Source organism: Medicago sativa, chromosome 8, assembly GCF_051527215.1.
Source record: "Medicago sativa cultivar Bolivia chromosome 8, Bolivia_mono, whole genome shotgun sequence".
Lineage (NCBI taxonomy): Eukaryota > Viridiplantae > Streptophyta > Magnoliopsida > Fabales > Fabaceae > Medicago > Medicago sativa.
The window spans coordinates 17,648,515-17,720,603 of record NC_140756.1 but is presented as its reverse complement, the minus strand read 5'-3'; the positions used below and the strand labels follow the sequence as shown (position 1 = coordinate 17,720,603).

The window sequence follows — 72,089 nt, the reverse complement described above, 5'->3', positions numbered from 1 at the left end:
AAAGAAAAATATGCTGATTTGGTACAACAGCAAAAATCAACTCTATTGGATCTGAAAGCTTCTGAACAAGGACTTAGGGGCTTTGACTTCATGTGTAAAACATATGAAGATCAGCTCAGGTTCTTATGTCAGAAGCTACAAGAAAAGTGTAATGAAAAACCTTTAAGTAACCATGAAATTGCTCTTGAAGATTTTATTATATCTGGCATTGACAGAAGCAGAGTAGCTTCTATGATTTATAGCATTTACAAGAACAATGGCAGAGGAATTGGTTTTCCAGAAGTGAAACTTGAGAAAACCAATCTAAAATCTTGTTGTGAATGCATCAAGGAAGGTCTGAAAACATTCTTTGTACCAGAAGGGGCTGAGTTGGAAACTGTTGTTCAATCAGAACCTGAAGCTTCTAGTCCTAAGGCTAAGATTACTTCAACGCCAAAGAACTCTAAGTCAAAGGCTATGATCAAATCTGATTCCAAGACTTCAAAGGTCAGGATCCTGAAAAGATCAGAACCTATTCCTCAGAGTCTGGTGAAACCAAAATCTGGGGTTCTGAAGTCTAAGTTTCAGAAGAAGATAGTTACTGCTTCTGAAGTACCAAAACCTAAGGTGATGGTTAATCAGAAGCAACCCAACTCACAGCACAAGGTACAAGAAGTGAAGAGTAAAGCCTTAAGTACTAACCTTCCAGGACCCATAGAACAATGGGTACCTAAATCTAAAAATGTCAATGATGCAGGTATGTCTAAGAGCAGTGCCAAAGCAAAGATCATGGTACCTAGACAGCGGTTGCTCAAGACACATGACAGGAGACAAGTCCATGTTCCTCAGCCTAACAATGAAAGAGGGAGGAAATGTGAAATTTGGGGGCAACCAGTCAGGCAAGATCATAGGTACAGGAACTATTGGTAATTCCTCTACCTCAATTAATAATGTATGGTTGGTAGATGGTCTTGAAAAACCCAACTGTACAGTAATCAACAAGAAAGACAAATCCATTGTGTTCAAGGGAAAGAGAGTTGACAATGTCTATAAAATCAATTTTTCTGAACTGGCTGATCAGAAGGTGGTTTGCCTACTATCAGTGAATGATAAGAAATGGATGTGGCACAGAAGGTTGGGACATGCTAACTGGAGGTTAATCTCTAAGCTTAGTAAGTTACAACTTGTGAAAGGGCTACCAGACATTGACTATCATTCAGATGCACTCTGTGGTGCATGTCAGAGAGGGAAAATTGTGAAATCATCTTTTAAAACCAAAGACATTGTTTCAACCTCAAGACCTTTAGAATTACTCCATATTGATTTATTTGGACCAGTGAGTACTGCATCCCTATATGGAAGTAGATATGGATTAGTCATTGTTGATGATTACAGCAGATGGACTTGGGTGAAATTCATAAAGAGTAAAGATGTTGCGTGTGATGTATTCAGTAGCTTCTGCACTCAAATTCAATCTGAAAAAGAATCAAAAATTTTGAAAGTCAGAAGTGATCATGGTGGAGAATTTGAAAATGAGCCATTTGAAGCTTTTTGTGAAAAACATGGAATTTTCCATGAGTTCTCTTCTCCTAGAACACCACAACAAAATGGGGTTGTAGAGAGAAAGAATAGAACTTTACAAGAAATGGCCAGAACCATGATTCATGAAAACAATTTACCAAAACATTTTTGGGCAGAAGCAGTGAATACAGCATGCTATGTTCAGAACAGGATCTATATTAGACCTATTTTGGAGAAAACAGCATATGAACTCTTTAAAGGAAGAAAACCCAATATCTCTTACTTTCATCAATTTGGATGTACATGTTACATTCTGAACAACAAGCTCTACCTAAAGAAATTTGATGCCAAGGCCCAAAGGGGAATCTTTCTAGGTTACTCTGAAAGGTCAAAGGCATACAAAGTGTATAATTCAGAAACACTTTGTGTTGAAGAATCTATGCACGTTAAATTTGATGACAAGGAGCTTGAAGATAAAACTTCAAAGCAAGGTGAAAGTTCTGCAGAGATACAGGTTCCTGAAGCTACTCCAGAACCTGATCAGATAGCTGAGTCTGAAGATAGTCCAGAAGCTGAACCCACATCAGAAGCACAAGATGAAGCTGCTTCTGATGAAGCACAAGATGGCTCACATCAAGCAGATCCTCCCAGAAACACATTCAAACACAAGTCTTCACATCCTGAGGAGCTAATCATTGGAAACAAGGATAGTCCAAGAAGAACAAGATCACATTTCAGACAAGAGGAGTCAATGATTGGACTAATCTCAATGATTGAACCTACAACAGTTGATGAAGCACTTTCAGATGATGGATGGATCCTAGCTATGCAAGAAAAGTTGAATCAATTTCAAAGAAATGATGTGTGGGATCTGGTACCCAAACCTCAGCACAAGAACATTATTGGAACAAAATGGGTATTCAGAAACAAGCTGAATGAGCAAGGTGAAGTAACAAGAAACAAAGCCAGGCTTGTTGCACAAGGGTATAGTCAACAAGAAGGCATTGATTACACTGAAACGTTTGCTCCAGTTGCAAGATTGGAAGCAATCAGGTTACTTCTTTCCTATGCAGTTAATCATGGCATAATATTATATCAAATGGATGTCAAGAGTGCTTTTTTAAATGGTGTCATAGAAGAAGAAGTGTATGTCAAGCAACCTCCTGGATTTGAGGATATTAAATATCCTGACCATGTTTTTAAACTGAAGAAATCACTATATGGCTTGAAACAAGCTCCCAGAGCTTGGTATGATAGACTAAGTAATTTCTTAATCAAAAATGATTTTAAAAGAGGACAGGTTGATACTACACTCTTCAGAAGGACCCTTGGGAAAGATATTCTTGTTGTGCAAATATATGTTGATGATATAATATTTGGTTCTACTAATGCATCTCTTTGCAAGGAATTTTCTGAGTTGATGCAGGATGAATTTGAAATGAGCATGATGGGAGAGCTGAAGTTCTTCCTTGGCATTCAAATCAATCAATGCAAAGATGGAGTCTATGTTCATCAATCAAAGTACACAAAGGAGCTTCTGAAGAAGTTCAAACTTGAAGATTGTAAAGTGATGAACACTCCAATGCACCCCACGTGCAACTTAAGCAAAGAAGATGAAGGAGCCAAAGTAGATCAGAAGCTGTATAGAGGTATGATTGGTTCTTTGTTATACCTCACTGCATCTAGGCCAGATATTTTATTCAGTGTATGCTTGTGTGCAAGATTCCAATCAGATCCTAGAGAATCTCATATGACTTCTGTCAAGAGAATCTTCAGGTATTTGAAAGGAACAACTAATCTTGGACTCCTTTATAGGAAATCCTTAGATTATAAGCTAATTGGATTCTGTGATGCTGATTATGCTGGTGATAGGATTGAAAGAAAGTCAACCAGTGGCAACTGTCAATTTCTGGGTGATAATCTTATATCCTGGGCTAGCAAAAGACAAACAACTATTGCTATGTCTACAGCAGAAGCAGAATACATTTCAGCTGCAAGTTGTTGTACACAACTACTCTGGATGAAACATCAGTTGGAAGATTATCAGATGACTGCTAACAGTATTCCCATTTATTGTGATAATACTGCTGCTATTTGTTTGTCTAAAAATCCAATTTTGCATTCAAGAGCGAAGCACATTGAAATCAAACACCATTTTATCAGAGATTATGTTCAAAAAGGAATTTTAGATATACAATTCATTGATACTGAAAATCAATGGGCTGATATATTTACTAAGCCTTTAACTGTTGAAAGATTTGATTTTATAAAGAAAAATTTGAACATGCACTTTGTATCTGATTAAATGCTTGCTTGCTCCTGAATAGGATTTTAGGTTCTGAAGTTAGTTCAGAAGCGGTAGTCCATCAGAAGCTCTTTATTGAGGTTCTGAGGAAAACTCGCTTCTGATGATGACGTCAGCATCTGAAGTCCAGAAGCTGGATTTGTTGCTTCTGAATAGTTGAATTAGTGGAAACGTTGGAAGTTACCTTTTAAAAAGTAACTTCTGGCCCACTAACTTGGTAGTCACTCTGTGAACTTCTTACGTGGCCTGTATGTGTTGGTGTATAACTAAAAGGGCAATGATGATTTAATAGCTTTGAAAGTACTTTTCACGCGCCCCCAATTTTTGTCATTAATGTTATGTTTGTTTGTCTCTTTTGAATTGCAATCGTTTTACTTTTAACACTTTGACAATTCACACACTACTCACTCACAACAAACACATTTGCTCTCAAACCTCTTGCGAAGTAAGCGCATTCTTCTCAATCTTAGAACCCTAAAATCTTCATCTTCTTCAAATCTTCGTCAATCATCAAATGACATCATCAAGCTCGCAACGAAAAGTCTCAGAATCTACATCAAATAAGCAAAGCGTATCAGAATCTGGGTCCATCTACAAAGAGAAGACTATGGATATTCCATGGGAATCCTTAGTAGTTCAAGTAGAGTCACCGGTGGATTTTGCTTCACTCAAGAAGTATGAAGTAAACATGGAAGGATTGATAGAGACTCAGATGCTGTCTGAGTATTTCAAGATGCTAAATGGGCCAACATATGTGAACTTGGTCAAGGACTTTTGGTTAAAAGCTGAAGTGTACAATGAAAAGCCTGCAAAAGTCGTAAGCAAACAAGCTGGGTCAAAGAAAGGGAAAATGATCATGGATATGAATCCTACATCATTTGATAGCTTAGAAATAAGGTCTGAAGTGATGGGCATTCCTATAACCATCACTGAGGACGTTATAGCTAAAGCTTGTAGGATGGACGCAGAGGGAAGATTCCAAGAAATAGTCAGGAAGGAAGATGTCCTGCTACAAGGTTACTACAACACTCTTTTGGGTGGGAAGAAAGATGCAAAGCCTTCTGAAATGGAGATTCACAACAGGATGTTGGTGAAATTCAGTAATGATTGCTTCTTTCAAAGAGCAGGAGGATCTGACCAACCCAACAATCAACAGAAGCTAGCAATTTACTTCATGGCTATTCTGGAAAAGATAAACTTCCCAAGATATGTAATGGATCATCTCTGCTGGGCCATAAATGAAAGCACTATCAGAGGAAGAAAACAAGGACCCTATGGAAGATTGCTGTCTGAAATCTTTTATCAAGGAAGGGTGCTGGAGTTCTTAAAAAGGACAAGGAGTGCTTCTGATAGATGTTTCGAAGTCTCTACTGCTGAAAGGACTATCAGTAGCAGGAGCTCATGCTCTATGAAGTTCATCAAAGAAGCCCCTAAAGATGAAAAGTGGTTAGAGATGACAACTGCTGAAACTGAGATAATCAGGGACTTTCCTCCCATCTTTAAGGAAAGTGACTCTGATTTCCTAGTTCAATCAGTAGCTGAGTACGTCTTGGAGGAAGATGCAAGGTCTCAGGAGGAAGCTGCTCTTGCTAAAGGGAAAGGCAAGAAGGCCAAAGCAGTTGCTGTGTCAGAAGCTGCTGTTTCTGATGCACCTAAAGGGAAAAGGGCCAGAACTAGTTCTGAATCTGATGCTGCTCCTACTAAAGGAAAGAAGGCCAGAACTAGTACTGAGTCAGAAGCTGCTAAACCTGTTTCTATCAAGGAAAAAGGAAAGATGCAGAAGGTTGGTGCTGCCTCTATTCCTCAGAAAAGAAGAAAAGGTAAGGCAGATTTGGTAATCACCCAAGAGCAGCTGGAGGAAGCTCTTGAAGAAATGGAGAAAGAAGAGGCTGATCCCAAGCTGAAGAAGAAGAAGGCTCCCCTTCAACTTGTGAGTCCTATGGTTGAGATGACTCCAATAAGGAAAAGGATGGCAGATGAACGTGCTTCTGATCTTATATCAGACAGAAAGGAACAAAAAGCACAATACATTCATCAAAGAAATGAAAAGCTCAAGGCCTTGGGATTGGAAGATTGTGATAGGTTCTACAAAGATAAATTGGCTGAAGTAAGAGCCATTGCTGGTAAGCCCACTGAAGACAATGAGGAAGACGATATGATGCTCATTTTTGAAAATGCTCCAGAAGAGGGAACTTCAGAAGTAGTTCCTCAAGCTGCTGATCCACAAAAGATCACTTCTGAAGCTGGCCCTGCAGATCAGGTAATTCAGATTCCAGTCAACAATATAAAGGAACATTTTGAGGTGCAGATGTACTATATAAAGGAACATTTTGAGGCAACCAATGAGAGAATCAGATTGGAAGATATTCCAGAGGAAATGTATGGTGGTGCTCTGCCACGAGCCAGAGGCAGAAAGTCAAAAAGAAAGATGACTGCAGAGCAATATCTAGAGGTTGAACAATCTGCTAAAAAGGCAAAAGTTGCTACTGACAAGCTCAAAATTGGTAGTTCATCAGTACCTTCTATTGAAGAAGCCATTGAAGACATGGATTCCAGGATGATCATGGATGTTGGCATTACTCTTGATCAACCTGCAATACCAAAGAAGAAAAGGAAGCAAGCAGTAAGGAGGACCAAGAACTTCCCTCATGTTTCTAAGAAGACTGAAGTTGCTACTATTGTGTCAGAAGCTATTGGAAAAGCTATGGAGATTGCTGCTGAGCTACAAGAGTCTGTAGTTTCAGAAGCCAAGCAACTGTTGCTGATGACCAGTGAGTCTGTTAAAGAGGATTCTGATCCTGAACCAGAGAAGGTAATTAATATATCATCAGATTCCGCATCCTCACCATTATCAGATTCTGATGATTCTGATGATGATATACCCTTAGCCCAACTCTTTCAAAAACCAGTAAAAAGCCAGCCAACATCAACCAAAACCAACAAAAAGCCCTCTCAGTCAACTACTTATGAACCAGTTGGTCACATAATTAATGAGAAGTTGGCTGAAATGGCTGTGCAGAGAGAAAGAGTCATTGAGACTATCTTTCGCCTTAACCCTCAACCCCTTAACATTCAACCTCTCAACATGATTCCTCCAGAAAATGTTGAGTTTACCTCAGAAAAGGCCTCTGAAGCAACTCCAGAAGCAGCTGCTTCTGAAAACGTTGTTTCAGAAAACCCCCATCAACAAACACCTGAACCACATAAACCCACAACACCCCCACAATCACCAACAGCTACCATTGACCCCCAACTCAACACTCAAACATCAACTTCACCACAACAACCACCAACTGAAATTGAACACTCCCCACAACCAACTCCCATGGATGTTGACATCTCTCTAGTCAATGTTCAAGCCTCAACCACTACCACTCACATTGCCTCTGACCATCCTTCATCTTCAAACACACAAACACACTTTACCATTCAAGTTCCTAACCCTGTTCAAGATTTGGAAATCAGTGATTCTGATCTTGAAATCCTTGAACAACCACCCTCAAACATCCTGGAATCTGGATATATTACTTCTGAGCTTCTGACAATCCTTAGTCAATTGCATAATCTTGTGAATCAACGAAGGTCAATTGATCTCACAAGTGCATATGAAGACTCCTGGGCATCACTTCAGAACCGGGCAACTGAGCTAATTGAAAGCTTAAGGGCTAAGTGCATCAGAAGCAAGGAAGCTTCTGTCAGGAAGTTATGGAGCATCTGAATCAGAGTCTCAGAGTAAGAAGTTCTACACTGCTCCTGGCAAACCAGCCTTTCTTCTCAGAAACGGACTACTTGACCAGAGAAGCCAGGTTGTGTAAGCTTCTGAAGAAACAGATGGCACAGCAGCAGCAAGAAGCCAGAGAAAGGGAACAAGCTCTTCTCCAGAGGCAACAACAGCTTGAAGAAATGTTGCAGAAGAAAATTGAAGAAATGGAGGAGATGAAGAAACAACAACAAACCAACCCTTAGTTGCACACCTTAGTGTTATCTTTTGTTTGTTATTTGTTTTATATTCTTAGTCCTTGTTTGTGAAACCATCTTGTTCTACTTTTCTATGCTTCTGAATGCTTACTGATTCTGACTGTTTAGCTGCTTCTGATATTTTAGATATTCATGTTCATATATTTTTGATCTGATTAATTTCTTGTATACTCTCTTTTGATTAATTTCTTGTATACTCTCTTTTTGTCTTTTATGTTTTTTTTTTATCTTTTTTGATAATGACAAAAGGGGGAGTATATGTGACAAGTATTTAAAGGCTCTGAGCCCCATTAATGGCATTTGAAATTTTTGAAAAACTTCTATCATTTTTTTACCTTATTGGTATAAGCTATGAACGAACGAAGGAGTATCAAAATTCAAGTAAAATTAATTGAACCATTCTTCTTATCTATAAGTTAATTCTTTCAATGATTCAATTTTGTTTTTAAGCTCTGATATTTTTTATTGTGCGAAAAATGAATTTAATTAACCTGGATAGAACTTAGGGGGAGCTTACAAACCTCACCTTAAATACTATCAGACTCAGGGGGAGTTTGAGCTTACAAACCTCAGATTCTGAGCTTACAAACCTTAGAACCCCAAAGTCAACTTGTTAATTAGATTAACAACAATTGATCAATTTTAAATACTTTTGTTTGTCATCATCAAAAAGGGGGAGATTGTTGGAACAAAATGTGTTTAACAATGAACCTTAAAGAGTTTTGATGATAACAAGGTATTAAAAATTGTAAATTGGACTAGCTAATATTTGTTCAAGTGTACAGGACCATAATTATAAAGTCACATCATCATTGGTTCTGAATGAGCAAATAAAGAGCAAAAGAAAATGAAGCTTAGATGATTCTGAAGGCAAAGCGCTCCTGAAGTCAAGCTACTCCTGAAGAAATAGCGCCCCTGAAGTAAAGCTGCTCCTGAAGAATAGTGCTTCTGAAGACAAGAGGTCCAGAAGCCACATCATCAGAAGCTGCATCATCAGAAGCTGCCTCATCAGAAGCTATTTCACCAGAAGCTGAATCTCAACTGAATTTACAAAAGATTCAAAATTTGAAGAATTATCAATGCAAAAGCTGTCTATTGGATTCGAAAACGCAAACGAAGGATTAGTGGAGTTTTGCAACGGTCATTTCAAAGGTGTTTGAAGGCTTGTGCTTGCAATTTGGACGAAAGCGTTGACATTGTACTTTGTACGAATTGTACAACCACGTTCTCCACTACTCTGTTTTGTGTCCACGCTACAAGACAAGAAAACAGCTCCAGAATACAGCTTCGCCTGCATAGATGTTCCTTTGGATAAGGAATGGATTTCAAATTTGTTCTTCATAGGACAACAACCAAATCAGGCAAAAGATCATTGGTGAAAGATCAAGCTTCAACAACGACTCTTTGGTGTGCTGGCAATTTCACAACGTCTCTTTCACACCTCTATATAAAGGAGTGAAGAATTAGAGTTTTGGCAATGCAAGAACGCTAAACGAAAGACTCACAAGATTTTCACAAGTACCAAACCTCTGCTGAAATTGTTCTGCATTCACTTAGAATTTCTGTGTCTCAAAGTCATATCTTAGAAATTCTTAAGTTCATTGAGTCTGTATCTGATTTGTATTGTGAGCACCTCTGATTGTATATCAAGTGTTCAACCTTAAACAATTTTCTGTGTAATTTTGTTTAGTTAGGAAGTCTCTTGCAGTTGTGCTTGAGCAGGAAGTCTCTTGATTGTGTTCTTGAGCAAAGGAAGTCTCTAGCTTGTGTGCTTGAGCAAAGGAAGTCTCTTGCTTGTGTGCTTGAGCATTTGTAATCAGATATTACTCATAGTGAAATCTCCTTGGAAGTGCAAGGGGGACTGGACTACTTCCGGATTGTGGAAGGAACCAGTATAATTGCTTTGTGTCGTTCTTCTTCTCTCTCTCTATTTTATTCCGCTGCATTTAGATTCTGATTATCACTTCAGAAGCTGTCTCACCTAGCTTCTGATCAGTGTGTTCAGTTTTTAGGAGAAAAGAAGAATTTTTCAAAACACAATTCAACCCCCCTTCTTGTGTTTTTCTCACCTTCAGATTCTTATATCAAATTATAATTACTATATTATAATTACTCCCACTATCATTTAGAATATATAATTAGGCATGGCAATGGGGCGGGTGGGAACAAAATTTACCTTCCCCGTCCACATAACCTACTACCATATACTTACCCGCTACCCTACCCAAACCCAACACATATAAGAAATCGAATTTCATCCCTGTCTCCCACAGGTTCGGATATCCATGTCTCATCCTTGCAATTGATTTCTTTTTTTAATAAAATAGAAGTATTTTTTTGTCTCATACGCAATGTTGCAATGCATTATCCTGCAAAGAAATGAAGATGATAGATCATGGCTATGGTTATGGGGAATAGGGAGAACTCTGATAAATGAGTGTCATCTTTCATATTGAGACTCTGATTGTGTGGCTGAAATGATTTATGGTTTGTGTTTCTTTTGATTTAAAAGGGGGCAATAAAATGATTTTCAACATTCGGGATGAGTTTGGGTATGGGTTCGGGGAGGGTATACCTATATCCCCGTTACTCATCATGTACCCGTGTTTTAAAATCGGGGAAAACCCAAACCGAGTCAAAGCGGGAAAAATCCCGTTAAATTGAGTTTGGTTCAGACGGGTATAAGTTTTTTTGTCATGCCTATATACAATACATAAAAAAAAAATCAATTTAACTAATTAATATATGACTGATTGTTGTCCCGTGTATGATTTGTACAGCAATATTAGTTAGTGTCTCATTAATTAGAGAGTAATGTTTGTCTTGTGTTTTTTTTTTTATAGTCATTATTTGTAAGGATATAATGATTAATAATGAATAACGATTAAAAATAGTAATTTTATAATATGACATTAAGATAAACCAAAAAGCATATGAAAATTATTTATACAAACGAAGTAATCTTGAAGATGTGTAGTTTTATGTAAAGTAGTTGTATTTCTCATAATAAATACTAATCCTGTATATAATTTATAAATGAGAAAGATTTTGTAACTCTCCCAAAGTTATGTTATTTGTGATCATTCAATTGGATATAATTGAATAAATTTAGATGTAAAAATATGTATCAGTGAGAAATATTCCTATGTTTTATTTTTTATTTTTTGTGAAAAAACACCATGTGCTTTTTTCTTTTTTATTTACTCTTTTTTTCCAGTGTTTTTTTTAAGATCAGTATAAAATGTTTCTCCTATATTTTTTATATTATTCATAAGTGAAATGTATTTATTAATATACTCCCTCCGTCCCATAGTATCTGGCCCAATTTGGTTTTTACACAGATTAAGAAAAATGTATAAATAAAGGAAAAAGTGGAATATATTGTATTGGGAATGATGAAAGTAATATTAATTAGAGTTAGAGTAGTGATATTTTGACAACCATTTTAGTACAACCTTTGAGACAACTTTGTTGTTCTCTCTTCTCATTGGTCAAAAACAATAGAGAGAGAGAGAAAAAGGAAGTGAGAAAATAAAAATATAATGTGAGTATGAGAGAGAAAGTTGTACAAAAGTTGTACCAAAATGGTTGTACAAATATCATTTCTCTTAGAGTTATATTGTATTGGGAATGATGAAAGTTGTATTGAAAATTGAAATGAGTCTGTTATTTTGGGACACTTTTTTTTAGAAAATGGGTCAGATATTCCGGGACGGAGGGAGTATACCCTCCGGTCACAAATATAAGCAAAAATTCATGTTTTAGATTCATTCAATAAATGATGTATGTTGTCTACAATAAAGACCAAATACATCATTTATTGAATGAATCTAAAACATGGATTTCTGCTTATATTTGTGACCGGAGGGTGTACATTAGAATGCATTATAAACCATTCCTAATGCAATTTCTCGATGCTTTCATCATTGGTTAAAATTATAAATGAAGACCAAAAATGTAACTAGACACCATAAGAATCTTAGGAATATACAATGTTGAAAGATTAAAATATACGAAACAGACTTTTGGGTGTGAAGCTTTCATTCTCATAGTCTTAGGTTGACTGGTTTTGTTCCAATGACATTGAATTTACTTAGAATTGTTTGTTCAACACAAGAAAACCAGTGGCGAAATTGAAACTTGAAAGGCATCTAAATAACGTGCACAACTATATAGAACAAATTAAGTGACATCAAGGGACCTTAACAAGAATTAAATATAAATATGTCCCATCTAAAGTTTGAACAAATTTTAATCTACCAACTTGTTGTTTCCCCGTATGCACGCTAGTTTCATTCTGGGTAGACAACATTTGATATATAGTCAAATATGTCTATAGTCAACTAAATGCATGCATCACAAAGATGCAACTATCCATTAATAAAAAAAACAAAAGAAGAAAGAAATTATGGACATCAACCTAACTCTGAAAAATAAAAATAATAGAGAAAGCTAAAAATTAAACTAAAATGCAACTAATGTTAAAGTTAAGTAGGTTTTCCTTCAAAAAAAAAAAGTTAAGTAGGTTTTCTAACCTTTGAGCGGATATTTTATACCTGCAAATTTCTATGCTTATTTTTGTTTCTTTACCTGCAAATCACCTCCTCAATATTTGCACTAGAACGATTGTGTAAATATAAGTATTTTTTTCTCTTTGAACTTTGCCATCTTTTCTATAAAAAAAAAAAAAGAAAAAGCGGTAAGCAACATATGAATTTGGAAAAGGACCAAATTTTGGTATATTACTTCAATCTATCAATTGGTGTATACGTTTCACTTGTACCGTTTCTCTAATGAGGGAAGACAAAAATACAATGTGAAAGGCAATGATAGTCTCTCTTTAAAACATAGACAGATAGATATTTTGAAGCAATGATAGTCCCGAATCTGAGTACTCTTTGTACTTCTACATGTGACCTCTTTTGTTGTTTGTTTTTGAAACGCTTGTCGCCTTTTGCTTTGTTCTTTATTTTACACACGCACATGCACGCACGAGCATACTATTTGCCATTAAAATAACACTCTGAGATGTATAGGTGTGCCTTTATTTGTAACTTGATTTTAGTCTCTTCTAATTTTGGTTTGGTGGCGTTTCTTTTTCTGTATTTTCTAAGTTAATAAGGGAAGACCTTGGTATTGACACTCCCAAAGTAATATCATCTATGGTTATGTAAAGACTCAAACACATGAAAGCTTTCATTGTAGTAGATGACGTTCATACTTTGAAACTTCTAGAAAATTTGATTGGAGTAGGGCATGATTGCCTTGGAGCTGGTAGCAGAGACATTGTGACAACGAAAGATAAGCATGTGTTGATAGGCAGAGGAATTGACAAAATTCTTCAAGTTAAGGAAATGAACTTTCAAAACTCCACCAGGTTGTTCAGTTTGAATGCTTTCAACAAAATTGTTCCCAATGAGGGATATGAGGAGATATCAAACAATGTAGTTTCTTATGCAAAAGGCGACTCTTTGGCTTTGAAAGTTCTGGGTTCATTTCTTCGTACAAAAAGTAAAAAAGAATGGGATAATGCTATAAATAAACTGAAGAAAATTCCCAATACTAAAATTCAAAAGGTGTTGGGCTTAAGCTATGATGAATTAGACGATACAGAGAAAAATATATTTTTAGACATTGCAAAAAATTTCAAAGGTTGTGGAAGCAGCAACTGAGTAACAGAAATATTAAATGTCTGTGGTTTCTTTTGCAGATATTGGGATAAGAAACCTTTTAGACAAGGCTCTTGTAACAATTACTTTAGACAATTACATACAGATGTATGACTTGATACAAGAAATGGGTAGGCAAATTGTTCATGAAGAATCTATCAAAAACCCTAGACAATGCAATATATTGTGGAATGCTGGCAAAATTTGTGATGTGGTGACAAACAATAATGTAAGAATGATATATACGTTGACTTGCATTCCAAAAAACATGTATTTATATTTATATAAAACTGCACCTTACCAAAAAGTACAAACATTGATTCTAATTTTCATTTATCAGAGGACTAGTGCAGTTGAAAGCATATGCTTAGATATTGATCAAATTATCTGCATAAATTTGAGCTTTAAAGCTTTCACAAAGAAGCCAAACCTAAGATTACTTGCTTTCGAAGGCCACAATCGAGATGTTAAGGGAATTAATTTTGTGCATCTTCCAGGGGGGCTTGATGTTTTACCTAACAACTTGAGAAATTTTGGATGGAGTGCATATCCATTAAATTCTCTACCATCAAATTTTTCTCCATTGAATCTTGTTGAACTTCGCCTTCCATATAGCAACTTGGAAAAACTTTGGAACGAAGCATATGTATGATGTATTTGTTATGTTTTTGTTTATCTTTTGATAAGAGAAAAGCTAATTCTATTTCAATAAATATTAAATATTTCCCATATTAGGAAGAAAAAAAACACATACTTACTTGGTCTTCCATTATTATATATTGTTACAATATTTGCCGAGTTTAGAGAGAATTGACCTTGGTGAGTTTGCACGCTTAATAGAGTGTCCAAATTTTTCCAATGCCCCAAATCTAAAGGATATAATACTTCAAAATTGTAAAAGCATGTCTCATGTTGACCCATCTATTTTCAATCTCCCAAGGCTTAAAGGGTTACAATTATTTTAGTTGTACCGTTTCTCTAATGTGGGAAGACAAAAATACAATGTGAAAGGCAATGATAGTCTCTGTTTAACATAGATATTTGAGTCAATGATAGTTCCGAATCTCAATACTCTTTGTACTACTATCATGTGACCTCTTTTGTTGCTTGTTTTTAAACTCTTGTCGCTTTTTGCTTTGTTCTTTATTTTACACACGCACGCGCACGTGCGCACATACTATTTGCCATTAAAAAAACAATCGGATGTATAAGAGTGCCTTTATTATTTGTAACTTGATTTTAGTCTCTTCTTTTGGTTTGGTGGTGTTGTTGTTTCAGTGTCTTTTTCAGTATTTTATAACTTTGTAACTGTTCAATCTTTTTTTGTTTTGTTTTGAAAAGGCTTGTAACTTTTCAATCTTAACACTCATTGTGCTTTGATTCTTTCATTTTAATATATTATCGTTTTGGTTTATTCAAAACAAAATATTCTTGATCTTAAAATCATGTTGTTGTGGAGATCTCACTTTTTTTTATATCGTCGCTACAATTGTAGTTGCAGACCACAACGTAATATCATGCATAACATTATCACGTCTACAACTTAAAGCTGACTTTTGCAATTACATATCAATATTAACTAACAAAATTGATTCCATATGCATGCAAAATAAAATTGAAGCTCTTGAAAATAATGACACATAAAACATACTACAACAGGAATCTAGTTAGTTTCGAGATATTTTTTTCTTGATAGAAAGGAATCGTACTATAACTTCATGTCAATTTATATTCTCTATTTACTTTGTAGGCTCTTGATTGGTATGTGAAACATTTGAAACCCGTAAATATTCTATCATGTGACAGAAAAAGAGTTATTCTCTTTGATGTTGACAAGGATAAAGAAACATTGCATGAACCTGAATAAGTGTCACAAATAGAATTCTTAGTTTTCCTCACTAACAAAAGAGATATGATAGACATAATTTTTTTTAGGTCAAATATAGTGTCATTTTAGTTTATGTATATTTTTGAAATAAGTGTAAATTGTATTAATTTGAAAACTGCTAAAACAAGCAAAGATGTGATGATGTCAAACTTAGTTGAAGGAATTTGGGATTTTAAGAGCTTTTTTTGTCCATTTCATGCGTCAAATTCTTAATTGGGTCAAATGTGGTATTGATGGTTCTGCTAAGGTTGTCTTGATCCCAACTAGTGGATGAAATTTTAGGGATAAGGATGCTAATTATTTAGGTAGCTTTGTGGTTAACCTCCCTATCACTACTTCCTTTTAAGTTGAGCTCCATGGGCTGATGAATGATATTGAGATAACTTTTATAAGAAGAATTGGAGTACACTTTGGTTATAGACTAATTCTTAACTTGTAACTATGACTTTTAGAAATTTTAGTATAGTTTTCTGTCACCAGAGAAATAGATGATTGTTTTGTATGAAGTTAACAAAAAACATATAATTTTTACATTTCTCATATTTTCAAAAAGGCAACCAGTGTGCTGACAAAATTACTTCTATTGACCAAATAGGATGATCTAATTTGAATAAATTATATTCTGTTGTGCATTTTAGATTCTTTAAATCATAATAAATTAAGGATTTTTGACTTTAGACTTTGCAGGTGTTGATCATTGTCAAGGGTTCTCTTCCTAATTGTACTCTAATTTCTTTGAAGAGTTTTATCCCTTTTGATTTTTCTCACAAGGTTTTTATTGAAGTAGATGTTGGACTTGAACCCATGACCACACACTCAACAATAAGTAGCCACACCACTGAAGCTATGCGATCAATAATTTTTTTTTTTTTTTTGCACTTTTAACGTATATAACTATTATTTTAGTGCTATTGCTATAAGAAATAAAAATAAAAATTTGGGCCCAAAAAATTTGAGGTCCATCAACATAGCCCAGTCTCGACGGACCATACGGAATTGAAAGGGGAATGAAAAAGGTGGAGGAGAAAGGGACCAAGTTTGTGAGAGTGGAGAGAGCATGTCGTAAGGCCTTTTAATCTCATCCCTTAGATTTATTTATGCCACATATCGCATATCTATGCATCGAAAATGAGTAAATAGGGAAAACCTAAATGGGTTCGACTACCGTGGTCTAGTTCTAAATAACAACTATTTGGAAAAGTAAAAAAAAAAAAAAAATTAGGTAAAAAACTTTAATTATCTAATAAGGAAAATATTAAATTAAACAGTAAATAAAATGAAATATTATGTGAACATGTTACATGCAGCAAATATGACACAACGCTAGTTAGAGAAATTCAGGTGATAAGACAAAAGGTGAGAGTGCAGGGTGCAAAGTTTAATTTATAGGGGGTTTATATAGAAACAAAGTAAGGTAGGTGGTGCAATTTTTTATATTTGAGAGCTAAACAACCTAGGCTCAATGTGGCTCCGCCCTTGAACTCATGAACCTTTGATTCAAATATTGCTACCTGCACATATTTATTTTGATAGAACCTAGCTTCAACTATTTTTTGAGAGGTAACTTTCTTTAAATGCTAAGATGGTTTCTTTTGATGGTCATATTCGATTTAAAAGATTAGTCTTTACAGTTAAATGCAAATGATACACAATTCACTCCAAAATATAATTCTTATTGTTATATGACCAAATAGCGATATGGTGAAAATTATACAAATATTGTTGTTGTCTTTTGATCCAATCCATATATGTGGAAACTTTTATTTACATCTCTTAACAAGTAAATATCTCCTTATTTAATTTCGAATAATTGCAAGTTTTCATAAGTTAACTTCTTAATAATCCTTCTAATTATAAAAAAATAAAAATGTTAAATTTTTTATATATACATATTTTATTTTATTTTATTTCATACTTAAAAACTACTAAAAATGCACAACAATACTCGTTCATTTAGGACTGTTTCATTTTTTATATTATTTTTCTTTTTACTATATTTTTCACATTTAGACTCTGTTTGATGAAAAGTAAGTGATAGATAATAAGTTAACTCACATCGGATAAGCTTATAGCAGATATCGCATATTTGATGAAAAGTAAGTGATAGATAATAACATGTTCAAAAAAAAAAAGTGATAGACAATAAGTTAACTCACATCGGATAAGCCTATAGCAGATATCGCATAAATAAGTTGATATATAAACTAACAATTGAATTTAGGGTTAAATATGTTTTTGGTCCCTACATTTTGTCCTCCTTTGACAAATAGTCCTTACATTTCAATAAATGTTTTTAAAATCCCTACATTTGTCCTCCGTTAGCACAAATAGTCCCTGCTGTCAAATAATTAACGGGAAGTTGAGGTGGCAGTTAGCGGACCCCATTTTTTAAGGGTTAAATATGTTTTTGGTCCTTATATTTTGCGTGACTTTGAAGAATAGTCCTTACATTTCAATAAATATTTTTAAAATCCCTACATTTTTCCACCGTTAACAAAATTGGTACTTGTCGTCCATTTTCGCTGACCGTACAAACGGAACATGCCACATAGATGCCACCAGGATATTTTAGTAATTTCCAATAAAGTGCAGGGACATAATTTTTTTTTTTGAATGGCAAAATATATTATATATATAAGAGGAGTAAATCCCAAGTATTACACCAATAAGAGAAAATAAAAACACCAAAAACCCCCAAAGAACAACCACCAACACCCTCAAATGCTGACTCCCATAACAAAAGCTCCTCAAAGAACCAAAACCGCCAAGAGTGATCAATTAGGCACCCGAAAGTGATATTGCATCAAACGAGGTGATGCGGATGGTCGGACCACCGTCGCACCACCACCACCACTTTCTACATCGTGAGGGACGGTGAAGGAAGGCTTTGGATTGGAAGGGAAAACGCAAACGGTGAAGAAATAAAGTTAGAGCGAAGGCAGAGATATATTTTTAGAGAGAGAAAAAGTGCTAATTTAAAAATCAGTGCAAGGACATAATTGATTTTTCAGTTGAACCTTCTTTCTCGTCTTCATCCTCTCTCCGTGTTTTCTCTATTTCTCCCCAACCACCATTAGCCTCACACACCTATCCTCAACCATCACCGTCCTCTCCACCATCAATTTGCTCATATATGTTCTCTCTCTTCTCGCAGCCGGCGACATCCTCTTCTCCTTCAAACTGCAAGTGACAACGATTGTGAGGCCCAGATCGGAGTTAAAGTTGGAATTTTTGTGAGTAAAGTTTTGGGTAAAGGTGAATTATGCCCCTGCACTTTATTGGAAATTACTAAAATGTCATTGGTGACATCTATTGGCATGTTTTGTTTGTCCGGTCAGTGAAAATAGACGACATAGACCAATTTTGTTAACGGTGGAAAAATGTAGGGATTTAAAAAATATTTATTGAAATGTAAGGACTATTTTTCAAAGTCACGCAAAATATAAGGACCAAAAACATATTTAACCCTTAAAAAATGGGGTCCAGTAGCTGCCATGTCAGCTTCCCGTTAATTATTTGACAGCAGGGACTATTTGTGCTAACGGAGGAAAAATGTAAGGATTTTAAAAACATTTATTGAAATGTAAGGACTATTTGTCAAAGGAGGGTAAAAAGTAAGGATCTAAAACATATTTAACCCTTGAATTTATAATATTTGGTAAACCAAACGGTTGAACTAAAGGATAAATATGAAATAAAATGTCCTCGTGAGCTTAGCTCAGCTGGTAAGGACAAACATAAATAAATATAAATATATACAAGGTCTGGGGTTCAAACTCCGACCACCACAAAAAAAATGAAATAACATAAAAATTTATTTTTAATTATATTTAATCTTTTCAATTGAGATAATAAGAGTAAAGACAGTTATTTAAAGTAATTTAATTTTAAAACCCACACTGAAATGCGTAATTTACAACTTGTGAGAAAATTGGTCTTGCTAAAGAGAGTCTTAATTTAATAATTTAAAGACGCACAAATTGATTTAAAACTATACCACAAGGTCTGGGGTTCAAACCCCGACCACCACAAAAAAAATGAAATAACATAAAAATATTTTTTTAATTATATTTAATCTTTTCAATTGAGATAATAAGAGTAAAGACAGTTATTTAAAGTAATTTAATTTTAAAACCCACACTGAAACGCGTAATTTACAACTTGTGAGAAAATTGGTCTTGCTAAAGAGAGTCTTAATTTAATAATTTAAAGACGCACAAATTGATTTAAAACTATACCTTTGGTTATATATATATCTCTCTCTCTCTGTGTGTGTGTGTGTGTGTGTGTCCAAAGTGATTTTCAGCGACAGTTAAGTTTCATTTGGCACTTTTAAGAACGGTTAAGCCGATTTAAAACGTGATTGAACGTTTTGAAAAGTTTCTAACGAGTAACGACACCTAACTGTCACTGGAAAGCTGAACAACACCACTGGAGTATGTTTTTGAGAAATTTGAGAAGTGAGAAGAGCAAACATTATATATATGATCATTGATCCACAAAGAGCAAGGCCTTAATTAACTCGACCTAACCATAAGTCCATACACGAAAAGTCAAGGTATTAACTAAGGAAAATTTATCACGTACCCTTAAACTTATACCTTCACCCCTACAAACCACGGGACTTTAAATTTTAACCCTTTTGTTATATGACTTCACCCTAATAAAAAAATCCAGTTTGTAAAAGTTTTCCGAAAAACTTGAGTTAAATTTTCCGATAGGTAAACCAATCCAAAATTCCAGATTCTACATCTCTTTATTTTCTTCTTTATTTTTTCAAACTCAAACTCTTTCACATGCAATTGCTAATTGACACTGGACGTTCTTTAGAATAGTTTAAAAACCTACAACTTAGAATCATGGTCCCTTTCTCAATGCAATCACTTGATCTAAATAGGGGATCATTGTCTCAAGTGCCAATTAGCCTACATATCATCTTATTAGTTGAGGAATCCATAAATCAATCAAGTTGTCATGACCTCGCCCTATCATAGATCCACTCGACTGAGCACCGAATTTTGCAGGACGGCGACAATTCCATAAACATTTTAGAGAACTTTTATAAAAAAAAAATCCCCCTCAATTTAGGCATGTATAAAATATTAATTTGAAATAAAAATATTCAATGATTAATTGAATAAGAACTATGCGCGAGTGCATGCCATTTTTTTATGGGTCGACACGACCTATTTTACAGCTAAACAGGTAAAGAAGGAAGCACCCATAAACGCTTATGTTTGTCGGTCTATACTAAACTAATGAGATGACTAAAATATATTCTCATCCGTGGAGGTAGGAACCTCTCAAGAGACTAACATAAGAGAGCATCCCAAACCATCACAAGTTGTTCCCAATTACAACCAAATTAGTAAATATCCATTTATATAAAAATTAGTGCATTCTTTTATTTAGAATTTAATAGTTAATATAATAGTTTATTATTTTAATCGTTGATTATTGTTAATCCATAAAATCCCACATGTTATGATTGTAAAAATCTGAAGACACATCCATAGTATTGAACATTTACATGGAATTGGAATGTAAACATTACACACACACACACAAAAAGTTCCAAACAATAGCAAATTACTCCCTCCGTTTCAAAATACATGTCCAATTTTTTCAATGTACGCTATTCACTTGACTTACTTTGACTATACTTTTTAACTAATGTATAAATAAAAATATTAGCATGTAAGATGTTGTTTGATTTTTCTCGACAAATATTTTCAAAATATTAAATTTTTGTAATTTTTTACTTCAGATAATTAAAGATATTAACGGTCAAAATTGTGCATTGGCATGTGTGAAGTGGTTGATTTGGACATGTATTTTGAAAGGAGGAAGTAATATACTACACTCAGTGACGGATCCAGGAATTCTGTAAAGTGGGGGCACTACATATATATAAATTTGAAACTTAAATATATATATATATATATATATATATATATATATATATATATTTCATTTTTGAAAGCATAAATATACATCATAAAAGTGTTGTTGTGTCAAGGTGTGTGTATATGTGTGGGCCAAGAGAAAATTTTTGTGTGGTTTGTGTGGGCCATTTAGTCAACATTTCAACTATTACTATATATTATTATATAACTACCACCTAAAAAAATCAATTTTAGAAAGTTAGTGCAGGCACAAGCCCACATACCATTGCACATACATCCGTCCCTGACTACATTCAACTTCTGATACCCTCACCTACAAACAAGGTAACATAACATCATAATTTCAAATTGCGTTTGTAGTCGCAATCGTGGTTATGCTCAAAATTTTATATTGTGGGAAAATGCGGCGGATCCAATCAAAATTGCAGATGTGATGTTGTTGCGGAGATCTCACTTTTTTTTATATCGTCGCTACAATTGCAGTTGCAGACCACAACGTATAATATCATGCATAACATTATCACGTCTACAACTTAAAGCTGACTTTTGCAATTACATATCAATATTAACTAACAAAATTGATTCCATATGCATGCAAAATGAAATTGAAGCTCTTGAAAATAATGACACATAAAACATACTACAATAGGAATTTAGTTAGTTTCGAGATATTTTTTCTTGATAGAAAGGAATCGTACTATAACTTCATGTCAATTTATATTCTCTATTTACTTTGTAGGCTCTTGATTGGTATGTGAAACATTTGAAACCCGTAAATATTCTATCATGTGACAGAAAAAGAGTTATTCTCTTTGATGTTGACAAGGATAAAGAAACATTGCATGAACCTGAATAAGTGTCACAAATACCTCATTAACAAAAGAGATATGATAGACATAAATTTTTTTATGTCAAATATAGTGTCATTTTAGTTTATGTATATTTTTGAAATAAGTGTAAATTGTATTAATTTGAAAACTGCCAAAACAAGCAAAGATGTGATGATATCAAACTTAGTTGAAGGAATTTGGGATTGTAAGAGCTTTTTTTGTCCATTTCATGCGTCAAATCCTTAATTGGGTCAAATGTGGTATTGATGGTTCTGCTAAGGTTGTCTTGATCCCAACTAGTGGATGGAATTTTAGGGATAAGGATGCTAATTATTTAGGTAGCTTTGTGGTTAACCTCCCTATCACTACTTCCTTTTAAGTTGAGCTCCATGGGCTGATGAATGATATTGAGATAACTTTTATAAGAAGAATTGGAGTACACTTTGGTTATAGACTAACTCTCAACTTGTTACTATGACTTTTAGAAATTTTAGTATAGTTTTCTGTCACCTAAGAAATAGATGATTGTTTTGTATGAAGTTAACAAAAAACATATAATTTTTTACATTTCTCATATTTTCAGAAAGACAACCAGTGTACTGACAAAATTACTTCTATTGACCAAATTGGATGATCTAATTTGAATAAATTATATTCTGTTGTGCATTTTAGATTCTTTATATCATAATAAATTAAGGATTTTTGACTTTAGACTTTGCAGGTGTTGATCATTGTCAAGGGTTCTCTTCCTGGTTGTAATTTCTTTGAAGAGTTTTATCCCTTTTGATTTTTCTCACAAGGTTTTTATTGAAGCAGATGTTGGACTTGAACCCATGACCACACACTCAACAATAAGTAGCCACACCACTGAAGCTATGCGATCAATATATATTTTGCACTTTTAATGTATATAACTATTATTTTAGTGCTATTGCTATAAGAAATAAAAATAAAAATTTGGGCCCAAAAAATTTGAGGTCCAGCAACATAGTCCAGTCTCGACAGACCATATGCCAGCCTTGTTTTTACTTTAATAATATTTCTCTAGTGTTGCAGTTGATAGGTGACAGCTAAAGTTGCCAAAATAGTTTGGATATATTGGTTTGTTGCCTTTGCACATTTTTTTTTCTGTTTAAAAAAAAGTTGTATTAGATAAAGAAATAAAAGAGAGAGAGAGATAAATATAGTCACATATGAATATATGATGTCTGTATTTTGATATTCAAATAACAATAGTCTAAACAAAATAGCAAATATTCTTTGTACCTTAGTGTGAGTTTTAATTTTAAACAAGATTGTGCTATGAGAAACAAGGATAGATCCTGGGATTTCTCTAGTGGAAGTGATTCTTCAGCCTGACAAAAGGAAAAAAATGGAGTATTGGACTGCACAAGCTATGTATAATTCTGATACCATACTATCCAAGAAAAAAGAAATTGATATGTGCGAATAGCTTCATGTATTGATAATAGTATTTTTTATGAGCATATAATCTGATTCAAAGAGCAGATACAATATCTATACACATAGACATGCGATAAAAGCATGTTAGCGGTGCTTTCTTCAACTTTAATGCCTATATATATGAGGCTGAAAGTCACATTGCAATTGAATGTAATTAAGGTAATTTACATTGAGTGTTTGACAAAAGGAAAATTAGGAATGTTCATGTTCTAGATTCTAACTTCTAAGGCTTTGTTTGCGAGTTTGGAGGGGAGGGGGAGGGAAGACTTTGAGGGGTGGAAAATATGAAAAAAAATGGAGAAATCTTTCAAATTTGTTAAAAAATAGTTTTATAGAGAATGCTAAATTAATGCATATGACTGCTATATTTTTAATTTTAAAAATAACATAAAAACATAGTTTAAATTTGAAGAATTCATATAAACCCTTCAAAACCCCCCAAAACCCTCCTTCAATATAATTTTTTAGTTCCCCAAATGAGGAGGGTTTAACATCATGAAGAAAAGTTAACCCCAAAACCCTCTCTTCCCATTTTCCTCTATTCCTTCCACTTGCACATTCCTTTTCTCTCAAATCTTCCCCTCCCTTCCCCTCCAAACTCGCAAACAAACACAGGTGTAAAGAACTTGTCCAAAAGTCAGGGCATGTAAGCAAACAATCAAACATCAATGGTTTCATAGTTTGGTATAATCATTTCATTCTTTAGCAGCTTTAGTTGTCAGCATTTTTTTTTTTTTGTATTTTCATTTTTTTTGACCAATTTTTTTTATTATCATACAATCAACTTATTAATGAACTTTATATCATAATTTAATTCAATAGTCTCCAAGTCTTGTTTTGCATATTGTTTTAATTCTGAAATAGCCATTTGACTCCAAATTGATGACCAACTTAAATAGGCATGTAAATTTTTTTGGGGTTACCTTCCGATTCCTAAGGAGTAGGTTTTGATAATTTAGAATTCAGCAGTGCAACTGATCCCGATAGAAAACATAGCGAACTTATCAAGAGAGATTGTAGCCGTTAGATATGGCCTACACACAATATATGGGTGGAAAAGAGTTGGAGAAGGGTATTTTGATTTGTACTGTCGTGATGATTTCGTGATTATTTTTGTCGGGATCAATAGTATTTCCCTTTAGAGTTTGACCATGAAGTAAATATAACCTGACCAAAAATTGTTATACTCAGGAATTGAATGTGGGTTCTCCCGAACGATTCTTCTTTTAGTGAAACACGTTAACTACTTGAGTCTAATCACTTTGTTAATATGCACTAAATTTCGACAAGAAAATTGCTTTTCACATTTCACTCAATGCTGAAACATCATGAAATGACAATTTTAACTCCAAATTTCATTGGCAGTTAACAACCGCTGGTTTAAATCTATCGACAGTTAACTGCCGATGAGGTAATATTGGCAATTTTGTGGTGTTTCATAGCATACCTTTGATATGAAAACATCATTTTTCTTTCAACAATGTAAGATATTCAAGACCCCAAAAGAAAAAGAGAGAATGTAAAATCAAGCTCTGTTACTATGATGCTACTTTCATGTTTCAATTGTCATCACATAATAATGCATACATAATAATGCATACATGTTTCAATTGTACCTTCCCATGTGAACCTCCACATGTATAAATTTATAACTCTTGGTCTTTTCACAATAAATTTGTCGGTATAACTCAACTGAAACAACCTCTTGAACTAGAAAATTGGTACGATGTGATTTGTCAATTTGATTTTTTCCACCCTTAAAGTGTCTGCATAATGTGGTAGTACTAGTACTGCATAGTCAGCATTAATTCACATCTTTGATATATCAGAAATTATTTTAGCTCTTGTACCAAAAAAAAAAAAAGAAATCATTTTAGCTCTATAGTTAGATGTTATACATTAGGACAGACACTCCCGTCTATCCGCTTTTGTGTTTTCGCTAACGTGTGTAAATAATAAACAATATTAATTTTGTAACTTTAGTTTTAATTTAAATTAATTATGTGTTTTACCTATTTAACTGAATAAAACTGCTACAACTACTACAGAATATTCCCACAAAAATTGTTTACTAGTCAATTTTCCATATAACTTCACACAAATTTTGTTTGTTCTGTTTTGAATATTCACAAATTTGTTTATATACTTCATGATGTTTTCAAAAGTCAATTTTGTCTATTGGTATATTTTCCTTTTGGATAAACATATGATGTTTTCAACTTTAAGTAACTTATTATACTAGCATGCATTTATCAACTGCATTAAAGAAGCAATATATTAAAAACTAATTTTACAAGTTGGTTTTTAGGTTAAAAAATTAATTGATTGCCAACTAATTAGTAGTTATTTTTCCCTTTCTCTCCAATTTCCATGTGCAGGATTCTTTCATTCTTTGTAGAGTTAATTATGTTTTTGGTCCCTACAAAATTGCGACCTTGTAAGTTTAGTCCTTACTTAATTTTAATAGCTTAATCCTTACAAAAAAAAAATTACTTATAATTTTAGTCCCTGCTAAAATAAATTTTGTTTAATTATTCTTAAACTCTTAAATTTTTTAACGATTCTTTTTATAAAAGTTTAGAACACTATGAAAGGTTCATTTACTAAAATCTATAATTTTTTAACATGAAATAAATTAAATATGAATTTTTTAAAACGACAAAAGTTTAAGATATAAGTAACAAAAATATGGACGTAGAAATCAAATTTTTGCGATATTTTTTTCGGAGGACCTTTTAATAACGTTCTTAACACGCCTGTAAAAAATTGTTGAAAAACTTAAGAGTTTAAGCATAAATTAAACAAATTTGGATTGAGTAAGGACTAATATTGAGTGCAGAAATTTTTTGTAGGGATTAAAAATGCTATTAAAATTAAGTAAGGACTAAACTTACAAGGTCGCAATTTTGTAGGGACCAAAAACATAATTAACCCTTCTTTGTAAAGACATTTTATTTGAGTTTTGCAAAAAAAAAAAAAAAATGATAAATTGAAGCTCTCTTGGTGTAACAGCCCGATTTTCAAAACAAGAGTGCATTTTTTTTCTTTTTAAAATAACTCAATGTCATGCACCAAAGGATTCAGGATCGTCTTTAATTTAAAATCAGAGTAAGTAAAACATTTTGAAAGCATTACCAACAATACAATCTGAATCAAATGTCACATTTTATAAAACAATATTAGGCAATGAGCTTTTAATATCAAATCATGCACTACGAAAGTATAAAATAGTGTTCGAGTATTCATTTCCCATGGTAATATCATTTACAGTGGTGCCCAAACAAAAGAAGTAAAAATACATAAACATAAGACACCACAAGTAAAACATCTAAGCTGATCCTTAACTCTGAACTGGGATGACATGGTACAAGATCCCACTAATGGCATCAAGCCTGACTGCCAAACTGCTACACCTCCAAAGCCTTTGCTATTCCCGCAAAGCACACTCCCTATTTGGATATGGGGCAAAGCCCGATCCACGGATTAATGTAAAGGGTCACGATCTATTAACAACATAATTACAAAAATATTGCAGGCATATATACTAGCATGGTAAATGGCATCAGCATAAACATTCCTCACGCAAAATATAATGATGCACAATTAGCCTAGCAAATGCAGACTCTACATGTGTGATACAACCTCCACTGGCCTATCACATGCAAATGATTCCGGAATAATCCACTCTGCAGAGGGTAAGAAAATCATGATTCTCATAGATTTAAGGTGGGTTCCTTCACGGCAGTCCACACACCGCGCGTCCGTGCGTCTCCACAGACTACCGCGTACTATAAGACCAGATTTAAGGTGGGTTCCTTCATGGCAGTCCACAGCCCGCGCGTTCGTGCGTCTCCACGAACTACCGCGTCTTATAAGACCCAATCTCATAGATTTAAGGTGGGTTCCTTCACGGCAGTCCACACCCCGCGCGTTCGTGCGTCTCCACGAACTACCGCGTACTATAAGACCCGTGCGTCCAACGGACTAACACGTACCATGAAATGCATGAGCATATATTGTCCACTCAATATGTGCAAATGCAACTCATATACATCATTCAACATATGTAGTATAAAAACATGTCTCAACTGGCAGTTCACATATTATCTTTCAATTCATATCAACCAACATTTCATGAATCAACATGCATTTCATATATTTATTCACAAATCATATGAAAGCAACGCACATCAACATATCATAATCAAGTTGATTGCAAACAAATCCCACACTGGGCAAACACATTCACTTAACGTATCATATTCACAATACACACAATAGCACATACACCATCCAGGCATTTAAGTAACTATGATGTTGAAGAAAGTGCCCCTTACCTGAGCAAAGCATTCCTTATAATGTACAGCTCTACAACTCGTAAGCATCTACATCAGGAACGTCTCTAAACCCTCGAGCTAAGTATCCTAACAGATACAATAACTTAGGTAAATATCGGCTCTACAGCTTTCTACCCATTCTAGGTGAAACCTTAGCAACTCTCGAAAATAAAATCAACTTCGATATTTTCTAAAACATAAATAAAATATTTTCCAACATGACATTCGTCTCAAAATCCTTGAAAATACTTTTAAGTCTTATCATGACCATAAAGTTAACAAAATATCTAAGGAAATTCTTTTCGTGCAAGGACTTTTCTTTCCCATGTTTATCTTCTCAAAACATTTTTAATATGATCACGAAGTATCGTTTCTAAATTATTTTTAAATATTTCCCCGACTGAATAATATGTCACTTTTCCTTAAAATTGCCTAAGGGGAGTATTTTCTCAAATAGTTTAAGTTCTTAAGAGATCTTAAAAAGATCAAAGCAATTGATAAAATATTTATCAATCCCAGATGAAACTTCAAAATATTTTCCGTTTTGAAACATCTTTTGGAAACCACCCAAAACCTAAGTCAAAATGATCATGACGAATTTTCGACAGAGTCTCCTTTGTGTTTACATCGTATACCAGAGCCTCTGGCTCAGTCAACCTAACACAAATTCACAGACAATATTTTCACCATTCAACAGTTCAAACATAAAAATTCGAACTCTGATAGTGTCAGCAATCACTTCCAGCGTTAGCTCAGACACATTATTTTCAGAAAATCATAATAAATTCATCCGTCGTCGGAACGTCGCGAACCATAGGTCCATTTAGAATGTCTCGACGACGCAAAGCCATTGGTCAACTCATTTTCACAGTTAAACAGTTAAAAAATGACGAAAATACCCTTGCACGTTTCAGCCCTTTCGTCCAGACAACTTTTTTCAAAAACTAATCGGTTGAATCAACTCATTTACTTGTCTAAAGCATAAATATCAAATAAAATTCGCATTTCGACACTTTTCGAAAAACACTAAAACTTTAAAATGAACGGATCGTAAATTTTCTTTCAGATCTATACTCATACGGACTTACCCAACAACATTAATACATAGCATCACGCAAGAAAATCGAATCTCGACACCCAACACCAACAAATGCTCAAAACCGAGATTTAAAAGAGGAAAAAGGGGGGGAATACCTCATCTATTGACAGTGAATCACGCGTAGGAAGATAGGAAACGTGAAGGGCTACGTTTTGATATCTCGTTTGCGCGATTCGGACAAGGAACGAAGAAGTTACGGCCCCGAAACCGTGGAGGCAAGAAAAGTTGCGGAAATGAGAGAGAGAAGAGAGAGAAAGTCTTGATTTTTTTGATAAAAAGTGGCATGAACCTCTATTTATAGAGTTTTGGTTTTGGAAATAAACCGGACACGGTTCTCGCGGTTCAAGGTACACGTAACTGACAAAGTTCTATCCTAACTCTGATGAACTTCTAACCAGTCTCAAACATCTTAGAATTGTCTCCTTACTCAAAAACCACTATTCATTCCCTAATATTTTCTTTTCGAAATTTTTCTCAACCAGTAGATATGATGTTGCTAAATTCCCAAAACGAATAGTAAATTCCCTGGATGAATATAATGACTCTCAAGGTCCATTAATATTTCATTTGCAGGCGAATTCATATTTGATTCTACCCGAATCCCCAAACTCGCAAAAATGCTCAACAAGATTAAGAAAACACATACTCATGCATTCCCCTTAACTCAAGTCACAAAAAAAACATAATCATTCTTAACAAACATCATGAAAATCATACTCAATCACCCAGAATAGAAAAACAATATATGTGAGTCATTCCTAGATCTCACATAACTAACTTGCTCTTCAAGTTTCCTTTCAAAATAATAGTTTTGGAATCAAAATAATTTTTCGACAAAATATCATTTATTAACAAAGAAAACATTAAAACAAAATACAAAGCCCTAAATTTAGTGGCAGCTAAATTATGGGTCTTACACTTGGCTTCCTTTATTCTCAAGTATTCATCTCCTTTTGGTTATTCTTAAGCATTTTTATTGGAATAATAGTCATTTTGGTCCCTGAATGTGTAAGGAGTAGTCACAATAGTCCTTTAATGTATCAAAATTCTAAAATAGTCATTGATTGTGCACTTTGTTAGTCAAAATAGTTCATGATGCTAAAATAATCCATCAATAATCATAATAACTCTTTTCATATAAGGAATGAAATGACAATAAGTAAATACTTATAATGACTGACATGACAATAAGTAGTATATTAAAGAACTAATATGACAATATTAACGAAGTATTTTAATGTCATGGACTATTTTGACTAGCGAAGTGTACAATCAATGATTATTTTGAAATTTCGATACATTGAGGGACTATTGTGGCTACTTGTTACACATTCAGGTACCAAAATGACTATTATCACATTTTTAGTTGTTTCAGTTGAACTAAACGCAATAGTAGACTACATTAACTATTGGCGAATGTCAACATTAAAAGAACTTTGGTTATGGCTTAAAAGGTCTATTTGGATTAACTTGTTTGCACGCACTTGTATGACTCTTTTGAAGAATTTATCGAAACAGCTTATGAGATGCCCATCAGCTTACTTCCATAAACTCCCCAGAATAGCCTTTGAAAACAACTTATAACTTATATGAAAACAAATTTGATTTTATTTTGTCTTTTATTATTACTATAAGCGCTTAATTAAGTTATTTATCCAAACATGATCAAACCGCAGAGATGAAAATCATTTCCTACAAACTAATGATTATGTTGTACAAAAAAACAAAATGACCCTTGATTTTCCCCTGACAACTTCTTCAACAAAACAATGATGATTCTAACATCATAAATTTTGCATATATTTCCTCCACATAATTTTGCCTCCTCTGTTTCATTCAAGACCAAAAGTCCCACCATTGATAATCACAACTTGATTGACCTAACAAATCATTTGATTCAAAAGCACTCCAATCTTCTGGTGATGTTAAAGAACCATCAGCATGTTCAGCAAAATTCATAAGACCAGTTTCATCTTCTAAACCAAAGTATTCAACTTTTATGCTTGTATCATCATCTGATAGAACATCAAGTACATGTTCTGATCTTTCCATTGAAGGACTTGGTTTCACCTCAGCCTCACATTTGATTTTTCCTCCATTTTCTGCTGCACTTTCCATGCTGTTTGCTTCTTTAACTTGTGAACTACTCTGACTTTGCTCTATTGGCTTTTGTATTAGATCATTCAGCTTCTGCAACTGTTGAACATGAAAACCAGTCAAATTACTATATGATTAACTATATGATAATAATCAATACAAAAATGTAATATATTAGTAATTTAAGTGACCCTAATAACCATCGTGTTCATCGGTATCAACTCAGTGGTAAGAGATTGACTTTGTATCTTCAGTGGACATGTGACAATTGTAAAATAACTATTAGTGCCACCGTTATTAATAATAATTTCGCGCGATATCTTGTCAACATTTCAAAATGGATTAAAAATTAAAATTGAATTGGATATATGACATATGTTAGTCCATTCTAAGCAAACAAATTTATATGAAAATTATTACTAATTAGCAACTACTAAGTACCTGTATTAGTAATGTTTGTCTTTCCTTCTTCATAGATTCAAACTTTGAAGCCAAATTATTGTAACTATTTTGAAGTTTGTTGTATTCTCTTTCAAGTTGCTTTGATTTCCATCTAGCTCTTTTGTTTTGAAACCATATAGCAACTTGTCTTGGCTGCAATCCAAGCTCTCTAGCTAATTGCAACTTCTTTCTTGGTTCAAGTCTTGTCTCAGTCTCAAACATAGTTTCCAATGATTTGATTTGTTCATCACTAAACCTCTTTGTATTCTTGTTTTTCTTCTTTCTCATGGAAGATGTGCTACTAGTTGTGTATGTTTCTTCTTCTCCTGCTTCTGCTGAATAACTATATTGACTATATTCCATATTGTCTAATTCAAACATCATATGAATTAGGTGAGGAATGTTTTTTGAGGGAGAGAGTGTGTTTGTGTCTTTGCCTTGTGATGATATGCATGTATCTATATATGTTGGCTTTAACTTATTTGAGTTCTTATCATGAGGGGCAGATTAAACTCATCAATTGCTAGCTTTATATCCAAAACTTATTGGTCCTGTTACACAATTTTCTTCCACCTGTACATTGTGAATATTACCTATTTTTTCCTTTTTCCCATCTTTGTAGTGACATTTATGTATATTTTATTTCTAACTTTTTCTATTTTAAAAAATATTTTATTTTAAAATTTTGATGTCAAATACGACATTCTTTGGTTATTTTGTGTAGTTTTCACATGTGTGAATATTGTAGAAGATAAAACGTAACAGATAAATAGAGATAACCATGCATGGTGCGTCCCTGTGTCATTCATCGTCTGTATTTTGATGTTCAAATAACACAATATTTTTATAAGAATTATTTATTGATATTAGTTGAGTAAAAAAAAGTTTATTAGCTTTTGAGATAAACTCTTAGGATCTGAGCCATCTTTGGTGGCTTGGCTTAGCTTGATGCTTCAATAATGATTTTTATAGTATACTATTTTTTTGTACTATTGTGTGATCATAGGATACCTTTTATTATTTCAGTGTTTAATCACAATTTTAATGATTTATGTGAGTGAGAATGCTACATTTGATATTCATTGGGTGGGTCATTATCAATGTCAACATCCAATTAACCTCAAGGTTTTGTCCTAATGAAGTTATGTCGGTTACATGAATCACGTTCTTCATTAAAATTTTATTTATACTAGTTTAATATTTTGGTGATGCCATTGATGATGCACTATTTCTTCACATTTGATGGACTATTGGTGTAGTTAATTTGTACATTTAAGTCTGTGTAAAATGATCATGCTAAAATATTATTAGTTTGAGCAAACTTCTGGGTTTGGTCAAATTTTATGTTAATACTTTTTTAGTTAGATTGAAGCCTCAGTAGTTAACATGAGTCATGTGTGTGTAAAATTTTGTTCACTTCAAAAGAGAAAAAAAAAAAAAAAAACTTAAGAAAGGGAAGGACGTGCAATGATATAATTAGAGAAGTAATCGTATTTTTGGTTCTAGTCTAGTGTGAAAATTTAAATGATATTAGTTGAAAATAAACAAATTAATAAAGTTATAGTTGTCTAGTTAAATTAGGTGATTAGTCTGGTCTTCTTTAAAAAAAAGTTAGGTAATTAGTCTGGTCTGAATATAAGTCAAAAGTAAATTATATACTTTACGCTACTTTGTTCTTAATTACTTTTTTTTTTTTTCCCTATTTACTTTTTGTTTTTAAGATTTAATTGTCAATACTACTTTTATTATTTATTGCAACGAGAAATAGTGAAAAATAAATAACCAAGAATATTATAGAAAAATAATAATACTTGTTCGTTGTCCTGTTAAATATAATGTAGAGAACATGAAGGGTTAGGGGTTAGGCGGATTAAGGAGTTTAATGTTGCTTTACTTGGTAGGTGGTGTTGGAGGATGGTATTGGAGAGAGATAGCTTATGGTTTAGGGTGTTGGTGGCGAGATACGGGGGGGGGGGGGGGGGGGGGGGGGGGGATGGAAGGGTGGTTTGAGGATAATTTACGTCGTAAGGTCGGTAATGAGGAAGATTCGTTTTATTTGACGAACAGGTGGATAGGTGATGTTGCTTTGTGTGTCAAGTTTAGGTGTCCTTTTGTCTTCTCTGAGAATAAGTCAGCGTCTATGGCAGAGATGTATCAGTATGGGCGGGGAGATGGAGGGGAGGCTTGGAAGTGGAGGAGGAGATTGTTGGCGTGGGAGGAGGAGTTGTTAGCGAAGTGTAGGGATGTTCTTGCTAACATATTTTTGCAGGATACTATGTTAGATCGTTGGATTTGGTCTCCTGATCCCGATGGTGGGTACACGGTGCGCGGTGTGTACCGTATTCTCACTAGTGACAATTCTCATCATGCGGGTGAGGATGTCAGATTCCATTTGCCAGCAACATGTTCCTTTAAAGGTGTCGGTGTTCGTGTGGAGGCTGCTTAGAAATAGATCACCTACAAAGGAGAATTTATGCAGACAAAGTATAGTTTTCCAAGATGCTCAGCTTTGTGTTGGTGGATGCTGTCAAAGAGAGTCTGTGACTCATCTTTTTTTGGATTGTTCGTTAATTGGTCCGTTATGGCATTAAGATCGTCATTGGCTGGTTTTTAATTTGGCTCATCCGATTTTGTTATCAGATCATTTTATTCATTTTGGAAATTTAACAGGTACATCAAAAGCGAAGACTTCAATTATGTTTCTTATTTGGTGTGCTTGCACTTGGATCATTTGGAAGGAAATGAATAGTTGAATTTTCAGTAACAAAAAATGCTCAATTATTAAACTTTTAGATAATGTTAAACTCATTTCCTTCTGGTGGTTAAAGGCAAAATTCATAAACCTTGCTTTTGACTATCATAGGTGGTGGCTTAGCCATTTGCAATGTATGGGCATTGACTTATTTATGTTATTTTTTCTCTTCTAGCTTTGTTGGATGACTTTGTATCTTTTGCTCTCTTCTCTGACACGCCTTGTGTTGGGTTGAGAGTAGTTTGGTTATAATATATTTCATTTTGCCTTCTTAAAAAAAAAAATGTAAATAAACTGAATGTACAGTTTGTTAAAATAACTTAAAGGTGAATTTGCTTAAAGGACCTAATTGGTATGAAAAAAACTTAAATGACCAGTTTGTTACAATTAAATAACTTAAAAGACTTAATTTAGCCTATATTATATATACGAAGTCTGTTTCTTTTAAACTGTCACTTTTGTAAACAATTTGTTCATACGTATTTGTGATTTTCAAAATTCAAAGCAACATTAATTATTATTTTATATATACTATACTTAAATATTAATTTTAGAGAGAATAGTGGAATGAGCTAATAAATAGTTAAAATTTTCCTTTTAAAACTCTAAGTAGAGATCATGCATATCAGTTGGTGAGTCGAATAGGAGATCAAGAGAGCAGTTTGAAGTTTCGACAAATTTAAAAGTCCAGGATTGGATAGTGTCGATTTTGGGTTTCTTAAGGATTTTTAGGGGGAGTTTAAAGATGATTTTATGAGTTTGATGAATGAGTTTTATTCTAATAGGAAGCTAGTTTGAGGATCCCATTGTACTTTAATAGCTCTGATCCTAAAAAAGGTAAGTCCTCAACAATTTTCTGATTTTCGCCCTATTTCTCTTATTGGATGTATGTACGTACAAGGTTCTAACGAACGTGTTAGCTAATGGACTTAGGTTAGTCATCGGTAATGTTGTTTCTAAATGTCAACCAGTTTATGTGAAAGGGAGACAAATTCTTGATGGGATTGCTATTGCTAATGAGCTAGTGGACGATGCCCATAGACGTAAGGGAGGAACTCATTCTATTTAAAGTGGATTTTGAAAAAGCATATGATCATGTAGAGTGGAGTTATTTGAACTTTGATACGTTGAAGATGGTTTTTTTTTTTGGATAAATGATGTCATTGGATTATGGAGTGTATTGGGTAGGCAATGACATCAGTGTAGGGTATAGGTAATCCGACTAATGAGTTTAATATGGGTAGGGGTATCTAAAAGGGGACCCTTTATCACATTTTTTGTTCTTGTTAGCTAGCGAAGATATTAATGTGATGTTAAAGTCATTTCTTGAAGCGGGGTTATACACTAGTTATGGTGTTGGGTCGAACTCTGAGTTGCACATATTGCATTTACAACTTGTTGATGACACACTAATTGTGGGGGAAAGGGGATGGGGTAATGTCAGAGCTTTGAAGGTAAATTTGATCTTATTTGAACTCATTTCAGGGTTAAAGGTGAAATTTCATAAAAGTCTGCTGGTAGGGCTAAATTTTACAGAGTCATGCACAATTTAAGCTGATGTGGTGTGAATTGAAAAATTTGTGTTATCCCTTTTATGTATCTAGGTTTGCCTATTAGTGGTAACCCACACCGCCGTACCATCTAGAATCCTCTTATAGAAAGTATCCGCAAACATATGTCTAGTTGGATGAACAAACACTTATCGATGTGTGATCATTTATTCTTATTAAATTTGTCTTGTCTTTGTTACCATTTTAATTTCTTTCCTTCTTCAAGACTCACTTAGGTTAGGTATAATGTCTCTCAATGAATCTCTTCCTATTTTTATTTTTATTTTTTTTGGGGGGGGGGGGGGGGGGGGGAGTGCACAAAATTCATTGGATCCATTGAAGTAATGTTTGTTCTAATTAGAAGTCAGGAGTTTTTTTTTTTTCATTCTTGGTAGATTATGTAAATGCGGGTGAATCTTCTCTCGCGTGTGAACAAAACTTTGAAAATTTCTTTTCAGACATTTATTAGTTCCTAATAACACATGGAAAATACAAAATTACCCCCACTGGTAGTTAACTACCGTTGGCATATCAGGCAGCAGTTAACCACCGCTGAGGCCAGCGGTAGTTAACTACCGCTGCACATGATACACATTCAACTCAGAACCCAGCTTCCAACCACTCTTTCATTACTCTCTCTCTCTCTCTCTCTCTCTCTCTCTCTCTCTCTCTCTATATATATATCAATCTCTCTCTCTCTCTCTCTAAACATTTCAATTTTTAATCTCTCTCTCTCTCTCTAAAAACTCTAATCATCCAAATTTTTTGCCACTAAATCACAAGTAAGTAATCACTTAGGCTATTATCATAAATTTTAGCTGGTATAATGTTTATAATTTTAGTTGTAGTTTAATTTTTAAATTTTGATTTATTTATTTTAATAGAGTTATGTTATAGATCAGAAATGCTATTAACAAATATTATGAATACTTGTTATAATGGAGTTATATTGCTTAAATATATATTTTTTCTCGAGTTTTATAATTTTTTTAGGGTTTATTTAGGTTTTTTAGGGTTTATGTATAATTTGCACTCCAAGTGTTTGATGAAATGTTTGAATGAGTTTTTCATTCATTGTTTAATTTTTTATGGTGCAGGTAGGTTTGAAACAATGACCGATTTGTTCAGTGTTTGCATACGCTTCAACGTTGGAAATCCTCAGATTTTCAAGGTTCGGTACATTAATGTCACGTTAAAAGGTCTCAAGGATCAACTGGATCAAATCAACCAAGGACTCAACCCCGGAGACACAAGGAGGATCAATACATTTGGTATGAACGTCCAACGTTGGACAACGGGAGAATAACGTTTAGTCGGCTAGAATTAAAGAATGACGACGATTTGAGGAGCATGTTCTCGATTTTTGGGCAGCACAACATGGTTCTGGTGATCGATATGTTTGTCACGTTGTAGAGATCAAATGAAGATACTCTCAACAGTTTGATTCCGCTAGAAGATCGTGATTAGGTAGGGAATGCACATTCCAACTATAACAATTGTCTTACCTCTAAAATGAGATAAAACAAACTTGTTAAACGACAGCTCTCAAGCATTCACCCGGAAGTTCTATTGTTCCTTTCAAAACAACAAGTATTATGCAGAACCAACTATATAAGTTATGATATTGAATTCCTTCATATAAGATGAGTGTCACGAAATGCACCTCATTCTTTATGTGATGACGATGAATGTCACAATTGTTGTACCACATACCTCTACCCGAATGTAATGTAATGATAAGACATATTTAGGAACTTTATGTAATGTAATGTAACTTTTATTCGAATTTATTTAATACATAATTTTTATTTGAATTCATGCTGAGTTTAATTAGTCTTTTTTCGAATTTATTTATTCTTTAATACACATTTTTTATTCGAAGTTATTTATTCCATATACAATCATAAAATAAATGGAATTATAAACAAAAATAAAGGAACACAAGTAATAGATATAAAATCTCATTTTATTAATATTAAAATAATGATACATTTACAATGAGGTAAAACTAAATCTGCTTTGTCATACCAATAACATTAACATTAGCAATAACATCTTCGTCGTACATTTATTCCTTAATGGGTGGAGTCATCTTCGTCATACCAATAACATTAACAATTGACTTGAGAGCACCAAAAATTGAACCTAGAACTTCTGGATACTCTTCTCCAAGATACTCATACAAGACAACACCAAGATGACCCAAAATTGTTCCTCACCTTTGCACTCTTGTTGTTTAACCTCCACTTGGGTTAAAACAAAATAAAAAAAAACCACAAACCATAAACCCTAAACCCTAAATCCTGGGGTAAAACCAATTCAAAGAAACCTCTTGAAATTTTCAAATTTTCAAAGAGGCCTCTTTCAATGAAAGGTCAATGATGAAAAAACAACATTGTTGTTGTAGAAGGAAGAGGAGGGAGGACAATGAGGAGGAGAGAATGTGAGGAAATGGTGAAGGTTGAGAGGATATTTATAGGGAAAAAATGTTGAAAAAAGAGGTTGAATGATAAAAAAAAGGTTGAATGATAAAAAAATAGTTGAATGATGAAAAAGAGGTTGAACGATGAAAAAAGAGGTCGAATCCCAGAACGAACGCATCAACAATTAACTACCGCTGGTTTTAGTGGTAGTTAACTGTTGCCGGTTTGCTGAACGGTAGTTAGCTACCGCTGTGAGCTTTTTAGGAATTTCCATGTGCTATTAGAAAGTTTTGCATGTCAGAAAAGCAATTTTCCAAAACTTTATCTATGTTAACATCTTCATCTAATATTTAGCAGTAGTTAACTGCTGCCGGTTTGCTGACAGGTAATTAACTACCGCTGTGAGCTTTTTAGGAATTTCCATGTGTTATTAGAAAGTTTTGTATGTCAGGAAAGCAATTTTCCAAAACTTTTTCTATGTTAACATCTTCATCTAATATTTAGCAGTAGTTAACTGCTGCCGGTTTGCTGAACGGTAGTTAACTACCGCTGTGAGCTTTTTAGGAATTTCCATGTGTTATTAGAAAGTTTTGTATGTCAGGAAAGCAATTTTCCAAAACTTTATCTATGTTAAAATCTTCATCTAATATTTGCTTCACGTTCACCTTGTTTGGACATTTTTGTAAAAATAGTCCTAAGATTGCTAAATTCCTCTCCCCACTCCCCCATATTTTTATTTTTTTTAATTTCAGTCCTCCATTAAATATTTGGTTTATAGTATGATGAAATTGCTAAAAAAAAAAAGAAGTTTTTAATAGTAAAAACACTTGTTCAAGATATATGACCGTTTTGTTGATGTTAGGTGGATGTTTTTTTTAAGAAGGTGGTTTGAGGTTCTTCATGTATACGGTAATAATTTTTACCTTTAGGTGTACAATATATACATACACGATATCTTGTGTTTATCTTTAATATATTTAAATAAAACATTATTCTTTTAAAAAAAATACATTTTTGTTTTATTACGGAACTCTTTTCATTTACAGAGCCGAACCTCCAGAAATACATTTTTGTTTTATAAAAATCCAAGTTTTATTTACGCGTTCCCCATGAATTTAGGCATTTAGCCTTCATATTACACGCGTCACTGTTTACCATGTAGATATCCAAAATCAAAAAATTGACCAAAGTGACGAACAAAATGAAGCCTAAGCCTTGAAAATCATAAGCCACTGAGTTGAAGCCAAATTCATTCAGCTATGATTTCTTGACTCTGAGAACGATATGGTTAGGTTAGGTCATTGTCACCTACAGTCACAACACATCGTGCCCATCTTTCATTCTTCACTTGGAATATTTCCTTTTGACAAAAAATATAATTAAATAAAATTCCCATTCATATATTTCTTTTTCATAAAATAAAGTATAAATGAATTGAATTTCAAAGTTAATCGGTATTTTTTTTTAAGAAATTAAATCAACCTACCTAAATTTATATTGAGAAGAATCAAACTTGAAATCTTAAAGAGAAATACAGTCTCGGATCTCAAGTCAATATTACCAAATGAACCCTACAGAACTAACCCAAATAAATTATATTACATTGACTAAGGATCAAATACATCCTTAAATTGATGAAAGTTAAACCTATACGTTTATAGAATAATATGAATCAAGAACTAAATCAACTTATTTTGTCATCCTCTAAAAAAAACTTTCTTTGCTCACAATATATTTCATTATCACAATTCAAAGTTCACAATATTTTATCATAAAAAAACCAATATTAAAACATATCATGTCCAATCAAATAAGTTCCCAAGGGACACGAATTTTAACTCTGTCAAACATCAACCAATGACTTTAAGCCACATGGTATAATAACAAAAACACAGAATCCCATTACGTTGTCCTTTTCATTGAGTTTTGTGTTTCTCTCTTGCTACGTGGCACTATAATCGTGGGGCGTACGATCAAAGCAAAAATCAAATCCATACGACACGTGGCACTATTGGTAATATCGTAGCTTGTTAAGACTCTGATTCTGAGCTTCATAATTTTAATCGTACACGTGTCTTTGAGATTTTTTGTTTGCTCTTTCTTCACGACACGTACGTTCTTTATTTCCTTTTATATAATCAACAATGAGTATTGGGAGATAGTTAGTTGATTAGACCAAAGTTGTAAAAATTAAGTAAAATTAAATAAAATATGATTAGGATGCATTTAGATAAATTAATTAATTAAGTATTGGTTGAGTAGGGCTTAAACAAAAGTATTGGTTGAATAAGTATTGTTACATACTTTTTTTTATGAGACATGCCATAAGTAATTGCCAAATTTCATTAGACATTTATAGAAGTGATTAAGCTATGGAAAACAGCTAATGGAATAATGTAAATTATGAAGTTTGTATATTTATTTGAAAGACAAAGCTTAAAAAGTGACTGTATATAAATTGGTAATTGTGTAACATTTTTACTCGTATAATTCCATGATATTAGACCCCAACTTTTGGTGGTTACATTTTCATGTTTGGAACAACTTGTTATGGCATGTCGAGTCTAGCAGAATATATCAATTTCACACAACATGTCAAATTAAGTTTTAATTCCAGGTTTGCCTGTTAAAGATAATTTGATTAGACGCAGTGTTATTTCGGCTCAAGATCACTTTTGCGTAGTAGGTTGTGGCGAGATGTAATCGTCTAATAATCTATTCCTTCGTTGTGGTTTATTTGACTCACTTTGGTATTTGGTTCATGGTTGGTTGAGGTTCTCTTCGGTAGACCTTTGCCCTGTTTCGGACCATTTTGATCATTATGTTATATATGACTGGGTTTTGAAAGGAAGTGCTCTTTTTTTGCACTTAATTTGGTTTACCGTGTGTGAGTTGTCTCACAAGAGCAAAATGACAGAGTTTTTAATCGCAAGGAGAAATCGATGCATCCGTTGTTTGATAAGGTTAAATATTTATCTTTGTGGTGGCTGAAGCATAAGGCCGCAAATGTTTCTCTTGAGTTTGTTGGTTGGTGACAACGCCCCTTTGATTGTCTGAGTATTGGATAATTGTATTGTGTAGTTTTTTTATTTTATTTTATTTTATTTTATTTTATTTTATCAGTGTCCTATTCTTTAAGGGGCGTTGGTTAATTGTTTTGTGCATTTGAACTCTTTGCTTCTTCTCGACACACCTTGTGCGGAAGAGGTGGCTTTTTGTGATGTTTAATATATCATATTTTAGTTTGTTAAAAAATTGTTTTAAATCCAATTAAAAATTGTGTTTATATTTAACATTCGATAGTGTCTCGAATATAACTAAAAAAAATATATATAACTACTTTTGGTGGATAAAGGAAATTAAAAAAAAAAAGGGTTAAAAAAACGAAGGGATAGGGTTACATGCAATTAACATGATAACAAACAATTAACACTTTACCTAATAAACCTATTTTACAATATCAGCAATTGCACATATCGTAGGTGGTCATCATAAAGATGACCATTTGAATATTGCATGGATGTATTAGTTGATCACTAAAAATTGAATTAGTAGCTTCTAGATCCTTGATATCCCATTTTTCTCCTTTATTTTTTTTTTTTTATTTCTTTACTTCATTATAATTTTAGAAAAACTTTAATACACATGGTATAGACATATTGGTTGGTTTGGATGGATTATCAACATGCAGTTGCTTCCAATGAGGTAAGGACATTTTAATACCAATGAAAACGAACATGTCTGATACTATTAGCATAATTGTACAAATTAGAAGAATGTATTTTTGTCGTTTTGTTCTTTTACTATTGTTTCTACTTTCTACGTTTGCTCTAATTTCATGTCTTTGTCTAGTTGCTACAATTTGGAGAAGCTAAGTCATTAGTCAATCAATTTCATGTGGCCAATTTATTTTGTGAAAACGGAGGTGTATCATCATTATACTACTGTTTGGATCAGATTTATCACCACAAGCAAGGAAAATTGTGATTAAGATAATATAAGGAAATGATTAGTGTTATAGTATATGTGAGGTTAACATGGTTATTTTCTTATATTGACTATAAACTTTGGCTAATTAAGTTTAGCAAGTGCAGGGTTAAAAAACAATGACTATGCTATTTTATGAAGAAGAAATTAAATATAAAAAGTGTGACAATTCTTGATCATTTATAGGTTTTATAGTCTTTTTAGTCTTTATTTGATAAGGCTAAACGAATTATAAACGAAGGTTCTAAGTATACCCTTCTATTTGATCGCACATCAGTGGAGATTGGCTTTATTTGATGGAATGATTGTGATGAAAAACACCAAAATCGTGAATTGCAACTTTTGATAGAATATTGAGGGTGATTGTATAAGTGGAAATGAAAGTAGAACCAACATTATTGTTGACATATATATGAACCATTTAAGATATAGCTCAGCTCCCAAACACTTTGGAACGCATCCCCTCGATGTAAATAGTTGGGGTAAAAACAAAAATTCAGGGGACCTAAGAGACGTTAAAGGGACCTAAAAAGAATATCTCTTTAGTTTTTAAATACTCTTTTATAAATCAATTTTTTAAAAACCATGCATTTTTAGAAAAAGAAATTTTAAAAATTTGTTTGGTAGTCCTATTTTAGAAATTGTTTTGACAATGGGAAACTAGAAAACTTGTTTGATAAATTTATTTTCGAATTATGTTTTGAAAAGTGAACTACATATAATTCATTTTTTCTTACCTTTCTCTTCTAAAGTCTTGTCTCTATTAAAATAATTGGGGAATGGGAAATTATTGTTATTAATAATGAGACTAATAGTATTTTATAATTGTCTCAAGTGGATATTTGAACTCTATCAAAAAGTTCCTCACTTGTCTTAGGCTTTGTTTGGGAGTTTGGAGGGGAGGGGAGAGTTTTGGAAAAAAGGAAGACAAAAAATCCCCCTCATTTGGGGGAACTCAAAAATTGTATTGGGGGAGGGTTTTTGGGGGTTATGGAGGGTTTATATTAATTTTTCAAATCCAATCTATGTTGTTATTATATTCTTAAAATTAAAAGTATATTAATCATAAGTATTAGTTTATCATTCTCTAAAAAACTGTTTTTTCAAAAAAATGTGAATTTTTTGTCCATTTTTCTATATATTTCCAACCCCCCAAAGTCCTCCCCTCCCTTCCCCTCCAAACTCCCAAACAAAGCCTTAGTTGCAGTCGCTGGATTATGAATCACGTGCTCTTAATTCTTCCCTAGCAAGACTTAGTCACAAGCCTGTTGTTCTTTTAATGTCGTTCATTTTGATGTATGGGGATCAAGTCGAGTCACTTGATTTGTAGGCCATGCATATTTGGTTACTTTTATTGATACTTTTATTGATGAGTTTTTTAGACATCTATGGATCTACCTATGGATCTACCTACTTAAGAATAAATCAGAATTATTAAGGCTTTGTTTGCGAGTTTGGAGGGAAAGAGAGGAGATATATTTAGAAATAAGGAAGGAGTAAGTGGAAGAAAAAGAAGATATTAGAAGGGGAGGGCTTTGGGGGGGTTAGTTTTTCTTCATAAAACAAAACCCTCCTCATTTGAGGTAACTATAAACTTGTATTGGAGGAGGGTTTTAGAGGGTTTATAAGAATTCTTTAAATTTAATCTATGTTGTTATAATATTATTAAAATTAAAAAATTTGATAAATTTCTTTATTTTTCCCTATATTTTCCACCACCCAAAGCTCTCCCTTCCTTTCTCCTCCAAACTCCCAAACAAACCTAAGTGTATTTCAAAATTTCTTGAAAGAAATTCAAAATCAATTTGGTTGAATTATTCACATTTTGCGTAGTAATAAAGCAAGAGAGTATTTTTCACTATCATAATTCTTTTAGGTTTGAGGACGGAGTAATACATCATTCATCTTGTCTTGTACACATACCCCACAATAAAATGGTATTGTTGAATGTAAAGATCATCATATAATTGAAACAACACGTACTTTGCTTATTAATGCTAATGTTCCTTTGATATTTTTGTTGATGTTTTCCACACTGCAAGATAACTGATTATAGAATGTCATCTTTTGTGATCCAAAACAAGGTTCCTCATTCTATATTTCTCCAAAATGAACCGTTGTTATGTATTGATCCTTTGGGTTTTTGGACCCACTTACTTTATTCATGATCTTACTCCATGTTTAGAAAAATTATGTGCATGTGCAATTAAATATGTCTTTCTAAGCTACTCAAGAGTCAAGAAAGGATATTGGCGCTATAATCCCTTGTGAGGGATAGAAGATGAAAGACAACACTCTAACAGATTCTCATTGAGTGATGAGGTTATATAAAATTACAGATAGTGTAGTTTCTTAGAGAATTGGGCTAACAGAATTGGGCTAACAAAGCCCACTACACAACAGGGAAGCCCACTAACAAATTCCTCCCTTAAACTAAAAATACTACTCCCTCCGTTTCAAAATGAGTGTCGCTTTAGCCAAAAAAGTTTGTTTCAAAATGAATGTCGTTTTCAGTTTCCAATGCAATAATAACATTTTCTTTTTAATTGTACCCTCCAATTAATACTTTGCACACTACTTCCAAAGTATTACTTTTAAAACTAACCAATAGTTAATAAGGATAATTTGGTAAAATAACCATTCTCTTTCTTTTAATCATTGCATTTCTTAATATGTGTGTAAACACCTAAAACGACACTCATTTTGAAACGGAGGGAGTACTTAGAAATTTTCTAGTTTACAACACAGGAACCAATTAGACTTTGCAGACTCCAAGCTCATCACGCAATCTTTGGAAAGCTTCTAGCTTCAGAGGTTTAGTCATAACATCAGCAACTTGCTTCTCTGATTTACAATGAGTCAGTTCTATAACACCTTCCTTGACTAGGTCTCTTAAGAAGTGGAATTTGATGTCAATATGTTTGCTTCTTCCGTGGAGGACATGATTCTTTGACAGCTTAATGGTTGAGCTGTTGTCACAGTATATCACAGAGGTTTTGTTTTGTGACATATCCAGCTGCTTCAGAATTCTTCTAAGCCAAACAGTCTGGCAAGCACAGTTAGCAGCTGCTATGAATTCTGCTTCAGTGGTGGACAAAGTGACCACATGTTGTTTTTTGGAGCACCAACATACAGCTCCTGATCCCATAATGAAAACATATCCGGATGTGCTTCTCCTATCATCACAGTCCCCCAGCAAAATCACTGTCAGTATAGGCAATAAACTCGTTACTTTCACCCCTTTTGTACAGCATACCGAGGTCAATTGTGCCTCTCAAATATCTCATAATCCTCTTAGCAGCTTGGAGATGTAATTCTGTTGGCTTGTCCATATATCTACTGATCAAAGAAACAACATACATGATATCAGGTCTGGTTGCTGTCAGATACATCAGAGAACCTACCATTTGCTTGTAGTATTTTTCATCCACCTTTTCACCATTTCCTTCTTTACTCAATTTTGAACCTGGAACAATATGGCTCAATACTGGCTTACAGTTCTCCATTCCAAACCTGCACAGAATTTCCCTTGCATATTTAGCTTGCCTCATTGAAATCCCTTCTTCACTTTGCTTTACTTCAACACCTAGGAAGAAACTCATTTTCCCTAGATCAGTCATGTCAAAGTATTTCTTCATTGATGACTTGAATTCTGTGAACAATTGAGCATTATTTCCAGTAAAAATCAGATCATCCACATAGAGGCTTACTATCAGCAAATCACCTTTACAGTTTTTCTTCACATACAAAGTATACTCTGAAGGAGATTTAGTGAATCCTTCATTTGTAAAGTAAGAATCAATCTTACTATACCAGGCTCTAGGAGCCTGTTTTAAACCATAAAGAGCCTTTTTTAACCTGTATACCTTGTCTTCTGCTCCATTCTTTAAGAAGCCTGGAGGTTGTTCAACATAAACAGTCTCATTTAGATCTCCATGAAGGAATGCGCTTTTCACATCTAATTGAAATACACTCCATCCTTTCAAAGCTGCTACTGCTATTACTGTTCTTATAGTATCCCAGCGAGCTACTGGAGCAAAAACCTCTCTATAGTCAATTCCATGTTTCTGATAGAAGCCTTTGGCAACCAATCTTGCTTTATGCTTCTCAATTTCTCCTTTTTCATTGATTTTTGTCTTAAACACCCATTTCACACCAATTTTTTTAGCATTTTTTGGTAAGTCAGTTAGCTCTCAAGTTTCATTCCTTTCAATAGCTTCTATCTCCACTTCCATAGCCCTTTTCCACTTGTTACTTTTTACCGCCTCCTCATAGGTGAGGGGATCCTCCACTTGAGCAGAGGATGCAAGGTTGAGTTCCTCTTCAAGTTTTCTTCATTGGTGACATAGTCATCTAGATATGCTGGCTTTTTCCTTGTCCTCCCTTCAACTCGAGATTCTCTTTCTTCTTCAGAGCTACTTTCTTCTGAACTACTGTTATTTACATATGAGTCTTCATTGTTTGTAATATTCTGTGCAATTGTATTATCAGAGACAGGATTATCTTCCTTTTCCCCTAGATCAAGCAATTGAACTTGATTATCTGTCACATGTTCTTTCCACTCCCACTTTTCTTCCTCAGCAAACTTTATATCTCTACTTACTATAATCCTTTTTCCAATAGGATCATAAAGTTTGTATGCTTTTGACTCTTCACTTACTCCCAACAGAATACATTTGATACTTCTGTTATCTAGTTTCTTTCTTTGTTGTTGTGGTACATGAGCATATCCTACACAACCAAAAACCTTGAAAAAGTGAACTGTTGGTTTTGTTCCCTGCCAAGCCTCTTCAGGTGTGATTTCTTTGAGAGCTGCAGTGGGACTTCTGTTTTGTACATACACAGACCATTTAACAGCATCAGGCCAAAAATTTTTGGGCAAGTTTTTCTCTGAAAGCATACATCTAACCATATTTAACACAGTTCTATTTTTCCTCTCTGCTACCCCATTTTGTTGGGGTGTATAAGCTGATGTAAGCTGTCTTTTTATGCCATTAGACCTACAAAATTCTTCAAATTCCTTAGAGGTGAACTCTCCTCCTCTATTTGTCCTTAAGCATTTAATCAAGCATCCAGATTCTTTTTCAACTAATGCTTTAAAATTCTTAAATGATTCTAATGCTGCAGACTTTTCAGCAAGTAGAGAAACCCAAGTTTTCCTACTATAATCATCTATAAAGCTGATAAAGTACCTTTTCTTGCTGTGAGACACTGGTTTGATGGGTCCATAAATATCTGCATGTATCAGTTCAAGTTTTTGTGAGGCTCTCCATGAACTTTGCCTGGGAAACGCTTCTCTATGTTGTTTACCCTTCATACAGTCACTTCATATTTTTGAAGGTTGGCTGAGTTTGGGAATACCTCTCACCATCTTCTTGTTTGTCAGCATTTGAAGTCCTTTGTGTCCCAAGTGGCCATATCTACAATGCCATAGATGAGCTAAATCCTCAGTTGAAGCTTTGAAACATGAAACTGTTAAGATCTTTGCCATAACTGCAAACATACGATTTGATGACATCTTTGATTGAAGAATTAAACCCCTTTCATTGTGATACACTTTGCAAATATTTCCTTTGAATATCACAGTTAAACCCTTTTTTTGCAATTGCCCTATACTTAAGAGGCTGCTTTTCAAATCTGGAATGTAATAGACATCAGAGATAATTTGAACTATTCCATCAATTTTAAGTTTTACACTACCCTTTCCAGCTGTGATTAATCTGGAATCATTTCCAAGTTTCACAGTTACTCGAATTTGCTCATTAAGATCAAAGAACCAATCTTTATGTCCACACATATGATTACTGCATCCTGAATCAAGAAACCATACCTTCTTGACTGAATTTTCCTCCTCATGAGTGCGTGCCATAAGAAGCAATTTTTCTTCTTCTTCATATTCTGCGAAATTCACTTTATCTTCCTAATTGGGACATTCATACCGATAGTGCCCCAATTTGTGACAGTGGTAACACTCGATTGCTTCTTTGTTGAGTGGTTGTCTTCCTCGGCCGCGTCCTCCTCTTGCGCCGCCGCGACCCCTTCCTCTACCACCGTAGTTGCTTGTGTTGGTGACTTTTAGGGCCTGCTCCTCTTCCTTCTGCCCTCTCATCCTCTGTTCGTGCACCATCAAGCTACTCTAAAGTTCATCCACTGAAAGTGTGGTAACATCGTTAGATTCTTCAATCGAACACACCACGTAATTGAACCTCGTGGTCATTGATCTCAGAATCTTTTCGACAATTGTTACTTGCTCCATTCTTTCACCATGCATTTTCATCTTGTTTACGATTGTAAGTGTTCTTGAAAAATACTCATCCACCGATTCTTCTTCTTTCATTCCAAGAAGCTCAAATTCCCTTCGCAAGGCTTGCAATTGGGCCCTTTTCACTTTTGTCGAACCTTGATACTTCTGCTTCATGGAGTCCCAAATCGATTTCGCAGAATCTTTGTTAAGTATTGTTTCCATGATACTACGATCAATTGCTTGAAACAAATAGTTTTTCGCCTTCAGATCATTGAGCTTGCTTTGTTCGCCTTTCTTTGTCTGTTCCGGCGTAGCTCCTTCCGGCGGGACATAGATTCAGTTCTCAATCAAGGTCCAATACTCTTTGGATCGAAGAAGGTTCTCCATGAGCATCGACCAGTGATCATAATGCCCGTCGAATCTTGGTATTGAAGGTTGAAGGAAATTTGTATCTCTCTCTGCCATGCTTTTGTTGTTTGAATATTCTCAGAAGTTTGTATCAGGCTCGAACCGAGCTCTGATACCAGATGTGAGGGATAAAAGATGAAAGACAACACTCTAACAGATTCTCATTGAGTGATGAGGTTATATACAATTACAGATAGTGTAGTTTCTTAGAGAATTGGGCTAACATAATTGGGCTAACAAAGCCCCATTAACACAACAGGGAAGCCCACTAACATCCCTCCACACTTTGCTTCTACATGTTTGGTGAACTCACATTTCTTTTCTTGTTCTAGCAATTCCATCCATGTTTGTCGTTGATCAGTTTAATACATCTTCTTCTACAAACCCCCCTAATCCTCTTCCTTCCCTGTAAATTTATCAATGTTGTACACGTCTCCCTTTTGTCGATCCACAATCTGCAGAAATTTTGGTGACTCATCTATTGCCCCAGTATCCTCTTCTACTTCAGCTTCACCTACATTGTCAAATAATCTCCCTTTTACACTATGTAGAGGTTCATGTTCCACCCGTAATCCTTTTCCTTTTACACTTATACAATGCACTTTTACATCTATCTCTTTTAGCATAATTCCTAAGTTTCCATAAGAAGCTATTTCTCATCTAGGTAAGCGACATGCTATGATTGGTGAGATGACAACCTTAGAATCTAATCAGACGTGGACTCTTATGCCTCGTCCTTCAGGAAAATCAATTGTTGGTTGTTGTTGGGTTTATACTTTTAAAGTTGGTTTAGATTGGATGATAGACTGATTTCTTGGTCTAGATTTCTTGGTGGCTAAAGTCTACAGTTAGGCGTATGGCCTTGGCCTTGATTATAACGATAATTTCTCTCATTTGGCTAAAATGGCTTATGTTCGCTTATTTCCATCTATTGCTGCCATACGAAATTGGTCATATATCAATTGGATATAAAAAATGTATTGTCTACAGAGACATAAAGGAAGAAATATATTTGGAGTAACTGGGAGTATCGTGGGCATGTATATATGTCATCTTCACAAGGCCTTGTATGATCTCAAACAATCCCCTTGATCATGGTTTCAAAGGTTTTGTATTGTTCTACTGTATGTCATGATTTGAAGTGAAATTGACGACTTAGTGTTTTATAAATGCTCGTCTAAAAAATTAATCTATTTGGTCGTATATGTTGATGATGTATTGATATTGTTATTACATTTGATGATCATGATGGGATTGCAGGACTTAAACAACATCTAGTCAAACACTTTTAGGTAAACACCATCTAATCCAACACTAGTAGGTTAAAGATCTAGGTCAAATGTGTTATTATCTCGGTATTGATGTGGCTCAATCAAAGGCAGGAGTTTCTATTTCTCGAAGAAAGCATGCTCTAGATATCTTTTGTGGAAACGGGTAATCTTGATTGCAAGCCGATTCATACTCATATGGACTCAAATGTCAAACTTCTACCTGATGAAGGAGAGACCTTTTCAGATCTAAGAAGGAGCATGAGGTTAGTTGGGAAGCTAGATTATTTGACCATGATAAGATCAGATATTTCATATGTAGGCAGTACCGAGATGTCGTGGTTATCTCTTAAGACCAAATATTTCATATGTTAATCAATTCTTGAATTCCCCTTGTGATATTCATAGGGATGTCATGGTTAGAATTAAGGATACATCAAGAGAGCCCTGTAAAAGGTCTTGTTTATACAAACTGAGGTCCTTCATATATTGTTGCATGTGCAGATTGGGCTAGAAGTCCATCTGACAGAAGATCCACGTATAGATATTAAGTTCTTATTTGAGGCAATTTGATTTCATGGAAAAGTTAGAATCAAAATGTCGTTGCTAGATAAGTGTAGAGGCTGAATATCGAGCTATGCCACTTACTACATGCAACCTCATATAGCTCAAACATCTTCTCCAAGTGCTTCACTTCTATAAAATAGGCACTATGAGTATCGTTTGTGACAACCAAGCTGCCAAACACATTGCTTTTAATCTAGTCTAACTTGACCAAACTGAACATATTGAGATCGATTGTTTTTTTTATTCGTGAGAAGATTATGTATGGTGAAATTGGCATTTCTTTTGTTGGTTTTAATGATCAATCCTCACATATCTTCACAAAGTCTCTTCGTGGACCAATGATTACTTACATTATGTGACAAACTTGATGCATTTTATTTGTACGTTCTAGTTAGATGGGGAGTGCTGAGATATGCGTAATAAATAATATTATTGATTTGAGATATTAACTCTCTTATTTATGTAAATTATATATTTTTCCCTGTGTATACCTCCTATGTAATTAGGCTAGATTCACTCTCTAGCTAGATCATGATCATGCAATTTACTTTGTGCATATTCTCATTACAAATACAAAATGCTGAGAGATAATCCCTTAAGCAATTCAGCACCAAAAACCTTGTTATTTACTGCTCTAAAGTCTCGACTCTTCGCAACATTTTAAAACATGCTTCTATCTGCAAAAAAAAATATGCTCCGAAACCACAACTCATTTTGGCAACTCAATTCTCTGTTTATTACTGTGTCTCCTATCTCCCCTTTGCAAGCATGATGTATTTACAAAAGAGAATGTTCTCAATGGAGATGGAAATCTACTTCTATAATAGGTTAGGCTTATTACATGGTTGTGCTTCATATGTAAACTAACATGATTTAAAGGAAAAGAGTAAGTAAGTTTTGTTACCAATAAGAAAGCATTTAGAACCACGAGATACTAACAGGAAGATAGAGACTTTCTTGCGTGCTTGTCCAACAAAGCTTTGATTATAAAGGTTATGTGATGTCAGATCAAACAAAGAATTACTTAGTGAACCAAACAAATTTTAACGCAACTAGAGAAAGAAAATGGTGTTAATAAGGGTCCTGCTCCTGCATAATCTAAGGGTAAGTTTCATTGAAACCAAGTTTATAGAGACCAAGTCCAGTGAATGTTACATATGCAACTACATAAAATGGACTAAGGAACAAATCGAAAAATTACTAAATAATATGATCAGTAACTAGATAAAAAAAAATGCAGATGCTAACCTTACAACATTCCTCTAATAATTAAAAATCGTAGTAGCCATTTAGAAACTTGAAGCTATGATCAAAGTACCTAAAATCATTGTGATTATAACCTTCTAGAAAAGTTAAACAAACTTATAGACTAAATCACCAAAATAAAAATACTAAAGAGTGAAACATTCTTCATTTATAACATGTAGGAAACATGTGAGAAACTTTCCTGTTCAAGATAATAAATGAAAAATGAACACATGAAATCTCAGAAGACAAAACCACTCGGCCACCTCTTAATACTTCTCAAGCAAGCCAACACAGTCCCAGCCACAGGAACATATAACCAGAAGAGTGAAGACCAAAACCAGCAGGACAACAATGTTCATTAATAGATTAATTGCTTCTAATATGGCACACAACATTGTGGTCTATTTGGAGGGCCCGAAATGATCTAATGTTTTCCGGGATTACTTCGAAGATTGATGAAGTGGTGGACGAGATCAAACATATCTCTTCACAATGGTTGTTAGCTAAAATTAAGAAACCGTCGTGCCTTTTCTATGAGTGGGCTTGTCGATCCGTTAGAATGTATTAACATTTAGGCCTTGACCATCTTTTTGGTTGTTGAGTTGTTCTTGGTGGGGTGGGGGTTAGGACCCCAATGATGGCATATATCCTAACCAAATATCCCTTGGAAAACTTAGCTAGCATATATGTTTTTTTTTATTTTTATAAAGAATATAACATAGATGTTAAAAGCCCATCAACGATCCTTTAAATTAGATGATTATAACAAGTTATTTTTTAAATTTTTTGTTACAAATTGGTTTTTAAGTCATAAAATATATATTTGTCAAAAAAAAAAAAAAAAGTCATAAAATATATACATCATTATCATATTTTCATCAAACTCAATTAAAAAGTGTTTATGTGAACGTTTAATGTTAAATTAGTATGTCCAAATTCACCATTCTAAAAAATAGAGTTCATAGGTGTGTTATTTAGTCTATCTTTGAAACAAAATTGATCGATTATTTGATTTATAATATTGTTGATGAAATATGAGAAATGATATTTGTACAACCATTTTGTAATAATTTTTTTACAACTTTCTCTTTCTTATTCACGTTATGTTCTTACTCTCTCTCTCTCTTCTTTTTTCTATCTCTTTTGTTTTTGATAAGAAGAGAGAAAAAGAAAGTTGTCACAAAAATTGTCATCAAATGGTTGTACAAATATATTACTCATGATATATGTATCTCTAAAATTAAGATTGAATTCAAAAAACAAGAAGAAGAAAATATGTGTAAGTAATCGTGTTTGATGTCATAAGCAATTTTGGACCTACCACCTCAAAGTTAAATGATCTATAAGAACTTTTTAACGAAGTAGCCTAAGTAAACGATTGACCGTGTAAATAATCAATGACCGAAGGGACCAATTTGTGACAAAAAAAAAAAATTAAAATCCAATTGGTAACGAAAAAACTTAAATTACTAACGTGTTATAGACATCTGACTTAAAGGACGGATTATTCAGCTCTTCTGCAATCTACTTGAAGAATAAAATAGAAAGGAAAAGAAAAAAAAAAAATGGGGAGGAAAGAGAATGTAAATACGTTTCCCACATCATTAGGTATTTCGTTTACAACCATCTCCGTAAAAATGGGCATTTCTTATTATTATATATACTTGTCCGACATTAGGGTTTCCCACGTCTTTGGGTGCGCATTGGTAGAGATAGTTAGGGCTTGAGTGCGAAGAATAATGTTATCGGAATGGGAGTATCGTCTTTTTCATTCGAACTGGGAGGTGCGAAGTGAAGCAAATATTGAATTGGCTTCTATCTGCAAATCCATCACCGATCCGAAGGACCCTCGCATCCTTGAATTCGGTTAGTTTTTCAGTTTTTGGTAGTTAGGGTTTTGCTTTTAACGGTGATTTGTGTGGAGTTTGAACTTTGAATCTGGTAGGTCATTTTTTCAAAAAGACTGTGGCGGAAGGGAATGTTCATGTGCAGTTGAAGGCATTCGATGCATTGATTGCTTACCTGCGAGTTGCAGATGCTGATGCGGGGAGGTGATAATAATTAAACTCTTCATTTCTACTTAACTACTTAATAGGGTTCATATTCTTTGTAACACAGACACTTCTAATGGAAGATGTATCCGGTATTAGACACATATCCAGTGTTGGTGTTGTGTTTCGAATACCTCATTTAATATTTAATTGCATTTTTTGTTTAAGTGAATTTGAATTTGGTGACAGGTTGTTTGGCAAGGAAGTTTGTGATGCAATTATGGCTGCTAAATGTCTTGTGAGAACGCGAAAGACGGTAGACAAAGCTAAGGAAGTGTTATTTCTCTGGGTGGAATTGGGGGCCGTGGATGCGTTTCTGGTACTATTCTTTTTGTATATGTATTTGATTCCACTGTCGTTGAATGTTAGTCTTTCAATTCTATTACAATATTCAAGTTGAGGAGTTCATTCATCGTTTATGTTTCCATATGATTGAATTGAGTGATTAGTCTCTGGTAGCAGGTTTTTGCAAAATATGTACTTTGTATTTCATATTGTGCAGTACAAAATATTTTGACATTTACTGGTTCATTTGATTTATTTTGTAAACTAATGTGAGTTTAGGAATTGAGTTTATAGAACCTAGAAATGGTAAAATTTTATCATCTCAATTCTCTAGGGAGGCAGTACGTAATGGTTTGGCATGTGCAAGTTCACTGCTTAATAATATGAAATTTCTTTCTTATGAAAGTATATTGTAGAGCCCCGTTTATGTTAGAAAACACAAAAATAGAGCTCCCTTTCTGATGCATAATGCATATTTATGAGGTTATAAAAATTTTAATTTCAATTAGTCCTTTTTTCCATTGCCCCAATATGACAATTATTTTCGATGAAACTATATTTCAATTAGGGTTATGAAGATTATTTTGGGGTTCACTATACACCATTGTTTTAAATTGCGATCCATATCCGTAATTGTGGCCGCATTATTACTAACACGGTAGCCACTGCAACTGTGTCACACCACAATTGCGGTGAGATCTGCAATCATGTGTGCAACCGCATCGTAACTGCCTCTGCAACTGTGTCACACCACAATTGCGCCTACTGCATAATGCATTGCAATTGTTGCAACATGCATTGCAATTTTAATTTGTGAAAATTAAAAATTATTTCACATTGCAACAGTTGTAATGCATGTTGCAGTAGGCGCAAATGCAATACCCGCCATTGCAATAACCGCAACCACATTTAAAACCATAGTTTACACATAAATACCTTTGCATCTACTAGTCATGTTTTTCAATTTTCACCCTTTCTTTATGAAGGATTTTGGTAATTTTAGGATGCAATGGAGAAAGCAATAAAGAACAAAAAATATAAAGCAGTGGAGCCTGCATTAGATGTTATGATTGAAGCTTTAAGGTTTGGCATATCGTTGCAAAATCTATATTAGTTGTGTTTGTTTTGTTGCTTGCATATATTGATATAATTATATATTTATATGTCTTCATGCTAGTAGAAAATTTGGAGCAGAAATTGTGTCCCCATTAAAAATTTTGAAGATGCTTCCGGAACTCTATAATCACCAAGATCGAGATGTTCGTCACTCCTCTGAATGGTTGGTTCGTGAACTTCGTCGTTGGATCGGTAAACATACTACAAAATCAATTTTGTCTGCGATAAGTAGGAACGCAAATGTAAGCTTATTTGTTCTTCTTAGTTATTTGATTTAGAACGAAAGTTGCTCTTTATCATCACCATTTGCTCTCACCAGGGCCGTCTTAACAAATTCATGGGCCCAGTTTTAATTTTAGAAAGGATGCAAAAAAAAGAAAAAATCTGGGCCCCCAAAATAAATAAATAAGTCATTTAAAAAAAAATTAAAAAACACACTTTGGTGGGTCTTGAACACATGACCTCACACTCAACAAGAAGTGACCTTGCCACTGAAGCAATCTGTGCAGCTTGATGTAATTCGCTTTTAATAAATATATATCCATTATTTTCGTGTCTTACATATAAAAAAAAATATTTTGGGCCCCAAAAAATTGGAGGCCCGGTGCCGTAGCCCAGCCTCGACGGGCTATGGGCCGGCCCTGGCTCTCACGTATCTTAAAGCATCTTGAATTGATTGAAAGTATCCAATTTAAAAAGTGTCATTCGAGGGACTACTTAAATCGGTTAAACCGATTTAAAAAGTGATTGGACCGATTTAAATAGTGTTGAAGGTCACTTAAATACCGTTTTGTGGCCAACCGCAGTTAACTTCCGTTCTACGTAGTTGCATGTTTTGAACAATTAGAGAGTGCCTTAAGAGCAACTCTCTTAGATTTATTATACTCTTCTCATAATGTACATTGTAAAGTATCCAATTCTCTCTTTTTTGTCCCCGTAGGTAAACGAGTTGGAAGCAGAAATTGCATATGTTACGAGAACAGAAAAGCCAAGCCCTAAAATAAGGTCGATATAAGAATTTTCTGTGATCTCTCCATTTTTTACTCTAATTCATTGAGAATATCATTGAAAATAAGGTGCATTCTTATTATTTTTTCCTTCATATCTTCATTTTCTACGCTTTTTTATTTATTCCATATCTCCATTTTGCTTTTTCTTCGTATCTTCAAAAGCTTTCTTGCTGGTAGTGAAGTCTCCAAATTTAAATTACTCCCTCACAAGTGAAACTCCTTTTATCCAGCAAAATAGGGTTTTTACCATAGAAGATGACACCAGCCACATTATTGTAAACACATATTTGTCTCACTACCAAAAAAAAAACACATATTTGTCTAACTCGGATCTTTTGTTTAGCATGTTGGTGTATAATTGTAAGTCATTGTATAGGGGGTGAAGCCATATTAATATGTATTCCGCCATTTTTTAGATCTTGGCAAGACAAGGAACCTGAACAGGAAACTATATCTGTGGTTATGGGACGTGGCCTTGCTAAAGTATCTGTGCCAGATGGTATGTACTTGATTTTGTAGATGGTGCATTCTCTCTTAAGAATTTTTCGATCCGTTTTCAACATTTAAAAATTTTGTTCTTTCATATTAGTTGTGCTCAATAGGAATGTAATGGAACGTTCCGAGCAGCTGAATCTCACAAAAACAGAAAAAGGTAACTCAAATCACATCTTTTCTATTTTATCAATGAAGACCATTCCTAGTTTTTATTACACCTAACTCACTCAGTTAAATAACACTTTGTCAAATAAGTCGTTTTCGTTGTTTTGTGTGTCTTCGATTTTGCATTTGATTGTATTGCCTTACCTTTTCGTTTTTAACTCTCAGCCTATGCGACCGTGCTGCATAATAGGGAAAAAAAGGGTTAAGAAAAGACAATTCCTAGTTTTCGTTACGAATAACTCAAATCACCTCTTTTCAAATTAATCAACGAAAGACTATTCCTAGTTTCCCTTACAAATAACTCATTAGGTCAAAGAAGTCTATTTTGTTGATTTGGCTTTTTTTTTCCTCTTTAGTTTGTGTTGTTTGATGTATGCATTTTGTTGTTGTGCATTGTCTTTTTCTTTATCGACTTTCAGAGTTGCAAAAGAAAGTTGATGAGCTTGGTGATGCTGCCCAGACAATCAGAAACTTGAAGTCTGAGATCGAGAAGCTGAAGAATGAACAATCCTCTACTGACAAGACCAATGAGAACTTGAGGAAACTCTTGGAAGTTGAGAGGGAATCTTGCAAAGATGCCGAGGAAATTGTTATTGATGCGCGTACCCAGGTTGAGGGTCTGAAGTCGCAGGTGAAGGGCCTTGAATATGAGGTGGCTCAATTGAAGTCGGAAAAGGTTTCTCTTCAAGGAGAACTTGATTATTTGAAGAACAATGTCATTGAAGCTAGTGTTGGCTTCGCCGTTGATTTTGTCACTTGCTTTGTTGAATCTATTTCTGAAACTAAGGTGAAGGCTCCTTAGTAGACTTTATTGAGGCGCATTACACTAATGAAATTTGAGGTTATACGCTTGTTGCAATGTTTAGTGTTTAATTTCAAGTTATTTTGAATAAATTGTGGTTTTTGATTTATTTGGTCAAGTAGATGCTTATGCTTTCAATTCATCCACTAAACACACAATTTTCCAAGTTTCATTTTATTTCAATTATTCAACTTAGCAGGTTATCTTTAGAAGTAAAGTATTACAAACATAAGTTTTGACGTAAAAATGGCAAATTTAAGTATCATAATTCTGTGCAAGAATTATATAATATATTTATTTATACTACTAAATTGTCATAATTTTTTACTAGAAATGTATAATATTACATGTATATATAATATATACTACTTTTTTTTTTAGAAAATATTTATATATACTACTAATGAATGGGATAATGTCATGAATAATATTAATGGATGTCCATTTAATCGTTGGTCCATTAGTCATTAACACATGTCAAAGGCTCGTTGCATTCTCCTACAAATATGACTTCCATTGTAACACAAACCACACTATTCAAGAGCATAATACAATCTTCTCTCTTTCTCTTCTTCATATCTATTCTTCTTTGGAAGAGTTTCGTAACATGTTTATTAGTGTGAATTGTATTGTATTAGTGTGTTTATTTATTCGAAAAGAATTCAACACTCATGGATGCATCTTGAAGGATTGTACAAAGATTAATCCTATATTATAAAGATCTATTATATAGTTCTTTAAGAAATTAAAAAAAAATCAAATTTATTCTCTTTGAATTCCGGTATTCAAAAGTGATCCATCTCGAAGGATTATTGTTCAAAGAATTAATATTATTGTTTAAATATGTTGTATAGCTTCTGAAGAACTTAAATATTTTTATCCTTCATGAATTCCTGAAGAATTCAATATTGTTGCATCCCTAAAGGATTGCAAAAGGAAATGAATTTATTGTTTGGATATGTTGTTTAGTTCCTAAAGAACTTATAAACTCAATTTTTATTCTCCATGAATTCTTGAAGAATTCAATAGTGATGTATCTTTCAAGGAATGCACAAATAATTGATTATACACGTGATCCAAGACTTAGATGGGTGCCTTATTGAGCCTAAGCTAGGATAATGGACATTGGATCATGAGGGTTAGGCTTTGGCTCGTTTCAAAAGAGTATCCCCCTAAGTCATTGTCTTGTTGTTTTAGGCAAGGGTTTTGAAGTGTTCAGGTATCCTGGTGTTGGTTTTCGTGGTCGGGCGAGTGCCATATTTCCTTGATTAGGGTGATGATAGTGCTCGACAAATCCATGAGAAATTACTTGTTATGCTGCCATGACAATTAGAAACTTGAAGTCTGAGATCGAGAAGTTAAAAAATGAACAATCCTTTACTGACAAGACCAACAAGGACTTGAGGAAACTCTTGGAGGTTGAGAGGAAAACTTGCAAAGATGCTGAGGAAATTGTTATGGATGCAGCAGGTTGAGGGTTTGAAGTCGCATGTGAAGGGCCTTGAATATGAGGTGGCCCAATATGTTTGAAAAGGTTTCTATTCAACGAGAAATTGCTTATTTGAAGAACAATGTCGTTGAAGCTAGTGTTGACTTCGTCGTTGACTTTTTCACTTGCTTTGTTGAAGCTATTTCTCAAGCTAAGTTGAAAACTCCTTAGTAGACTTTACCGAGGTTGATTACACTAATGAAATTGGAGGTGATACACTTGTTGTAGTTAATGGTGATGTAGAAAATGAGGATGATGATGAGTGACTCTTTGATGGTTAGTATTTTTAGAGTATTTTTTATCAAATTTATAGTCTATCTTTATTAGTTTAGTGTATAATTTAAAGTTATTTTGAATAATTTTTGGTTTTTGATTTATTTGGTCAAGTTGATGTTTATGCTTTCAATTCATCCACTAACTAGACAACTTTCAAAGTTTTATTTTATTTTAATTATTCGACTTAGCACGTTAATCTTTGGAAGTAAAGTATTACACAGAAGTTTTGACGTAAAAAGGCAAAATTAAAGTTCCATAATTTTGTGCAAGAATTATATAATATATTTATTTATACTACTAAATTTTCACAATTTTTTATAAGAAATGTATATATGTGTGTGTGTGTGTATATATATATATTACTTTTTTTGAGAAATTTTTCATCTATACTACTAATACGACTAATAAATGGGATACTCTTATTTATAATATTAATGGATGTCCATTTAGTCGTTGATCCATTAGTCATTGATACATGCCATAGACTCATTGTATTCTCCCATAAATATGACTTCTATTAAGGATAAACGAAGGTGTTTTTGTGAGGTAGAGAAAATTCTCTAATGGCGACGCTTGCAAGTATCTGAGAATGATTAGTTAATTTGTTTTTGGTATTGATTTCATATTTTATTTAAAGTAGTCAAAAGGTAAAGAGTTTTCGCGAAACGAGGTTCTTACAACTTCGTTCCCTCAAACGGCACGACTATTCTTGCCAAAGAACAGAAGTGTCGATCGAAGCAAGTGCTAAGTAGCTTCAATGGTGCTTCACAGTGGTTGCAATTTCTTTTTCATCAATGTTAGATGTTGTACCTGCAAAGACACTCAAACACTTGGAACGAGAGTCTGTACATTATTATAGTCTACAACACCCTATTTATATACCACAGACGGATATGTTGGTTTTACCCATATGATCAGGTGGCCTAGCAACTGCTAGATTATGTAAACTGATTATGAATGCATTATCGGTGCATCATGGCTCTTCAATGGTGTAAGTAGTCCAAAGCTATAAATGGGTTCCTTATGAGACCTAAGCTAGGATAATGGACTTTGGATCACGAGGATTGGACCTTGGTCCGATCCATAACATATAGTAATCCTTTGTAAGCATATATTGCTTTTATACATATATTAAGATTTTTTGTAGTGTATTTAATGTATTCATTTGGTGTGAAGATCTATCTAAAATGGTCGTTCTATTATAACGTGTCTAACTTTAATTTTTCATCTTCAAGAAAAAATAATAGTATGTTCCCGTGAGCTTAGCTAAGTTGGTAGGGATATTGCATAATTTATGTAGAGTCTGGGTTCGAACCTCGGACACCCCACTTCTCCACATTTAATTGTGTGAGCTCTAGTCACTAGACTACTAAAGCAAAAAAAAGAAAAATAATAGTATTAATAATAGGTCTGTATTGAAAAATATTTAATTAAAAGGATAATCTTTTTTCAAAGAAGAATTATAATATAGACGAAGAGGTACACGACTAAAATAAGTCAATAATCTTTTTTAAGGGATAAAATAAATCTATATATATATATATATATATATATATATATATATTAAGGGAAAATCAATATATTAAAATGCATATTATTCAAAAGTGTATATACATAACAAAACAATGAGCGGAAAGTCGGACACGTTATTGACGTCTTTCCTATATAAATGTCATATTTTTTTGCTCTACAAAGGAGATGATGATGTTAGAACCTAGGATCTCATGTATGTTACTTAGTGTGTGTTTGGTTTAACTTTGGATAGAATTGATTCTGGCAGAATTGATTATGATAAAATTGATTCTGACAAAATTAATTTTGAGAGAATTGATTTATGTTTGGATACAATAATGTAGAATTGATTAAACAGAATGAATGTTGTTTGGATAGTTTTGATCAAAATTGCTTTTGAATGTATAATTACTAAAATGGACATAGTTAAATACAAATAAATGGACATAGTTGAATGTATGCGTAGATCAATACTAAATGTAGATATATTATTTAATTTAAATATATATTTTTTTTTCTATATATTAATTTAAAAATAATAAATACAATCATTAAACCAATTTTTTTGACAAAATAATTGTTCTATGTATTTTATATTTTTTGATAAAATATATTTAAGTTAAATAATAATAGAGCTGGTTGCCAAAAATGATAAATATAGCGTAAAAGAAAAATACAGTAAAACTGAACGGAAAAACCGTAAAGAAAAATCCAAAACTTGGTAACTCTTGACCATAAATATTTTTTCAGACTAATTTGGTTCGTTAAATTGTTTGATTAAATTTGGTTCATCAAATTAAATACAAACAAAAAAAAAGGAGAATTGATAAGGGACAATAAAGGAAAATAATGGGTTGTAATAATTAAAATATAAAATTTGATGGAGAATTGATTCTAGTTAACTCAAAAGCTAGGAATTGTAGCTTCAGCCAGAATTGCTTTTGGAGAAGAGAATTGCTTTTGAAAAGCTAAACCAAACAAATTGCCTTTTCCAATTTTGAGGCTCTAGAATTGCTTTTGGACTAAAAATAAGCTGAACCAAACAGGCACTTAAACCCCTCACCACCAATTCTAGTACTCCCTCCGTTTCAAAATGAGCGTCGCTTTAGGCTTTGGCACACATATTAAGAAATGGAATGAAATAATTATCTGCCCTTACGTTATAAGAAAAAGACAAAATTAAAGTTGCATTGAAAATTGTGTGAGAGAAAAGTTGGAGAGTGTAAGTTGGAAGAAAAAAGTTAAAGTTGTATTGGAAATGTAAAGTGACATTCATTTTGAAACAAATTTTTTTGGCTAAAACGACACTCGTTTTGAAACGGAGGGAGTAATAAATAATCCATTTTTTTTTAGGGATAAATAATCCAATTATTTAGTTACACACTTGACACCTTGAATAATACCAAGAAGTAAGGGTTACTTTTGGCAAATGTATTAGTCTCTAACTATGCAACAAATCATGATTTAATAGATCTTTGCTCAAAGATAGGCCATGGATGCGTTTATTTTAGATTTTTTTAAGGAGAAAATTTATGTTTTTATAAAAAAAAAATCACTTTTGTAAAAAAAAAAAACGAACGTGATTTTCATAGGTTTCTTTTTAGAAAAGTGACTTTTATAGGTTTTAAACAAACAAAAATAAATTTAAATTTTTTCTAAAATCTCTAAAAAAAATTAACATAAAATCTTTTATAAAAGATAAAACAAATGCATCGTATATATCGTGCCCAATGGTGCTTCAAAATTGAAAAGTTTTTTAAAATTGGATCTGAATAGTGCGAAAATTGACTATTTGGCTACATCTTATCTTATCTTAATCATATAAAAGGAAGAAAGTTATGCCATGAAACTCGAGTAAAACACTAGCATCTCAAAATGACAACTCTACCCTTCTTTGTCCTTCAACAAAAAGACCCTACCATTTGTATGCTTAGTCGCATAAAATTCATCTCAAGTGTCAAGAGTAATGCATGCAACAAGCTTAGTGTTACCCATGCAATGAACCAAGTGTCATAATTCCTGAGGAATACATGCAACAAGCCAAGTGACAAGAGGAATACATGCAGCAAACCAAATATTAATCATGCAATAAACCAAGTGTCATGACTCGTGAGGAATACACGGAACAAGCCAAGTGTCAAGAGGAATACGCGCAACAAGTCAAATGTTACCCATGCAATAAATAAAGTGTCATGACTCATGAAGAATGCATACAACAAGTCAAGAGTCAAGAATACATGCAGCAACCAAGTGTTATCCATGCAAAAACCCAAATGTCACAAGGAATGCAAGCAACAACCTAATTGTTATCCATGCAACAAACCAAGTGTCAAAAGGATTACATCAACAAGCCAAATATTCCTTGCGAATCTCAACCACATCTCTTTGTCATGAACTCACGAAAACCTCCTTTCTCTACATCTATTTTTTTCTCCTGAAAATGACATCTATATTCTTCTCTCATCAGTCACATCCCTCTATTTTTCACTACAAGAACTCATTGTTTTAACAGCAGCCATTTGCGGAAAATTTGAGACCCAGACAAAAAAAAAATCGATGTTAATTCAAAGCGCGAAAAAAATTGAAATTTGAATTTTAAGGCAAACAAAATTCTGCCACAAATTTGACCAGCAAAATAAAAGGGCATTTGCGGCGGATCCAGGCCCACACAAATGTTGTGCGTCAAATTTGAATTTGGCGGCGGACACAAGCCACCTCAAAGACCCAACGTCATTTTTTGTTAGAGCTGGATTTTACGTCGGACGTAAGGCCTCCGCAAATGTCAAATGGCTATTTTTTTTACTTCTTAGTTGGATTTTGCGTTAAATATTAGGCAGTCGCAAATGTTCAACGTTCATATTTTTTTCCTATTTATATTCTTAGATTTCTTCTTCTTTCCTTCATTCTTACACTACTTCTCGTTACAACTTCTTTAACTTCTCTCTACAACTTCTCTAACTTCTTTTTACAACTTCTACACTTCGACTTTTTATCAATATTTTGGTAAGTTTTTTCTATGTTTAATTATTTATTTAGTATTTACTTTATTATAAAATTGTTGTATTAAGGCTTAAATATGCATTTCATCCCTGCAATTATAGGCCATTTGATTTTTCATCCCTGAGCTTACTAATCCTCCCATTTTGCCATTGCAAATATTAATCATTTTAAATTTCGTCCTAATCACATTTTTTTGCTGAGGTGGAGAGTCATTAGCAAAAGCCACACTAAAAAGACCATGTTGCTCTCATTGACTTCAACTTTGTGTGAAAAGGCAACAATGCCCCTTTCTTCTTTCTTCCCCCCATCTCCAAAAACCACTTTGGAATAGCTTTCCCACCACCGACTTTCAATTCCAAAACCAAATTATCAAAACCTAATTAACAAAAAATTGAGTTTCTAACTTTCAATTATCAAATTCATAGAAAACGCTCAAAGAGTCTTCTTCGCCAGTCTTAAATCAACCACCACTGACTTCATATCCCCACTCATTCGTCGTTTCAACCTCTATGTTCCCGATCTTCTCTTCTTCGGTGAGTCTCATACCTCTAAACGTGATTGAACCGAATCTTTTCAATCTCAGTGTGTTGTTGCTCTAATGGAAGCGCATGGTGTGAGAAGAATGAATGTTGTTGGTGTTAGTTATTGTGGTTTCTTTCTTTTGGGTATAGTTTAGCGGCGTTGTTTCTGGAGAGAGTTGCGTTGTGCTGGGGTTTGTTTGAAAGATAAAGATATGGAGAATGGATTGTTTGTCGTTAAGAATGTTGATGAAGCTGCTATGATTTTGATTCCGCAGACTCCGAAGAAGATGAAGCAGCTTGTGCAGCTTACTTTTGTTAAGCCTTTCAAAGTTATGCCGGCTTGCTTTCTCACTGATTTCAAAGTTATGCCGGCTTGTTAAGCCTCAATACAAAGCTTGATGAAATTAGCCTTTTGAAAGTTCCATTTTGGTGAAATTGGGTTCTTGTAAAAATGGAGGAAGAAGGAAGAAAGAAGAAGAATAACAGAAAATATCGAGAAAGAAGAGGGAAGAAGAGAGGGAAGAAAGAATTGGAAACCCAGGGGCAATATTGTCATTTTATGCATCTCATATTTCATTAAGGGCAAAATTGGAACTTCAGGTCTGAAAAGCTGAGTCAGCGAGGTGGTTTCCCAATCAGCTGGTGGCAAGTATGCGCCACGTAAGTAATCAGATGCCACATATTCTAAAAAAGTTAATTAGGACCAAATTTCAAATGATTAATTTTTACAGGGGCAAAATGGGAGGATTAGTAAGCTCAGGGATGAAAAATCAAATGACCTATAATTGCAGGGATGAAATGCATATTTAAGCCTTTGTATTAATTTTAACATATTATTTTATAGTGTTAATTATTAATGACATTTTAATTTGTAATTGTACTTTCGATATCATTTTATAAGATTTTATTTGATGACATTAACTTTTAATTATTATATATATTTTATGTTTCAACTATTATTATATTTGAATTTGCCTTTTTAAAATAGTTTTTTATTAATATTAAATTAAGTGTATATATCTGATTTTTTTATATAAAAAACATTATTTTTAAATTTATATGTATACTTTTGCAGTGGAAAAAGTCTCACGCAAATGCACATATATATTCAAAAATTTGAATGGCATTTGCTGCAGACATAATCCCACGCAAATAAACACTTTTGGATAAAATGGCATTTGTTGTGGACTTACAGTCCCACGAAAAATGCTACTTTAAGTCTAAAAGAAGGATGACTTTTTCAACGGATGTTTGTCATACGCAAAAGCATATGGGAGTTTGTTGCGGCCATATTATGCAGCAACCGTTTGCAAAGGGGTTTTTTGCGTGGGCCTAATTCTGCAGCAAAATTCACTTTATGTGGGCATTTTTGCACTTTGCATGGGAATTTCCCCTACAAATTCCTTACATTTTTTTAGTATTTCTTATGAATCCTCTCAGCCCTCCCCTACTTGCTTTCTCTCCACAAATTCTGTGACATTTGGATCATGCATCTCTATCGCGGCTTCTTCAATTGAAAAATTCTTGCATGACTTTGTCAACACCTGGATTCACAACGTTAATGGGCCCACCTCCATGATTCCTTGCTTCGATGTCAAACCTTCTGGCAATCTAATAAGTGTTCAAAAGTGATATATTTCATATGGTAGTTTAGGCATTTTGGTGACTTGTTTTGCAAGATTCTCCATGGAAAACTCCAAATATTATGCAAATATGTCATTTATGCTTTTGAGCCTTATTCTACCCTTTTTGTGCAGGAAAATACAAGCAAGGAGCAAGAAACGTCAAAGTTCAAAACCATACACTATTAGCGTGTCATACGCTATTAGCGTGATCAAGAGATGCCAAAGTCCAGAAAGATACGCCAATAGCGTACCTGGGGCGAGATCCTGGAGCACAATTGAAGAATTCGCTATTAGCGTACCTGGAGCGAAGCAGAAGCTGGTTTTTAAGAAATACGATATTAGCGTGATCTACGCTATTAGCGTAAATGGTCCAGAAGACTACGCTATTAGCGTAATCAGGGTGAAGAAACAGGGCAAGGACCAACGTGGCACACTCCAATTGGCCATAATTTAGGCCGAATTACCTCGCTATTAGCGTGAATTGCGCTATTAGCGCAGGTACAAAAACACAGCCCATTTAAATAGCATTTTTACCTCTCTTTTAGGTCATTCACTATTCCATTATATATTTTTATACATTCTAAGAGAAAGGTTAGAGCTATTTCAAAGAGAGAAACACAAAGCAAGTGGTTTAGGAGTAGATTCAACTCAAGATCACTTTGGACACGAAGGATCTTGACATGGAATCTTCATCTTTCCTTCATCCTTTGCATAGTATACATGTCTATGTGTAGCTATTATCTACTTTTGTAGTATTGAGGTAAACAAACAAGCTATTATGTAATCTTTTGATCTTTTAATGTATAAGGTTCTAGCTTAATGATTCAATATTGTTGTTATTCTTGTGTTTAATGCTTTCAAAGATATTCAAGATGATTTGGACACGAACTCTTGAATCTAGAACTAGAATAACAATCTATCTTAAGTTATATCACTCTTGACAAGTTTGTAAACATTTGATAATTGCTTTTAATCAAGAACTTAATGCTTTCGGATACTTAATCAGGCTGGACACGGTCGATTAAGTTATCCGATCGACTTTGTTATCGTTTAAAGGATTTGGAAAGGGTTTAGGGTTATATCACCCTATGTCTCAACAACACAAAAGAATCATGAAAAGGAATCAAAATCACAACATTTGCATACAAATCATTCAAACCCTTGTTTTATTCAAAAAAATTACAAATGGGTTTAGATTCAAAAAGAATGTTTGTTGCATGTGGGTTATGATTCTTGTTCCTTTTCAAACTAATATCAATGAAGAACAATCTCTAATCACAAAGCAAAACTCTAACTCTAACCTAACCATTGCTAATCATGTCAAAACATGTATTTTTAAAATTAAGGACAAGGAAAAGAAAAGAAGATCAAACATGTTAATGTAGTGAGAAGCAACACAAATGCAAGAAGGAATGATGCAAAATGGGTGCTTGACTTGAATTGAAAAGTGGGTTGGAGTTTTTAGGGTTAGTGTGTGTGAGAATAAGGTTTTGTGTGTGTTTGTGAGAAATGGAAGGAATGAAACCGTAAAAGGGGGAAAATAATGGGTTATGGGAAGTCAAGGAGAGTTAATCCCCTTGGGCCCACAAATTTTTTTTCCAATACGCACCAATTTCGCTATTAGCGCAGTTCTCTGGAGCTTCCACGCTAATAGCGAAATGTGAGGCTTCAGGATCAGTTTTTCAAAGTTGTTTCATTTTAGCTTTCAATGCTTATGAACTACTACTACATGCAATAAACATAAAAATACTTACAAAACTGGGTGTGCCTCCCAGCAAGAGCTTGTTTTACGTCATGAGCTCAACGCATTTATCTTGAAGAAATCATGGTTCGATTAGTGAAATCGTCGACAAACTCCGATCAATTTCACCACCGAAATAGGGCTTAAGTCTCTGCCCATTCACTATCCAGCTGGTTTTTGTGACTGGATCCTCAAGTTCAACAGCTCCATATTAAGGTAAAAGAAATGCTCAAAGTAACTGGAAATATGAGCAAATTGAGAGGGATATCATGCTTAAGGATAGGTACTTTGTTAGGAATGACAATGGAGAGATCAGACATGCACTAACCAAAGAGATGAACGCAAAGGCGTGTTTAGTTTTCCAGTTTCTAGTCCATAATGCTTTACCCAGAGCCCACACTTCTGATGCCCCAAAGGCTGTTCTACCACTTATTTGGTGTATTATGAAAGGAGTTCAGGTAGATATTGCTCGGATCATAGCAAATGAGATGAAGCAGGTCGTTTTGAAGTGGGCGATGTTGATGATGAGGCTACGCCAGATGATGCTGGAGATGCTGGTGATGATAATGTGGACCTTGACATGGACGATGTTGGAGAGGATGATGATCAGTGATCATTTCTATGAGTTTTTAGTGATGTTTTCATTTTTGCTTTCGAACTTCATGTTTTTAATTTACTGTTGGTACTTCTTATTTTAATTTCGTTGTATTTTGTACTCTTCGAGCACTGTGGTTTTTGGTGCTCGACTTGATACTTTGGTACTTTATTTTATTTTGGTTGAATAACTTAGCTTGTTGTTTTTAACTTACACTTTGGATGAAATTTTTTGTTTAAATCTTGCTTGTGTCTCTCAAAAGAAAATTGCTCATGAACAATAAAGTTTAAAGTGCTCCAAGGAGCCAAGTTTGAGCAAAAGCAGGTGAGTGATAATGATATTAATTGTGAGAAAGCGTAAAGCCAAGGTATTGGTTTCCCGTTATTATAGGTTTTTACTAAGAATTTGAAACTTGCACTTTGCACAAAATGTAGCTCATTTAATTCTTGTCATAAACATAAATATTTTTGAACTACTTAGTACTTAACCTAAATGTGAGGAAGCTTTAATTTGTATATATATGCTGGAGACCGATAATCACCGTCTAACTTGTTTTTGTTATGTTAAATCTGATAATTATTTTGAATTGTTTGAAAGCATGGAAAGGATCAAGGCACTTTTTGAATTGAGATTAACTGAATTGACCACAAAAAGCCTACCTGTGAGAAGAGCGAGTATCTGATACCCCAATCTGAGCCAAATGAATCAAGTCCTCAAACATGAACTGTCAATATTCATAAGCACAATGCTCATTGAATTTGCCTGAAATTTTTCAAAAATCCAGTTCATGCTTGACTCTTATAGGACTTTGATATTTTTACTTTGTTGAACCCTTAACCTTATTGTACTTTGTCCCTTGCCTTAGGATAGGGGAACATTCAATTAGAGTTTTGTTGTATTCAAGTTGGGGAGAAAAGGAGGCATTGTCTGTCAAGTATCTGGTGAAATTGTTAAAATAACCTGACAACATTGTAGAAAAGAAAAAGTTGTACATTTGAAAAAGAAAAGAAAAGAAAAAGAAGAAAAAGAAAGAAAAAAAAAATCAATCAAAAATAGAATAAGTTGTCAAGGTTATTGGTTAGATTGTTTATCACCAAAGGTTGTAATTATTGGTAGGGAAGATTTTGGATTTCAAGTTGTGATACAAAGAATGTTCCTCTTTGATAGGCTTTCTGATCAATTGCCCCACATATGACATTTCTTTTGTAGCCTGGCCAAGTTATAACCCTCGAAAGACCTTTTGATCCATGCTTTTGTGCTTTTTGAGACGATATTTGGATGGACACCTAACTTAATCAGGATGTTAGCATAATTGTTGGATGTGTGTTCATTACCCTCGCTTATTGTTATCATAGTATTTCATTTACTTTTAAAGAAGTGTGTTAGGTGTGGTTCATAATTAGTTGTGAAGGTGAGAAAAACACAAGAAGGGGGGTTGAATTGTGTTTTAGAAAAATTCTTCGTTTCTCCTAAAGACTGAACACACTGATCAGAAGCTAAGTGAGACAGCTTCTGAAGTGATAATCAGAATCTAAATGCAGCGGAATAAAACAGAGAGAGAGAAGAAGAACTACACAAAGCAATTATACTGGTTCCTTCCACAAACCGGAAGTAGTCCAGTCCCCCTTGCACTTCCAAGGAGATTTCACTATGAGTAATATCTGATTACAAATGCTCAAGCACACAAGCAAGAGACTTCCAATGCTCAAGCACACAAGCAAGAGACTTCCTTTGCTCAAGAACACAATCAAGAGACTTCCTGCTCAAGCACAACTGCAAGAGACTTCCTAACTAAACAAAATTACACAGAAAATTGTTTAAGGTTGAACACTTGATATACAATCAGAGGTGCTCACAATACAAATCAGATACAGACTCAATGGACTTAAGAATTTCTAAGATATGACTTTGAGACACAGAAATTCTAAGTGAATGCAGAACAATTTCAGCAGAGGTTTGGTACTTGTGAAAATCTTTGTGAGTCTTTCGTTCAGCGTTCTTGCATTACCAATTCTCTAGGTCTTCACTCCTTTATATAGAGGTGTGAAAGAGACGTTGTGAAATTGCCAGCACACCAAAGAGTCGTTGTTGAAGCTTGATCTTTCACCAATGATCTTTTGCCTGATTTGGTTGTTGTCCTATGAAGAACAAATTTGAAATCCATTCCTTATCCAAAGGAACATCTATGCAGGCGAGACCGTATTCTGGAGCTGTTTTCTTGTCTTGAAGTGCAGACACAAAACAGAGTAGTGGAGAACGTGGTTGTACAATTCGTACAAAGTACAATGTCAACGCTTTCGTCCAAATTGCAAACACATGCCTTCAAACACCTTTGAAATGACCGTTGCAAACTCCACTAATCCTTTGTTTGTGTTTTCGAATCCAATAGACAGCTTTTGCATTGATAATTCTTCAATTCTTGATTCTTTGCAAATCTAGTTGATATTCAGCTTCTGGTGAAATGGCTTCTGATGAGGCAGCTTCTGATGATGCAGCTTCTGATGAGATGACTTCTGCAGCTTCTGATGATGCAGCTTCTGATGATGTGACTTCTGGACCTCTTGTCTTCAGGAGCACTATTCTTCAGGAGCAGCTTACTTCAGGAGCGCTATTTCTTCAGGAGCAGCTTGACTTCAGGAGCGCTTTTTCTTCAGGAGCAAGTTGCCTTCAGGAGCGTCCAAGCTTCAAATTTTTGTTGTTTCCATAGCTCTTTATTTGCTCATTCAGAACCAATGATGATGTAACTTTATAATTATGGTCCTGTACACTTGAACAAATATTAGCTAATCCAATTTACAATTTTTAATACCTTGTTATCATCAAAACTCTTTAAGGTTTATTGTTAAACACATTTTGTTCCAACAATCTCCCCCTTTTTGATGATGACAAACAAAAGTATTTAAAATTGATCAATTGTTGTTAATCTAATTAACAAGTTGACTTTGGGGTTCTGAGGTTTGTAAGCTCAAACTCCCCCTGAGTCTGATAGTCTTTAAGGTGAGGTTTGTAAGCTCCCCCTAAGTTCTATCCAGGTTAATTAAATTCATTTTGCGCGCAATAATTATTATCAGAGCTTAAAAGCAAAATTGAATCATTGAAAGAATTAACTTATAGATAAGAAGAATGGTTCAATTAACTTTACTTGAATTTTGATACTCCTTCGTTCATTCATAGCTTATACCAATAAGGTAAAAAGATAGAAGTTTTTCAAAAATTTCAAATGCCATTAATGGGGCTCAGAGCCTTTAAATACTTGTCACATATACTCCCCCTTTTGTCATTATCAAAAAAAATTAAAATAAATCTAAGCACAAAAGACAAAAAGATATGAGAAAAACTCAAACGTGAGAGAGTATACTAAGCAATGAACTAAATAAATCAGAGCAAAAAATCATGTATATTCAATTGTCAGAAGCAGCTAAACAGTCAGAATCAGTAAGCATTC

The 72,089-nt window shown here is 33.9% G+C and overlaps 3 protein-coding genes across 3 annotated transcripts; 2 read left to right on the top strand and 1 right to left on the bottom strand.

Annotated features, from left to right (window-relative positions):
• Positions 1–12,466: 12,466 nt before the first annotated feature.
• Positions 12,467–14,417, top strand: LOC146897460 (disease resistance protein RUN1-like). Its single transcript, XM_085739183.1, has 4 exons — positions 12,467–13,447; positions 13,494–13,681; positions 13,793–14,099; positions 14,242–14,417. The coding sequence occupies exons 1-4, from the start codon at positions 12,970–12,972 to the stop codon at positions 14,415–14,417; spliced, it is 1,149 nt and encodes a 382-aa protein (XP_085595309.1). The 5' UTR covers positions 12,467–12,969.
• Positions 14,418–30,561: 16,144 nt separating this feature from the next.
• LOC146897459 (homeobox-leucine zipper protein ATHB-12-like) lies at positions 30,562–32,018 on the bottom strand. Its single transcript, XM_085739181.1, has 2 exons — positions 31,515–32,018; positions 30,562–31,172 (listed from the first exon to the last, which is right to left on the bottom strand). The coding sequence occupies exons 1-2, from the start codon at positions 31,896–31,898 to the stop codon at positions 30,813–30,815; spliced, it is 744 nt and encodes a 247-aa protein (XP_085595307.1). The 5' UTR covers positions 31,899–32,018; the 3' UTR covers positions 30,562–30,812.
• Positions 32,019–53,597: 21,579 nt separating this feature from the next.
• LOC146897458 (protein MOR1-like) lies at positions 53,598–57,994 on the top strand. The gene is made up of 9 exons (XM_085734686.1): positions 53,598–53,827; positions 53,907–54,012; positions 54,202–54,331; positions 55,301–55,380; positions 55,478–55,655; positions 56,354–56,418; positions 56,840–56,922; positions 57,013–57,075; positions 57,503–57,994. Exons 1-9 carry the CDS (start codon positions 53,701–53,703, stop codon positions 57,883–57,885), a joined length of 1,215 nt encoding a protein of 404 aa, XP_085590812.1. The 5' UTR covers positions 53,598–53,700; the 3' UTR covers positions 57,886–57,994.
• Positions 57,995–72,089: the final 14,095 nt, after the last annotated feature.

Coding starts and splice junctions, on each gene's coding strand:
- LOC146897460 (XM_085739183.1), top strand. CDS start 12,970: ATGAAAGCTTTCATTGTAGTAGATGACGTTCATACTTTGAAACTTCTA. Junction 13,448..13,493: donor TTTCAAAGGTTGTGGAAGCA/GCAACTGAGTAA, acceptor TTTCTTTTGCAG/ATATTGGGATAAGAAACCTT. Junction 13,682..13,792: donor ATGTGGTGACAAACAATAAT/GTAAGAATGATA, acceptor TTCATTTATCAG/AGGACTAGTGCAGTTGAAAG.
- LOC146897459 (XM_085739181.1), bottom strand. CDS start 31,898: ATGATGTTTGAATTAGACAATATGGAATATAGTCAATATAGTTATTCA. Junction 31,173..31,514: donor GACAAACATTACTAATACAG/GTACTTAGTAGT, acceptor CATGTTCAACAG/TTGCAGAAGCTGAATGATCT.
- LOC146897458 (XM_085734686.1), top strand. CDS start 53,701: ATGTTATCGGAATGGGAGTATCGTCTTTTTCATTCGAACTGGGAGGTG. Junction 54,332..55,300: donor GGGCCGTGGATGCGTTTCTG/GTACTATTCTTT, acceptor TGGTAATTTTAG/GATGCAATGGAGAAAGCAAT. Junction 56,923..57,012: donor TAAAGTATCTGTGCCAGATG/GTATGTACTTGA, acceptor CTTTCATATTAG/TTGTGCTCAATAGGAATGTA.